General features: G+C 54.5%; 2 protein-coding genes across 7 annotated transcripts; one reads left to right on the forward strand and one right to left on the reverse strand.

Annotated features, from left to right (window-relative positions):
• The first annotated feature begins 10,688 nt into the window (after positions 1–10,688).
• SLC48A1 (solute carrier family 48 member 1) lies at positions 10,689–18,214 on the forward strand. 2 transcript variants are annotated; one of them, XM_033116610.1, is made up of 3 exons: positions 10,689–10,943; positions 16,241–16,408; positions 17,021–18,214. In XM_033116610.1, exons 1-3 carry the CDS (start codon positions 10,808–10,810, stop codon positions 17,155–17,157), a joined length of 441 nt encoding a protein of 146 aa, XP_032972501.1. In that variant the 5' UTR covers positions 10,689–10,807; the 3' UTR covers positions 17,158–18,214. The 2 variants fall into 2 exon arrangements, with proteins under 2 accessions (XP_032972501.1, XP_032972502.1); XM_033116611.1 differs by lacking the exon at positions 10,689–10,943 and adding an exon at positions 13,925–14,571.
• A 1,167-nt stretch (positions 18,215–19,381) lies between these two features.
• On the reverse strand, positions 19,382–54,931 carry HDAC7 (histone deacetylase 7). Of its 5 annotated transcripts, none has more exons than XM_033116607.1 (26): positions 54,871–54,931; positions 39,248–39,298; positions 35,723–35,910; positions 35,495–35,585; positions 35,090–35,201; positions 34,362–34,477; positions 34,109–34,234; positions 33,658–33,749; positions 33,349–33,459; positions 33,028–33,208; positions 32,600–32,724; positions 32,185–32,358; positions 30,543–30,762; positions 29,078–29,211; positions 28,785–28,905; positions 28,480–28,529; positions 27,219–27,326; positions 26,199–26,254; positions 25,948–26,035; positions 24,783–24,902; positions 24,437–24,534; positions 23,131–23,249; positions 22,334–22,467; positions 21,949–22,033; positions 20,590–20,728; positions 19,382–20,425 (listed from the first exon to the last, which is right to left on the reverse strand). In XM_033116607.1, exons 1-26 carry the CDS (start codon positions 54,914–54,916, stop codon positions 20,380–20,382), a joined length of 2,931 nt encoding a protein of 976 aa, XP_032972498.1. In that variant the 5' UTR covers positions 54,917–54,931; the 3' UTR covers positions 19,382–20,379. The 5 variants fall into 5 exon arrangements, with proteins under 5 accessions (XP_032972498.1, XP_032972496.1, XP_032972497.1 ...); XM_033116605.1 differs by having other exon boundaries at positions 32,600–32,796; XM_033116606.1 differs by lacking the exon at positions 54,871–54,931 and adding an exon at positions 54,435–54,583 and having other exon boundaries at positions 32,600–32,796.
• Positions 54,932–69,377: the final 14,446 nt, after the last annotated feature.

The raw sequence follows: 69,377 nt of genomic DNA on the forward strand, positions 1-69,377 counted from the left end.
AACAATAGTTAACATGCACCAGGCCCTGTTCTTGATACTTTATATATATTCACTGATTTAATCATTACAACAATCCCGCGATAGTTATTATTGTTATCCCATTTAACAGATGAGGAAGCTGAGAACAAAAAGGTCAAATGACATGTCCAAGATTTCACAACTAGGAGGATGTGGAGCAGTGAGAGATTCTATCCAAGCATTTAGAGTCTGTGTGACTTACCACTCTGCAATCCTGCCTCTCAAATATACTAACAGTTCCCACCAAGAGGGAAAAGCCCACATCTAGAGTCATTTCCCCCACACCTTGGTGCCCAGGCTGCAGAGGTGGGAAAGGAACAGGCAGATGATGGAAGCTGAAAAGCAGGGCCCCTTAACAGAGTCTACCCAAGCAACTTTTTTGCCCCATTCCCTTCAGGTGGGTAGCAAGGGACTGAAGAGTCTACCAAGGAATAGTCAAGGAGGGTGAATGGGTTAGAAGGACTTCTCAGACCCTGGCTTTGGTTCTGGGCTGTATGTCTTCCCCCAGGCCTCTTTGCTAAGCTCTATACTGTTGAGCCCACAGGTTCCTGAATCTCATAAGGTGGGTCTAGAACTCCCTTCCACCCAGGCCTGCCCCTCCTCCTGCCCTGCCCCTCTCAGCTCCCTGCTCCAGGAGCCCCACCACTGCCTAATCAAGGGACCTCATTCCCTCCTTCTCCCACATCTAATCAGCCACCAAGTCAGGTTGAGTCAACAAATGAATGATCTCTCGCGTCCATCCCTTATGCCCCATTCCTACTGCAACTGCTCTAGCCCAGGGATGGTGTCTTCTAGCACTATGTGCAGGGTACGAGGTTTGACCTTTTCTGACATCATCTTTTAATCCTCAGAACAATCCCTATTTACATGTGAGGACACAGGCTCAGAGAGGTAGAGTAACTTGCGCAAGGTCACACATTGAATTAGGCAGAGCCAGACTCAGGCAGTCTGACTGCAGAGACCACACTCTTCACCACGATTTTCTACTGCCTCCCTGATCACTCGTCTCCACCTTGCCTTCCTCAGCCCTTCCTATGTAATGCCACAGAAGTCTTTAATGCAGTCTACAACACTTACTGTAAGTGCTGGGAACTCTGCTGTACACTGGAGAGCTAAAACGGAGCAGACCCTTAGCATCAGGATGGTGGAGTCCAGCAAGAATTTCTTGTATCTCCCTAACACAGTAATCTGTTCAAGCCTCCCTACCCAGCACAGTGTCTGGCATAAAGCAGGTGCTTAATGAATATGGGTGGAAATGAAACGAATGGGAACTGTGGGCACGGTGGGAGGTCCGCTGGTGCCTGCTGAGGGCTGCAGCCAGGGCAGGGTGGAAGGGAGAGGGCGGGTTTTTCAGTTCATTTACAGGGCATTTTGTTCCATCTTCCTCCCTCTTTTCTGCTTCCTTGTCTCCTACTCGTTTCTCCTTTTGTCCTGTGCTGCACACTTTGCTCACAGACTCAGCTGTGTCATTTGAGGTTGATTGGTAGGATGGAGAGTGGGAGGTTGGAGGAAGTTTTAACTAACAGGCTCCAGTGGACCGGGCCTCCTGCAGAAAGGGCCAACTTGGCTACGAGATGATGTGAGGGCTGTGCCTGGTACCTTGGCTGCTGCAGCCTCCTGCGGCCTTCCGGGGACTCTAACTTGGCCGTGGGTGACTGCCATGGAGAGGGACTGAGAAGAGAAGTCATTGATCCTCACGTGGGCTCTACCTTCTGGCTCTGGAAGAGTCAAGGTCCTCTGACGCTTGCCCAGGTTCCTTCCCCCAAGGGTGGTTCCAGTCCAGTTCTTCCATCTCCTCCCTGCCCATTCCTGGGGTGGGGGCAGAGGCAGGGAGCTGGAATGCTGATGGGTACTAAGCCAAACCTCCCTAGGACTAGTAGGTCACAGCCAGTCACTCATGAGCCACTTACAACCATGATGGAGCGGGGAGGCAGGGGAGAGATGGGCTCCTGCCTTCTCCAGGTGGGGGAGGTGGGCAAGCTGGAGGGAGGTTCATGAGGGCTGGACACGCCTGGTGACCATCGGGGAGATGAATGAAGCAAGAGCAGGGACCTCATACTTTTCTTGAGGCACATTCTTCTGGCTGGTACTCAAACTACCCATGTGTGACCGGGGCAAGGAAGCAATCACTGAGCAGACCTGTGGTGGTGGTGAAGGTGGTGACCGTGGGGTAAGGAGAGGCTGGGAGAGCAGGAGAAAAGGCTGGGGCAGGTCAGGAGCTATGGTAAAGGGAGGGGAACAGGCCTGCCTACCAGGCAAATTTGGGGTTATATGAACATGCAAACATTAGTATCTGATGTCTTCCTCCAGCTGCTGCTTTTCAATTATATGTGTATGTGGCAGTACGTGTGTTTCAAATCCCCAGGAGATACTGCATCTGACCTTGAGTGATCAGTGTTCTAAAATGGCAGCTCCAGTCCGGTTGTGGCACTTTCCCTCAGCCTCAGAGCGTCTCTCCTTTTCCCTCACTCCTGTACCCCATCCCAGTTTTCAGCATACACTTACCTTACACGACTACCCCACGCCCCAGCCTCCCCAGGGCTGAGCACCCACTCTGCCTCCTCCTCCCTCTCCCTTCCCAACATTCCCAGCCGCCCCAAACCTGAGTTTCAAACACTCCCATCTTCCAAACCATCCTGGGCCTATGGCCTTTGTTCAAAACTCAAACTCGTGTTTCAGAGACTTGGCATGGCAGCTACAGGGGCCTGAGTGAGGGATCCTGGTGAGCCCGGAGCCCTGCTCATAGATACCTGGATCTATCCGGATTGAGAGCACTGGCTGAGAAGGGGGCCAGAATGTCGATAATCAGGCCAGCAGGCCAGGGAAAGAAGCCCCTTCCTAGCATCAGAGCAGACCCCCGTCCTGCCCCTAAATCCCACTCAGGAAATGCTGGGGCCACAGAGGAAGCTGAACATCCAAAGACTTCCGGGCACCAGACCCACAGCCCATTTCCTCCCTCCAGAGAGGACACAGTGAAAGCCCAGGAAAGGCTGCAAAGATGGGGTCCAGAGCAGGAAGCGGAGAGAAATGGGAAAGAGAGAGAAGTCTGCAGTTCTGAAAGCTGCAGGTCACTCCCTTTCCTCCTGGTGTCAGCCTTTCCCATCCTGATGGAGAGGCTTCACCTGCGGCTCAGATGTCCCATCTCAGGCCTCTGGGAAGTTCTTCCCTCTCTTGGCTGCCCCTCCTAGCAGAAGCCTTGAATTCAGGCCTTGGAATTCCTAAATCCTGATTTAATCTTCCCTGAGGCTTCAGTCCCACCCCCCACCCCACCACCCCAGCTCCTCAGGCCATAGCTGAGGGTGCCTGCTGGGCCCCTGGGAGCCAGGCAAAGCAGCAGCAACCCCAGCCTCATTCTTCTCCACTGTTAGAACCCCAGCCTATGCCAGGGTTCCCCCTTATTTCCCTGCCAAACTCCTGGGACTCACCACAACTAAAATTAAATCATAGCCTAATTATTATTAGGGATCCATCCTCCAAAAGAATGTAAGTTCCCAGAAGGCAGGAAATAGCTTTGCTTTGTTCAAGGCTGCATGACTTGCACAGTCGGGCACAGTTGGGACCTTGGACACAGAGGGCCCTCCAGAGAGGTTTCTTAAGTTCAATGGCAGGTAAACTCATTTTACCTCCTTCATGGTTCCCCCAGATCTTTCTTCCTGGTACCTTCCACCCAGTTCTTGACCAACCTCCATTCCTCACACTGCCAGTCCTTCCTCTCCCTCCTCCAGGAAGCACCTCACATGTGGCCACTTGAACCTCTCTGGGGTGCTACTCTTGGGCCCCATGCTCTGCACTGAGCACAGATAACAGCCTTATTTTCTAGTCCCTTTATTTTACCCAGTGCCCTTGCAGCTGGACTAGAGGTGTATTGATTAAGCCTCTGTGGTGACTTTCTCATTCAGTAAATCCAACCCCCAAATTCTAATATACCGGGGCAATATGTACTTATCCCCGTGCCGGGCTCTGTCCTTTTGGAAGAGTTAACGCCCTGCCCTCCTGCCCTCAGCCTTAGTATTCTCTCCCTCCCCACGGCACCAGGCGCAAAGCCACGCAAAGGCGAACTGCAGGCTTTACCTCTCTCCCTCACTCTCTCCTCTCCCCTCCCCTCACCGAACAACAACCTCCCAGTGAAAGGGAAAGGAGAGCTGGAGTAGGTACCTTGAGTAGGGGTGCTCAGGTCAGGAGCCGGAAGTCATCAGAGAACATTAGGAGAGGTGAGCAGGCCTGGGCTCCTCCACGCTGCCCTCCCAAATGCTATGCAGCTGTGATAACTCACACACGTCCCCCCTCTCCCCGCCTCGTTGCCTCTAGCCCTGTCTCGGATGCTCATGAAGCCCTTGAGCTCGACACCTGTTGCTTCCGCTCAGCATCTTCTCACTCTGCATCCTGCCCTCTGTGTGGACCTTCTGCTGTCAGTGGGCAGGCAGAGGAAGTGGGGCTGAGAGAGAAGCCAGGCTCCGAGCAGTTTCACTCTAGCCCTGAGAAGTGAAGATATTCCCCTTTAGGGGCAGAAGGCAGCCATAGCCCTGGGGAGCAGCACTGGGATACCAAAGTAAGCCCCAGATCTGAGCTCTCAACTCAGGACCCTATCCTATAGCCTGGGCAGCTGGGATGCTCGTGAAGGGCCAGCCAACTTCTCCCTGCAGTGATCGCTCCTCCTCTCTAGAACAGTCCTTTCTTCTCTGTGGTCTGCAAGCCTGACCTCAGGAGGAAGACGCAGCTGCAGGGGCGGGGGAGGGCAGGTGGGTTGGGGACAGGGGATCCACCTCTGTGTCAGGCACAGCCTCGGGCTGTCTTACCCAGGGTCCTCAACCTTGAGCTCCACACGGGCTAGGGGTGGGCAAGGGGACCACGTAAGGTCTGGGGAGAATCAGGTGGAACTCACCACCTAAATTCACGCACAGGAGATTCTGGCCCAACTTTGCAAAGCTGGATCTCATGGCACAAGGTTGGGGAAGGCTGCCCCCTAGAGCCAAGATCAAAGAATTCTTTATGGACAGCTAGTCGGTTGTTTTCTTTATTCATTGTACAAATATTTATTGAGTTCCTAGCTATGCACCTAGTATTAGACTAGGTCCTGGGAACGCAGAAGTGATCAAAGCAGGAAATAGGGTGACTAACCATCACGGTTTGCCCTAGACTGAGGGGTTTCCTGGGACGTGGGACTTTTAGTGGTAAAACCAGGACAGCCCTGGACAAACTGAGATGTTGGTCCCTAACAGATAAAGCCCCTGCCCTCCTGGAGGTTATATTCCGGTGAGGTGGAAAGGGTGTAGATGGAAAGGATAAACAAATACATAAGACAATTTCACATAGTATAAGTGCTATGGGAAATAAAACAGATGAGGGCTTGTACTTTAGATGAGGAAAACAGAATTTCCTCTCTGAGGAGGTAACATTTGAGCTGAGACTAGAGTGGAGAAGGGGTCAGTCTTCTGGGCACTCAGAGAAGAGCTTTCCAGGCACAAGGTACAAAGACCCTGAGGCAGGAACAAACTTGACACCTTCGAGAAACAGAAAGAGGGCCAATTTGGGAAGTGAAATGCGCCGGGCTGAGACTTGTTGGAGTTGGCGAGGCCCTGATCAGTTCACCCTAAGAGCTACGAGAAGCTCCTGGAGGAGCTGAAGCAGGGCAGTACCATGTTCTGCTTGTCATTGTTAAAGATCATGACAGCTGCTGGGTGCAGAATGAATTGGAGAGGAAAGAATGAACAGAAGAGGACCAGTTAGGAGACTGTTGCAGGGGGGCAATGAAGGTGATGATGGTGGCTGGACTAGGGTGGTGGTAGAGAGATGGAAAGAAAGGACAGGGCGACCCAACGGTACTTGCTAATGAATTGGATGCAGGGGGAGAAGGAAAGGGAGGACTCAGTAATAATGCCGAGGGTTAGGGCTGGAGCCGTGGTAAACAAGGACACGCCCCTGCTGTGTGGGGATTGAGGAGTAGAGAGGAGGAAGCCCTGACAAGTCCAATAAATTCAATCACTGAAATATAGCCCGGTGGGGGTAACCTTGACGTAGCATTATGGGAGGAGATATATGTCTAGAATGTGCCTCCTTTGGGGAATCGAGGAAGAAATGTCTTAGGAAGCAAGATCTCTGTGGGTGGGAGTGAGGGTCTGTCTTACTGTTGGTGGGGCCCAATTCATAAGTGACGTCAGAGGGATTGATAGTTCAGACAGGTTATCCATATAGTCCTAAGATATATTTACACGACCTGAAATGGAATGAGGGATGGTTTATTCAGGCAGTAAGGTTAGCTGTAATAAACAACCCTGAAGTCTCCGAGGCTTAGCCCAACAAAAGCGTATTTCTCACATGTTCCAGTCCAAAGAGGGCCTGGTGAAGGAGGGGATGGTTCTGCTCCATTCATTCATTCAAGGGGCCCAGGCTCTTTCCATCATTTGATGCTTCTCTCTTCAACATGTGTCCTCTAAGATCATCACAGAATGGGAAGAAGGAATAGAGGATGCATGGGAGATTTTTATGGGTCCAGCCCGGAAATGGCACACATTGCTTTTGCTTTGATTCCGTGGCTCAGAACTGCATCCCATGACATCAATTGAACTGCAAGGAGCTGGGAAGTGTTTAAAGTTCAAATTTAGTAGGTCATGTGCCAGAAGAGCAGCTAATGGTGAGCATTAGCAGTTTCTGCTGCAGGCAGGGAGTGTGGCTGCTGTCTGTCTTGGGGGTGACAGTGGTGGGCACTGACAGGGGATGGGCCGTGGTGTCTGTCTTGGGTTGGGATGAAAGTGTGCTTTTTGGAAGTACCTTGGCGAGGAAGATGATATGGGAAGAAATGGATGTATGGTGCACAGCCGTGTGCTTTGTAGCTCCATAATCATTCCGTTCTTTCCCATTCTCCTGGCCTTTCTCCAGGTAAGATCTTAAGGAACCCACCCCTTGTCACCTAAATAGCCTTGTATATGGTTTCTCTTCTACAATTTTTTTTTTCCTATCAAATAAAACCTGGATATCACAGTCTAACCAGTTTTCCCAAGACATGGCTTAGGTCGTGCAACTCCTGTTCAATAATAACAATAGCAATCATTTCAACAACAGCAACAAAACTTTGTTGGATTACTGTGTTGAATGCTTTAACTATCGAATCTCAATATACCTTAACCATTATAACCAGCCTATGAGGTAACATCGTCCTCATTACATAGATGGAGCAACAGGGGTTCTGAGAGTTTCCTGTGCGGTAGCCACCAGCTACGTGTGATTATTTAAATTAAAATAAAAAACAATAAAAAATTCAGCTAGCCACATACCAGATACTCCATAGACACATGTGACTAGTAGCACAGATACAGAAAATTTTCCTCATGGCAGAAAGTTCTATTGAATTAGGGGAACTGTCCAGGGTCACAGAGTAAGTGGTGAGCCTGTCTGAATGTAAAATACCTTCAATGGCTCCATATTGCTTCCACAATTAAGAAAAAGTTTCAGCCTGCTCTTAACTTTCTTGTACAACTGGAGCCCAAGCTGCATAATTATTTCCTCATTACTTTCTTGCACAATCTCATGCTCCAGGGTAACAAGTTTGCTCCCTACTCTCCAATACTCCTAATATGTCCACTCATAATATTTTTGCTCTCCTCCTTTCTGTCTGCCCAGTTAATTAATTCCTACCCGACCTTTAAGGTTCAAATAGTTTAAATATCTCTTGAATCAAATTCCTCATTTTCATTCTCACTGCCTCCGCCTGAACCACCTTTCAGACTCCTCCTCATCATCTCTCGCCATGGCAGCTGCTCTGCTGCCATGGCAAGAGATGTCTTGCGGACATTTATTGAGCACCTACTATGTGCTAGGCACTCTTCTGAGCACCAAGTCCTCACCACAACACTTAAAGTAGATATCACTGCTGTTCTCACTTTACAAATGGGATAACTAAGGCATAGAGAGATAAAGGACTTGTCCCAATGATCTCCCTGCTTTCTAGTGTTTTCATAAGCACTCCAGCCTTACACTAGTACCCTGGCCACATTTCTAATTCCTTCCCTCGCCTGGCTCTATAGGTAAGGGAACAGCCTTTTTAGCAGAGCAGGCAAGGCCCTTTATGTTCAGAATATTTCTAACCTCCAAATCCATCACTCCACCTACAGACCACAAACTACTTACAGTTTCCTGACCTGCCATGTTATTTCTTCCCTCTGGGCTACATACATGCTGTTCCCACTGCCTGGAGTGTTATCCCAGCCAACCAGCTCTGAGAAGCCATCCAGGGCAATACACTCTGGACCATGGGCCTCACTTCCTCCTCTGAATGTCCAGCTCTTACTCTCTCCATCAGCGGCTCCCAGAGGAGGGCTGGGTCGCTGAGTTCACCACATTAAAATCACTTCTCATGGGAGGCCAGTTGGTACAGTGGTCAGAGCGTGGTGTTCATAACACCAAGGTCGCTGGTTTGGTTCCCACATGGGCCAGTGGGCTGCGCCCTCCGCAACTAGATTGAAAACAACGATTTGACTTGGAGCTGAGCTGCGCCCCACCCCCCCACAACTAGATTTCAAAACAATGACTTGATGTGAAGCTGATGGGTCCTGGAAAGATACGCTCTTCCCCAATATTCCCCAATTAAAAAAAAATCACTTCTCATTAAAAAATATAATCCCAAGATTCTAAATTAATGGGTTAGGAATGGAGTCTGGGGTCTTTTTCTTTTTTAAGAAGCTCCTAGACTATTCTGAAATGAGACAAATATGGTTTACAATGGTTTCCATCACTCATCCAGCAATTAGTTAATCATGCGCTGCCTAGATTTCTTGTGCTTGATCATTATTTAGTGCTTACCTTCATTCACTCACATTCATTTTTTCTTTTAATTTTGATAGTGAAAACATATTGTATTTTAATACAATAGCTGCCAGCAATATACTGATTCCACAGAGACAAAAGAAAATATAAGCATTCTTTAATAAGCTTGCAGTTGTCTTTTCAAGTAATTCTAAAGAAAATACTCTAATTCTGTTCAACATTATGACTTGGGGGGTTGAAAGTTTTTTCCACGAGAAAAATATAATTTTGACAGCCCCAACCTTGATAATTTTTAAAGAATGGAATAAAAGAGCCCATATAGTATATCAATAAGGAATGCTTCCCTCTCTTTGAATCAAATACTATTATAACCATTGGTTAATCAATAAACTTGATGAAGTGTGTATCAAAATGTTCATGAAAAAATACATTTCTATTTTTTTATCATTTATTACCTTGTAGATATTTTTTAAATGGATCTTTTAAATGCACAGTAATAAAAGCTTAAAAGCCATCTACATGCAACTCTGGAAGAGATTCAAAATCACATTCATTTTTTTCAACAAATGTTTACTAAGGGGCTATTATGTGCCAGGCACTTGTCTAGGTATTGGTGTAAATGAAAGTAGTACAGTTCCTGCTCATGGAGTTTACATTCCGGAGGGTGTGGTAGGCAGAATAATGGCTCCCCAAGAGGTCCATGTCCTAATCACCACCATTTGTGAATATGTTACTTTACATGGCAAAAGAGATTTTGCTGATGTGACTAAGTTAAGCATCTTGAGATCGGGAAATTATTTTGGATTACCCAGGTTCTTCGTCACCATGGTCACTGTAAGGGGAAAACGGGAGGCAGCGGAGTCAGGGAGAGAAGAGATGTGACAACAGAAGCAGAGGTCAGAGAGTAATGTGATTGTTAGCTTTGAAAATGAAGGAATTGGATCATGAGCCAACGGATGTGGGAGGCTCTAGAAAGTGGAAAAGGCAAGGAAACTGAATTTCCCATTGAGCCTCCAGGAGGAGGTCAGCCCTGCTATCCCTTTCGTTTTAGCCCAGTGAGATCCATTTTCGGACTCCTAACCTACAAAACTGAAAGAACACAAGCATGTGTTGTTTTAAGCTATTAAATTCATGGTGATTTGTTATAGCAGCAAAAGGAAATGAGTACAAGAGATGCTGGCAACATATTCTGTGCAGGTATGTGATGGGCCTCCCCAACTAGATTCTAAGAACTTGAGGGCTCTGCTTTGTGTCTGATTTTTCTCTCCTAGCTCCCAGCAGGAAGCTGGGCCTACCTAGTGGGAGCTCAATATACTCCTGCTACAGATTCCAGTCTCTAGAATTGTCTTATTCTGAGGGTGGAGGAGCCGTTTGGTAGGGATTTGGGGTGGGGGGGATGAGGCTTGTGGAAATGAAAGGAAAAGGGAGCTATCAATGAGGGTCAGGTATTTGAGGTTAGAAGGTGCTGATGGCAGGGGTTCTCAAACTTCAGTGTGAAGCATCTTCTGAGATGTGTATAAAGAAAGTCTGGGAAAGGAACCTGGCTGATAGGGCACAAGGTGGAAGGAATCATATTCACTGTGTACTTTCATATTTCCTCATTTTTATATTTTTAACGAGAAATTTCGATCTAAAATTTTAAACGAGAATGTGCTTCCTATTCAGAGATTAAATTTTAAAAGCAGTCACCACCGATGGTTTCTATAAACATGTATTGTCGGCCCCGCCAAGGCCCAAATATCCTGCTATGGTAGGTCTGAGGATGAGCCTGGGACTTGCCTTTTTAACAGGTATCCCCTTGACGGTCAGAGGGCCCAAGGACCTCACGGTGCCAAACTGCAGACGCGCGGTCTGCGGCCCTGGGAGCCAGCGGCCTCCGGCCGGGGAGGGCGCTGTGCCGGCGGCGCGGGGGGCGGGCCGGGGCGGGGCGCCGCGCGGCCAACAGCTCCCGGCTTCGGCTCCAGCTCCAGCTTCGGACCCTGCACCTGTGACTCGCGGCGGCGCTCCTCCGGCCCAGCGTTCGCAGCCCATGGCTCCGTCTCGCATGCAGCTCGGCATCCGCGCCGCCTACTCCGGCCTCAGCGCCGTGGCCGGCTTCTCCATCTTCCTCGTCTGGACAGTGGTCTACAGCCAGCCGGCAACTGCGGCTATGGGGGGACTCGCAGGTACCCCTAGGCGCCCGGGGCGCTGGGGCCCGGCTGCGGGCATGCGGGCGTGGGGAGGCGCTGTCAGCTGCTCCGGAGGCTCCTCGAGGGCGGCGCTTCCCCGGGGAGCGGGTGGGGTGTTTACCCAAAAACATCCATTGGCAGCGCAGGCCCGGCGCGGCCTGGGCATTCTTCGGGTGCCACCGGGACCTGATGCCAGCCGAGCCTTGGCGCGATCCCGGGTGCCGACGTCCGGCTGGGGCTGTTTGCCCAAGTCGGCCGCGCCGCCGCCGCTGCCCGGGTTAGCTCGAGGCCCCTCTGCCCTCCTGCCAATAACAGCGTCCTCCCTGCGCGCCCGCTTCGCTTGCCACCTTCCCACGCTATTACACATTTAGGTGTGAAGACCGCCAAACACACACACCTGTTCTGGGGGATGGGTGAGGGCAGAGAGGGCGTAAGTGGAAAGGATGGCTGGGGTTTCCTGGGGAAGCCCACGTGCCTTCTTCCAGTGTGGACCCCACCACATCAGAGTCCTTCGCGGAGACCTGGAGGACCGCCTAGGGATCTGATGGAAACGGGACATTTTCTCTCCGCTACGTTGGTGTCTCTTTGCCACCACTGTGCTGTGGCTCCTCCACCAAGATCTGCTGAATCCCACTGGCCGCCTTTTCTGTGCCTCAAGGAGGGAAGGGGAGGCGAGTACTAGAGTGAGAACGTGAGTGCCCTGGTGGAGGCCCTGTACTCACCAATGCTCTGTACTAGCTGTGCACCCTTTGGGCATGCCATTAACCTCTCTGTGTTGTAGAACTGATGTGAAGACGGAACAAATATTTTTACTTGCTAACTTTTTTTAAATGCTTTGTATGTGCCAGGCACTGTGCTAAGCAATCTGCTTCCATCATCTCATTTAATCTTTACATTAGTTCTATGAAATAGGCATTATTACTGTGCCCATGTTACAGATAAGCCTTAAACTGAGGCTTAGAGTAAAGTTTGCCCAGGGTTACACAGCTACATAAAATAATGTGTGTGGGAAAAGAATTTGGGGGAAAAAATACATCTAAGGATAATGATTTTACATATGATGATCTTATTCCATTTCTAAAATCCTCTGCCCAAAGAATCCTAAATGGACTAATGAAAAATAACTGGAGTGACTCATTGCTCCCAAGTTTACTGAGTACCATTCCTGGATAGAGAAGGAATGAGAGGTCGGGGTACTGCCTTATAAGAGGGGCATACATAGCCACAGCCTAAGCAATGCCAAGCAGAGCACTGGGGGTCACCAAGGAAGGGCAGTGGGCACCCTAGCTGGGCTGCTCTCACGTATGTCTCCCTGGATGCCCCACCACCTGTGGGTTCCTGTCCTTCCTGAGGGTAGCCAGGCCACCTTTGCTCAGTCATCTACAGACCCCTGGCTCCTTCCCCAGCCATCTGCCATTTCTCCTGGTTCTCTTCTCCTTGCAGTTTTTTCCTGTTTCTTGTCAGCCCTGCTGCTTTCCCCTCGGGAAGGTGGTATCTTCAGGCCAGGCCCTCTGGTTGTACTTATCAGACCTGAGATGAGGGGCTGGTAGGGGGTGGGGAGGGAGGGCCAGCCCTGGGACCAGAGCTGGGTGTATTAGAGTCTGGCCTGGTGGAGTGAGCCCTAGTTAGCTGTATGTGACCTTGGGCCCCTCAGTGTCTCCTGGGCCTCAGTTCCCTCGTCTGTAAGGAGTGGGAGGAGAGGCCACTGAGGGAGATGATCTCGGAGACCCCTCTTCAGGTCTGAAATATTGTAGTTTTGTGTCCTCTCTCATTCATCTCACAGCTGCCTGTTGGAGAGACGTGGAATAGGCCCTGTGGCTTATACTCCAGGGAGTCCTGGGGTTTCCCTCTGACCCTACTCTGCCCTGTCTCCCTCCCCGCAAGCTTCCCTCTGAGGCAGGCCAGCTGTGGCGTTGCCTGCAGGGAGAGGCACTAGGATAGTCTGGCCTTTGACAACCAGGAGGTGGCCATGGACAAGCCAAAGCTGCCTGGTGACGGTGGTGGTGGTGGTAGTGGTGGTAGGCAGGGGAGGGCTTGCCAGGCCATGGCTACACACGGGCCCTCTCCACCCTCAGTGGGTTCTGGGAGAGTCCGTAGCCAGTCAGCCTTCTTCCTCTTTTGGGGGTGAAGCATCAGCAAATTTACTGACTCGTGAGCACCCCACTTCTGACTTGGCATTTTTCAGCCTAAAAACTGCCAAGTCACCCAAGGGTAGCCCCAGCATGCTTCTTCTGCCTGTGTACCAGGCAGGGGCCAGTGGGGGTGCTGGTTTCTGGGGCAGGGTCAGCTTGGAGCCTCTGGGTCCAGCGGGAAAAACATTCATGGGTGGAGATCCACTCTCTCCCCTCCTGGTGTTATCTGGGAAGAAGAGGCTTGGAGGAAAGGCAATTGCAGAAGAAATAGTGTTTCCGTGGGACCCCTGGGGAAACACAGACTGCTGCTCTACGTCTAACAGACAAGGAAAGAGAAAAAGAATAGGAAAGTTGCCCCAGGAATCTAGACAGCTGTGTTCTTCCCATGGGAGCTGTGAGCCAGAGGAGCCCGGGACCCTGGGCCCTGCTTTCCCCTAGGGCAGGGGTACGAGAACATAGCAGGGCCCAGGCCCAGTGTTCCACTTGTCTCCACGTCCCTTTGAGCTCCGCTGCATTCCTCCTGTCTCCTCACCTTCAACCCAGCCACTTGGGGATACTTTCATGGCTAGCCGTGTGCCTTCCTTGCCCTTGACCTGTCACCTGTGAGCCCCCAGTGAGGCAGGAGCCCTGCTCCTTGAGGGTGAGGTGAGGAGTGGTGTCTGCCATGGCCATGCAGCCGGTGGGCCTGGAGACCTGTCCATTCTGTCCTCAATTCTGCACATCAGGCTTCTTGGAGCCCAGTGTCCTAAGGAAGGGGGCATGGCTGAGGGATAATTGCCTCCTGCCTGAGGTGTGGGAAGGGGATGAGTAGGGGCTCCTGCTCCTTCACTGACCACCTTGAGTGGAGTTGGTGGGGTAGATCCTTCTTCCACGGAAAGTGGTAGGAACCAGGGTGGGTGAGAATGGGCCTGTGTCCAATTGGCTTGTGTTTATCTAGAGGTGAGGTGTGTGTGCAAGGGGCAGTGAGAGGTGGGGATGGTTGTGCCTGCTTGTTAACAAAGAAGTGGGACCTGGAACACCCAGGATGGCCATCTTCCTTTCCTCCTGCTCGGGTCTTTTTGGTACATGGGTATATCTGGAGGTGGGTGTTTTGGGGGCACTGCTGGAGCATGGCCAATGGACTAAGAGATGGCATTTCCACACGCCCCTATTTCACCATTTCCTAACCCAGAAACTGCTGAGTCACAGAGGAATTGCTTGACCTCCTTATTTCTCTCCCGAGCTCGCTTCCAGAATCTTTGAGTGGTAAAGGATCTAGGGCTCATCTACTCCAGCCCCTTCATGGCATATTGAGGAGGCAGAGGGCAGGTAGGGCTCTCCCAGAAGGTGCCCATCTGACTTTCTCAAATGTGTTCAGAGACAATTAATTAGCCCCCTTCCTAGAGCCCTTTAAGAAATCAAACAGCTCCCCAAATGAACACTTAGGATGCACATGAGAAGATTGGAAAGGACTCTGCGAAGGGCGCTGGCACACAATCCAAAACATGTACGATGTAAGTTGAAGCTGTGGGATTGCTATTTGGTCCACCTCTGGCCTACTCCCATTTCCTGCCTAGGCCGGGATGGAGAAATGCTTGTACTGGCTCACCCTAATCTCAGGGGTGGAGGGACCTTTCCAGGTCTCCGACCCCTGAGGAAGATTGGGGGTGGGCAGGGGCAGAGCAGGGAGAGTGTGGGTGAACTGGGGGGAGGGGGAGCTGCAGGGGTAGGTGGGGCTGTGCCCTCACTAGGGTAGAACCCTGGAGTTGCCAAGTTTCCAGGATGGCGGGGTGTTGGGGCTCACCCATTTTTAGGTGTAAAACAACCAAGGCTCTGAGAGGTCACGTGTGGCACAGCAGTGCCAGGCCCGAGGCTTCCTGGCTTGCCGTCTCGTGGTTTCTGTCCCTTGCCAGGCCGCCTGAATTGTGACAGCTTCTGAGCTGGTAACTGGAGCATGGCTCTGTGATGTTGCTCCCCTCTGCCTTTCGTTTTCCCTAACTTTAAAAAAAAAAAAAGTGATGAAACATTTTGGGCATGTGAAAAACAATAGATGATTTAACAAACTCCCTTACACTTACCAGACTAAGAAATAAAATATCATAGATTCAGTCAAAGCACTCTGCCACCCCCACCTCCCTATGAACTTCCCTTTTGCGCTTTCTTGCCACAGATAACCACTTTCCCCAGCCAGGTGTCCCTCCTCCCTGTGCACGTGTGCACAGGTCTCCTGGATCCCCAGCCTGTGTAGCCCACACAGCCAAGCCTGCAGCTGGCTCTGCCTCTTTCCTCAATCCTCCCTTGCGGGAACCCAGTGGCCCCGCTCCAGACCCTTGCCAATGGAATTGATATTTGTTCTACTCTTTGGGCTGCGAGGCAGGCACAGCCTGGCACGGAGGGTACTTATTGTATTTGCTGAGTGGCAGCTGGCATTGTAGGGGAAGTGCCCAGCCAGGCCCAGAAGGCGGGCTCAGGAAAGGTTGCAAATTGGAGGGAGTGACATGGAGTCTGGCCACGGGTAAGAAGAAAGTCTAGAAACTTTGAGGCTGTGGCCCCTGCAGGCCAGGTGGAGGAGCGTCAGGGTGGGAGGCCTGTTTCCCACATGGGTGGCCCTCAGAGGAGGTAGTGGGAAGTCCCTGGAAAGCAGGCTGGACTGCAGCAGTCCTCAAACTTTCGTTTCAGGATCCTTTACACTCTCGAAAAGTCATGAAACCCCAAGGAAATTTTGTTTATGTGGGTTATATCTGTCAATATGTACCATATTAGAAGTTAAAACCGAGCGTATTTTAAAGTAATATTAAAAACAAGATTACGTAAACATAAGTAACAATTTTTGTGTGTGAGAGAAAGTCATGTTTTTCAAAACAAAAAAATTAGGGAGAAGAATGACGGGGCTTTATATTTTTGCCAATCTCTTTAATGAAGGTGTTGCTAATAGAAGGCAGCGAGATTCTCTTATCTGCTTTTGCATTCAGGTCCTGGTGATATCAGGCCCTGCAGCCTCCAGAAAACTCCACTCATGGGGGAATGAGAGTAAACAGGCCAACATTACCTTAATATTATTATGCAAGTAGGTCTGGCCAATCGGACCTCAAAGGCCCTGGGGATCCCTGGGTTCAGTGGCTGGAGGCTGGGTAAGGAGAGGGGAACTGCAGCGTCAGTCCAGCTGACCCCTCTGTCCTGCAGGTGTGCTGGCTCTGTGGGTCCTGGTGACACACGTGATGTATATGCAAGATTACTGGAGGACCTGGCTCAAGGGGCTGCGTGGCTTCTTCTTCGTGGGCGTTCTCTTCTCAGCTGTCTCCATCGCCACCTTCTGCACCTTCCTCGTGCTAGCCATCACCAGACACCAGAGTGAGGGCCGGTGCGGGAGGGGAGGGCCGGTGTGGGAGGGGAGGACGGTGCTGGGCTCAGGAGTAGACCTGTGATCCCGGACCTGGTTCCAGTTTACATCCAAGGAACTGGGCAGTTTACTTCCCGTGCCTGGGTTTTCTCAGTGTTAAAGGTGGGAGAATGAGTACCCACCCGTGGGGTTGGAGGGTTCAATGAAATGCAAGGGAGGTGTGGAACCCGGTGCACACTGCAAGTCCGCACCCAGTGTGGTTAATTAATTGCCATACCATGTAGTGGGATCGGAGCGCCCCCTGGTGGCTGCAACCAGCAAGGAGCCAAAGGCCTTTGTCCCTGCCCCTTGGGAGTCCGATGCTAAAGCCCCGTGCAAGTGGCGTAGGGTAAAAGTCACAAAAGCCGAGTAGGTAATACAGACCCGTGATTGGCCAGCCCTGACCTTCCCTCATCCCCACTGCCTCCTGCCTGCAAACGCTGAAGTGTCACACTCAGTCTCTGTAGGACTGGCTCAGCCTCTATCGGAGGTTGTGGGGAGGGGTGGCCCCAGGCTTGTGGCACATGGGCTGGGGAGGAGGGCAAAGCCTTCTAGAGTCACAGTCGGGTTCCTCTCCCCTGCAGGCCTCACAGACCCCAGCAGCTACTACCTGTCCTGCGTCTGGAGCTTCATTGCCTTCAAATGGGCCTTCCTGCTCAGCCTCTATGCCCACCGCTACCGGGCTGACTTTGCTGACATCAGCATCCTCAGCGATTTCTGACCCAGGGAGTGAGGTCTCTGCACCGGGGGTCCTCAGGACCTGGACTCAGCTTCTGAGAGATCAGGTGGGCCTGCCCCACCCCCGGGGACCCCAGAACTGTGGCAGAAAATACACAGCAGGAGGACCTTGTCTCCTGGGAAGCTGCCCCTCTCCTTTGGGGAGACCTAGGTGCTGTGGAAAGGGGTCCTGCCGTGTTGCTCCTCATTGGTCTGGCCGGAGAGCAGCTTTTCTAATGCGTCTATTTTCTTAGCACTCAGTGAGGAATCTTTGTAAGCAGGGCCCGGGTGATAGTCAAGGGGCGGTGAGGCCTTGACCTACGCCTGGGGGCAGGGGGCAGGGGGTTTGATCCCTGCCACCCCAAGAATGCTCCCTCAGGCCCAGGTGGGAACCTAGCGAGGTCAGGTCAAGTAAGGGGTCCCTAGTAGAGACCTCTCAACACCAACCCCAGCACCTCATCCTCGTTCCTCCAAAGGGTTTGGGGACTTGAGCAGAGTTCGGGGTCCCTTTTCCACCCACAGCTGGTCTCCCATGAGTGTGCAAGAGCCAGTTATCTTCTTCACCACTTGAAATCCTCCATCTTACTTGTACCACACACTGCAGAGGACTCAACAAATGAGGCCAGACTAAGGGTCTTGCGGGAAGGTGCTCCTGCCCCCAGAAGGGCTTTGGAGGGACCCCAGACCTTGCCCACACACCTCCAGCCCTGCATTTCCCCTCCCCCTCCTCACACCTGCCCATCACACCCAGATCACCCAGAACACCCCCTGGCCATGAGATGCCCCACCCCCAACACTCCGGCCCCTTCTCACTGCCCTTCCCCTAAAGCTTGTCTGTTTTAATCTCTCTTCTGAAAGACGAAATCTGCTCTCCACACATACACTGGCCCAAGGGCTCACCTGACTCGGGAGGGAAGGGGCTACTGGTACGTGTATCTTTTTGTTAGTTTGCCATTTTGCACAGTCTACCCTTTTCCCACCTGTGTCCAGCTCCTCAGCTCTTCGCCTTATCTGTGTCACTGTCACTTTAGCAGAAATACAGCGGCCATTTGTATCAGACAGCCTCTGGTGGTTTCTTGGGGAGTGACGGTGGGAGCAGGGGGTGAGAAGGCGGGTGGTGCTGGGTCTCCAGTTGTCTCATTCAGCCATTTCTTTAGCTCACACTGTGCCCTGGCGGGCAGGGGCGGGGGTTGGAACCTCAGGGGCTGGAGGGCCTCTCCCTCCCATCCCCTTGGCATGGGGGAACTCACTAGCTTGGCTCTCCTCCTCCAGCTTTCGGCACACCTGTGGCCAGGGCGAGGGTGCCCATGGACACAGCCTCAGCCACCCCAATGGGATTTAGTGTCTGTCACCCAAAAGGCCAGGACAGATGGGAAGGGGACAGACCCGCTTCCCTTCATTCGCTCGGGCTGTGAAGGCTTGGGCCAGGTCTGAGGTAACGAGCCTGTTACTCCTGCTGGCTGGAGAAGCCTGGCCCACTCAGAACCATAAAGACAGGCGTTGGCAGCCCTGGCACTGTCCTCCTGCTTGTACTGGGTGAGCTTGTCTGGGCCTGTTACCTCACCCATTCTGTTCTCTCTCCTACGCTCAGTATATGCTTAAGTCATGGTGCATTAGAGCAGGAACCATAAATAGTGTCTATTTCTGGAGCCTTTCACTGATAAACAGAGGCTCCGGGACTTACCTGAGCTCCCAGCTGGGACTCAAACTCAGGTAGGTCTTTACGACTCTTTGGGGATGCCTTAGTGAGCCAGGTCGGAGTGTCTGTGTATCCCTCCCCGCTCCCGCCTGCCATAATGGGCCCTCTGTGGACTGAGCCCAAAGCTGCCGCCTCTTTCTTACCCGCGGTGGAGCAGGTGGGGGCAGCTAGGGTGTGTTCAGAATGGATTCTCCCTCCAGAGCAGCTGCCCGCGAAGGGCAAGGCGCTGGAGGGGGGCTGCCCCTCAGCCCCGCCCAGTCCCTTCTCCACATCTAACCAGACGCACTGTGCTGTGCAGCTGCGTGTCCACAGCACACCCCTCGGCCCCAGGCCCTTTCACATGTACCTTTTAAAGCAAATAAAACATTTATTGTTCGGATTTTTTTCCATTTTTTTCTTTTTTACAAAAACATGCATACATACACAGGGTATGGTGGTTTTAGGGAAGACACACGTGCATGCACGTGTGTATGCACGTGCTCTCTCTCTCCCTCTCTCTCTCTCTCTCTCACACACACACACACACACACACACACTCTCTCTCTCTCTCTCTCTCTCTCTCTCTCTCAAATATTTTCCTTCTTGGCCCCAGGCCTGGACCCCAGAAATCTTGACTTAGCCAGAGCAGCCCCCTTTCCCCCATGTCTTGCACCCACACTCCCACCCCCTTTCCCGTCAGTCAAGCTAGTCCTATGTGGGGCAGGAGTCAGAGCTGGGGTGGAAAGATCCCAGAAAGAGAAGGCTCCTGGAGGGGGGCAGTGACTGAGGGATCCCTGGGGTCACACTGTGCTTCTGAGGGGAGAGGATGGTTTGGCACCGTGGGATCAGGAAGCACAGAACTCCAAGAGCACCTGTCTGCTCCTCCAGGGCACTGAGATGGGCAAGGTAGGGTGGCCTCTGGCAGGAGCAGGGCCCAGACGGGAGGCCGGCTGATGACTGCTCTTGAGAAAGCTGTGTTTCACTGCCCAGTGGGGGGAGGGGGTAGCTTCCAGAGTCATCTGAGGAAGCAGGCAAGAGGAAGGACTCCCTGCACTCAGGGTTATAGGACGCCTTGGCTCCCCTTATCCATCCCGTTACCCCCACTCCAGCCCTCAGAGCATAGGAAGGGCCACCCTGGCTGAAGCCAAGTTCACATTTCTGTGTGGAGCGTGGGGCTGAGTGCAAAGTCCAGGGTCTACAGAGCCAAGAATAGTGGTTATGGGTGGGCCCAACCGGCCAGTACTCCTCTGTGCAGTCCTGAGGAATGGGGGCCCCGCAGGGGCCTGGACCCCACAGGGGCAGACTAAGGAGAGCCCTACTGGGGTCTGGCCGGCTGCCCAGCCGGTCCCCTTAGGGTCCTCTTTGGTCCCTAGCCTCGACCCAGGGGCCTTCTCAGGCTCCTTGGGTCGACTGTCAAGGGGCTATTCTCTGGCCCCAAGTACCTGCCCAGAGGATCTCTGAAGATCCTGGGAACAGGTACTGTTGCCAGAGGTGAGAAGAGAACCAGGTCCAAAGGGCAGCGTGGACAGGCAGACCCCTTCCAGAGCCTTAGAGATTCATAGGTTCTTCCTCTTCCACCAGCTTCTCAGAGGGCCTGGGGGAGGACAAGCGTGGGGTTGCTGGGGGGGCCAGGGGCTGCAAGAAGGGCCTCAGCCCAGCTTCCCTGGCACAGCTGGGATGGCTGTGCCAGGATCTGGGATCCTCAAGTTGGGAGGGCCCGAGGGGTGGACAGGCTGCCGGTCAGGGGTCTGGCATTACCTCTCCTCAGCCAGGATGCCCACGGAGAGGGATGCCAGTGCAGTCACTGCCTCCACTTCTTCTGTGTCGGCCCCTGGCACCCTGGGCACCCAGGATACTGGAGAGGAGGCCAGGCGCTGCATGCAGCCCCAGTATTTACCTGAGACAAGAAGCCGAGTCAGAAAGCATTGAGGAAAACAAGCCCCTCCCCTGCCATGCCACGCATCCTAGACTGATATTGAGATGGCACATCTTCGACCGAGGGTCCCAGAGTATCAGGTGTGTCCTTGCCTGTGTGGGGTCGGCTCTCTCACCTGCTTCTACCTTCAACACAATGCCTTCCCCTGCTTGGCCCCCGCAACCACGACAGGGTTTGCAGAGCAGATTCAGCATAGCTATGAGGTGGCCTAGTAGATGCCATTCCTGCCACCCCTGTGGCTGAAAGGCCACCTCTGACCCATCCCCATAGGTGTGGGGTTCCTAAGAGCACCGGTAGGGCCCATTTTTCCACAGACGGCGTGTGCATCAGAGTGACCGCACAGATCCCAAGCCCTGGCCGCCTGGAGCACAGGGTGCCACTCACATCAGCCCCCAGCAATGCTCAGCCCAGCACACAGGACAGAAGCAGGTGGGAGGCGGAAGGACACAGCACCAGGAGAGCCGACCATCACCATGGTCGCTCTGTCTGGCTATCGGCAAGCCAGTCACCCGCCCTGGGCGCCCACTGCCCCCCCTAGACCATGGACACGACCCCCTGTGTACTGCTGTGAGAAGTCCAGGGAACACACCCGGCGTGCAGGCTCCGCACAAAGTACCAGCAGCGTCTTCACATCACATACGCTTCCTCACTGAGCCCCAGATGTGAGGAAATCTCTCTTACTCATTTCTGTTTCCCTAGCATAGATCATGGGTCTTTACGTAAAATGCTCCATAGATGCTGAGCTGATGTTGAACATTTTAAGTGCTTTCCAAATGTGGATTATTCTAAGACACAGCCCCCAAAGCAAGCGGAGCTCGAGACCCCCTGCAGCCAGGACTGAGGGTCTAGGTGGGAAGCAGCACTTTTGGCAAACGTGTCCTAAGTCTTGTTGGCCTGGCCTGGCCTCGGGCTGTTGCTGGAGATGGGAGGCCCGTCCTGCCTTGAGGAGGCCACTGTCTGGTCCCTGCTGGGTCCACTTGGAGGGCTCCAAGGGTATCCTCCCTGGGAGGGCTATGCCCGCATTCTGGCTAGGGTAACCTATAGGAAGCCTAGTCCTGCCCGGCCCCAGGGTCCCTGGCCTGGCTGGTGGCAGAAGCCCTGGGGACCTGGTCACTGGGAACAGCAGACCCCTCAGGTTCTCCCAAGTCTGGGGTCAGCGGGTGTCCTCTCTCCACACTCACTGTGCACCCGGATCACTGCTTCCAGAGAGCGGACGGCGTTGAGGTTGGGTTTCTGCTTCCAGCCTTCTTCTGAAAGGGGGTCGACCTATAGACGAAAAGAGTGCATCAGCCACCAGTCTCTGATACCCCCAGCCCAGCTCTCTCCCACTCCAAGGACCCTGGCTTTCTGGGCACAAACAGGCATGTGCTCCTGGCTCTGCCTAGGGCAGGAGGTGCTGGCTCTAGACCTGACCCGGGGAAGAGGCATCCACTCCATCCTCCTCATGCCAAGCCTGGCCACCTCCCCTTATCTGTGAGGCACCCCATCTGCCTGCTGTTTGGGGCAGTCCTGGGAGAGCTGGGCTCCTTGCCCCGGAGAGGCACGGATGGGAGGCGGGCAGCTTACCTTGTTGCCCAGAAGAGCAGCCACACAGGCCTCAGAGGCGTCACAGATGGCTGTGAGGTCATGGCCACCCTCCAAGGCCAGCACCACTGCACCTCCCGCCAAGCTCATCAGCTGCTGCGTCATGTACCCAAAACCTAGATGGTTGGGAGGGGAAGAATGGGTGAGAGTGGGGGTGGAGGAACAGTGGACCCTCTCTACCTCTTATTTCCCTGCTTGCTTTTCCCCTTATAAATAATGACGCAGAGGCATAACTCTACTTTCCCAAGTGCCTTCATATGGATCCCCATGTAAAACCTATTATTATGCCTCCCCCAAGGCTCAGAGAGGTTAAGGGACTTTTACAAGGGCCCACAGCTAGTAAGTGGCAAGGCTAGGACTGACTCCAGCCAGTGTCTTTTTCACTGTGCCACACCATCTTCTCTTTGTGTCCTCCAGGCCTGGTAGCCCTCTGTTCTGAGAACACTATTCCTCTCCATCTTCCCTCAGGAGAAGCTGCCAGCGCAGCCTGGGAATGACACAACTGGGGTAAGGGCAGTCCTGTGGCTGAGCTTCCTGTCTATCGGACATACGTCCCCAGGGTGTGCCTTAGTGAATGGACTTGGTCATGGGACGGGGTCCTGGGCTGTGCCAGGCTGGGAAAGCCCAGGGAATTCTGAGGCCAGCTGCCATACCCCAGTCCTCACACGCATGGTCCTGGGCCGGCCATTGCCACCTTGCTCTTGACCTGGGCAGTCGTCCCCTCCCAGCCTCGCCCTCGTTCCCTGTGCCCCTCCCCACTGGCGCTGGGCCCTCCTTACATCTGGCAGAAACATGGTAGCCACCCAGTGGGGCAGGGTGACCTTCGGCAGCATCAAACCCAGCTGACACCAGGACCAGGTCCGGAGAGAACTCTCGGGCGATGGGCATCACGACTATCCTGTGAGGGGGTGAGGAGAAGAGGGGCTCACCACGCTGTGCAGTGCTGTGGGGACAGAGGCCGAGGGCCCCTGACTGGTGCCAGCCCTCTCCCACCAACTGTACTGTGGGGCCCCCTGCTCTTAGGACTCTGAGACACCTACTCTCCCAGCGGGATTAGCGAAGCCCTCTGACTTCTGCGACCTTGGCTGGCCACCCATGTCCCTGGCACAGCCTAAGGACTCAGCCACCCAGTGTTCTTAACTGGTATAAGGCAGGAAGCAGCCAAGGATGGTCACCAGAGGGAATGAAAGAAGAATGAGTGTGTGTGTGTGTCTGTAGAGGACAGGGGGCAGGGCCACAGGGCAGGGGCAGATCGCGGAGCCTCCGGGACTGGAAATGCCCTGTATTCAGCTGCTACCCTCTTTAGACTGAGTTGACACACCTTGCCACTCGCCACCTAAGAGTTGACCAGGATGACTAGACTCTGAAGTCCTGGACCACCCAGATCCATTCTCTCCTCTTCGGCCCCTACCGCCCCTACGGCTGCCTCCCTCCATCCCTGACCCACCTCTGGGGTCCATTTTGGTGTCTTTCCAGGCCCCGGGCTCTGGGCACAGACACCAGGAATGCCAGTCCAGGGCTCCTACAGGTAGCTCTCATGGAGAATATCTCCAGAAATGTATTTGGAGACCTACTTCCAGGGTTCCTTTTCTCAAATGGAGTACAGGGACCACGAGTCAAATAAATAAGGGCTTCTGAATGGAGCCTAAAGCTGCTATTCTAGAGTGGCTTTTCTTAAGCAACTCCCCCAATATGGACACCATCTGCTTTCCTTCTTCCTCCACAACTTAAGTTTCTCATCTCCTGCAAAAAGCCCACTTCCTCCAGGCAGGTTTCTTTGACTGAAGGTAGCAACTCTGCTCACTCTACCCTGTCCGTCTCTCAACATTCATTTCAACATTGGCGCATGATAATGTGTGATTTTAGAAAGCATTCTTTGACTTTTTCATTCTGTTTCCTGTCTTCCTATCGGGAGTAGAGGCTACTAGAGGCCAGTGTAACAGTGCCTTTCCTTTTGTTTGTCTAGGTTCTGGGGCTGGTATATAATGTCTAGTAATTGGATGAGGACAGACTGACAAGTCAACTGATCACCTCCAACCTGGTGCTGTTGGAGAGGGTGGGCTGCCGGGCACCCAGAGCTCTCACCTGAAGGCAGCCAGGTACTCAGGATCCCCCATTGGGGGATCTAGACCTCCGGCCCAGGCCACGTTGACATTGAAGCCCTCACCGCTGCCAGCTCCCACCTGGAAAACAGGACGCAAGAGAGACATGAGGAGAGCAGAGTCCCAGGAGGGGAGCAGAGTCCCAGGAGGGGAATCCCAGGATATTCGTGCTGCAAGATCAGCTTGTCCACCTTCTCCACTTCCAGATGGAGAAACAGGACCAGGGAGGCTAAACAATCTGCCCAGGATCACACAGCTAGTTGTGACAGAGGCAGAGCCCTGAGGGAGAGTCAATGGGGCTGGAAGGGGTAGACCCGACATGCGGTTACCTCATCCACAGCTCCACTGCCCGGGAAGAAGTTGCCGTCGTCATGGCGATGCAGGGAGATGTAGAGCACACTAGGGTCCTGGTAGAAGGTTTGCTGGGTGCCGTTGCCATGGTGAACATCCTGCGCGGGGAGATGGGCAGTGGATTAGGGGAAGTCTGAAAGCAGGGAGATGGGAACTGGCACAGGTCAGAAGGGTTCTGAGGAACAAAACCCTAGCCTGGGGGTGAGGAAACCGGGGTTCCCAGAGCTAAACTGTTGAGTGGCTCCCAGTATCCACGGGCCCCCGAGGAACCTCAGTCTCTCCGTGTATGCTACATGGAGGTGGCTGTGAGACCCGAAGGGGCGGAGGCATGCCACCGGCATACCCGCTAGTGCGAGTGTGCGAGGGTGGGCCAGTGGCAGGAGAAGGGAGAGTCCAGGATTGCACGTCAGGATCCCTCGCTACTGTGTCTTGCCCAAGGTCATGGACTGATGCAGGTGACAGAGACCAAGCTCAGTTACAGGAAGCCCAGCACCGTCCAGCCCAGGAAGAGCTCTGGCCCTGCACTTGGTAACTCAGGACCGTGCATGGTGCAGGTGTGGAAAGCTCCTCCCCCGTCCACAGCTTCTGCACCGGAATGTCTCATTCTCAGAGGTCAGTGCACAGTGGCGTAGCTTAGTAGTTAAGATGTGTGTCCGCTACAGCTCACCCCCTGGCTCCAAATCCCAGTCTCAGGACGTACTAGGTGAGCGGCTGTGTGCAAGTTACTTAACCTCTCTGTGCTCACTTTCCTCATCTGTGAACCAGGGTATAGTCAAGATTAAATACATCAGACGCAATTACTGGTATGTTGATGTGTTCTGCTATTATTGTCACTACCTGTAGGGGAAATGCGGACATGAGATCTGCAGAAAGAAGCCAACAGAGGCCAAAGGCAGCCCTCAGATGGCTCCTCCTATTGTGGGAGTTTATTATGGCCGAAGGCCTTCCCATACGCCATGTCTTCTGGGCCTCCCAAAAGCTCCTGTGATGTGGGGGTTACCTTCACCCGCATTTTACACAGAGGGAAACTGAGGCCCAGGAGCCAATGCAGAACTAGAACATGACGCCACATCTTCGGATGCCAGGCTCAGGGCTCTTTCCACAAGGCTCTCGGGTCTGAAGGGTCTAGGCACTGGGACCTACCCAGTCCACAATGAGGATCCTGCTGGCCTTGCCCTGTTGTTGCAGCTGCCGGCAGGCGATGGCCACTGAGTTGAAGAAGCAGAAGCCCCTGGGACGAGGAGAGAGAGGTGCTGCCAGCCCATTCCCTTCTGTGTCTCCACCTCTCCAGCCTCCTGTCCCCCGGGATCCGGGCCCGGCCTCGCCGCAAACGGCTCCGGGGAAGAAGGGAATGTCTCCCATCTCACCCTACCCAGGCCTCCCCCAGGCCTTACATGGCTGTGGAATGGTCCGCATGGTGTCCTGGGGGCCGAACCACAGCAAAACCATTCTGGAAACAGAAAGAATGCTTATCAACCAAACAGCCAGCCCTCTGACCCACATCTCCAAGAACCTGCCCCCAGCCCCAGGCTCCTACCCAGAGAAGGAGCCATGGGGCAACAGCTCACGGCGGCCAGGATGCATCTGAAGTGCCCCAGGACTCAGGCCCCAGGCAGCATCCACTGCTTTGAGGCTGGACGTGAACACAGAACCCCCACCCTGGTGTGTCCCGGCTGTGAGCACTTTGTAGTAACAACAGCTACTGTTTCTTGGGCCAAAACTAGGTGCCTGGCCCTGTGTAAGCCCTTTATAAACACTGGATTTCATCCTCACAACATCTCTCTGAGGCAAATGTTATCTAATCCTCAAAATAACTCCATAAGATAAACATTATTATTATCTCTAGTTTACAGATGAGGAGAAATCTGAAGCTTAGGCGAGTTAAGCAACTGGTGCAAAGCTGCCCGGCTGTAAATAGTGGAGCCAGGATTTTAAACCCAGGGTTGTGCCCTTACCTGCAAAACCCCACTAAGGGGCTATGACACTGAGGACACTGTGACAGTCTTGAGCTGAGCTCCTAAACCTCAGGACAAGCCCCTGAGGTGCCCAGCCCAGAGCACCAACCCGGACTGTTAAACTGCAGAGAACCAATCTGCCAGCGCACGGATGTCCAGAGACACGGCAACTTGCCTACAGCACACAGCGGGTCTGTGTGAAGTCACCTGGATGATCATGACCCTGCGTCTCTCAGAGACCAAAGGTCCAAGGTCACAGTGGCTTGCCTACCCACCAAGTAACATGAGCCTAGGCTTCAAATCTCAGTTTGGTCTCCAGAGCTCTCGACTTCCCTTCCAAAACCCTGTGGTGCTACCCTAGAGGAATGAGATGTCTGGGGTTGTGGATCTGGCCTTCCCTGCTGTCCCATCCTGCTGCCTCCTTCGTGGCTTGCCCGCCTTCAACCCATGATCTCCTACCTTGAGCTCACGGGAAGCCACTTTGAAGGCCAGGTCGGTGACACTGCCGGCGGCCCAGCGGGCTGCATTGGAGGAGTGCAGCTCATTCCAGATGGTGTCAGTATCCACCTGTGGGGGCCAGAGTCAGGGCCCGCATCATCCAAGGCTTCCCACAGGAGCCAGGGCCCGTGGGTGGTGCCCACCCCATGGCCAGAACCCCAGGGGCAGGGAGGTGGGCAGACAGTGCTGCCTCCCCAGTGCCCCACCGCCCAAAGGCAAGGCCTCCTGTATCCCCCAGTCCCAGCACGATGTCTCCTTCCCAGCTCAGTCCAAATCACCAGCCCGTATCTGCCAGCACTCTGCCGGCAGCATCGCGCCTGCCTCCCCGGTCAGAGTAGGGGGCATGGCGTTACCTGGGCGGGACTTGGGGTTTGGGCCGGGGGGGGGTTTTAAGCCCCAGCTGGCTCTGCTCAGGCCCTGCGGGATGGTCGGAGCTCGAGGGGCCGTCTGCACCACTGTCTTCCACTCAGGGCCCCTAGCCCAGGCTGGTAGGCCCCCCAAACCCAGTCCCTGGGCCTCAAGGCTAGGGAGGGGCCGGGGGGCATGATGGGGAGATGGGAAGGGCGAGGCGGACCAAGAGAGGCGAGGAAGGCAGAGAGAGTCTCAAGAGGCTGGAGAAAGAAAGAGAGAGAGACAGACAAAGAGGGAGAGGAGGGAGGAGAAAACAGAAGCAACAACAGTTGGAAAAATCAGAAAGTGGCAAGAAATGGGGAGTTGTGAATAGGGCGCTGACTGGCTCCCAAACAGCCCCCCCGGCTATAGTTCCCATTTCCCTCCAGAACTAGGCCTCCATCCTAGTTCCCTCCACACACCTGGCTGGGACACCACTGTAGGGACCTTTTAAGATAAGGAGAGCACTTATCGCCACAAGGTAAGAAGCCCCCCAAGCAGGGTGAGGAGGGAGGGAGGAAAGCTGGAGAGTGGGTGGGAGGTGCCTGGGTCACCAACGACACTGGCGGCACCCCCACAGCCCCAGGCCAGGCCGCCCCGACTCTGCCTGGAGGATGGCATGGATGGCCAGTCCCAACCACTGTGGTCTTATGAAGGGACATGACCTCCTTGGCCCTGCTCTTTGAGCCTCACTCAACATTTACCAAACACCTTCTAAGTGCAAGGCACAGGACTCCACACTCGGCAGACATTGGTGGGCCAAGGACACACCTGTCCACAAGGAGCTTCTAGCCGGCAGAGGGGCATTATGGGAAAGCCCCTGGCCACTTACCCCAACCCCACCACAGGACAGCATCACAAACATCCGCTGTGCCAGGAGCCCTGTGGAGAGAGGCCCAGTGTGTGAGCTGAATCCCCTCAGCCTCTGGCCTGGCCAGGAGCAGGGAGGCCCTGAAAAGAAGGCCGGGTGGGTGCACGAGGCAAGGTGGAGGTAGACAACAAAGGGACTAGGGGAGGCGTGGGGAGTCCAGGATGCTAGAGGGACAGGCTAGGCAGAGCTGGGATGAGAGAGATGGGATGGGTGGGCTGGGTGAGCCAGGAGACGTACGGGGGCCCTGGACGCCATTGGGCCCCTACCTGCCAGCTTCCCATTGTCCAGTTTGAGGCGGCTGAGAGGGTTGGTGCCGTAGAGAAGCACATGCCGCTCCGAGTGCACTGACTGCAGCTCCTCCAGGGAGGCCTTCCGGCCCCGGAGACACTGAGGAAGGGCCCACAGAGCTCCTAAGGCCCTGCTCCCCCGCTTCCCTGCCATTACCCCCACCCGGCCTGCCCCTCGCCTCATGCTGCCCCCGTGTCGCCGGGACACCGACCCTCTTCCCTTCCATTACTCTTCCCTCCTCAGTGCTGCAGCCCCCGCCCCACCTGCTCACCTCACACTGGCTCCGGAGCCCCCGCTCCTGCAGCCGGGACCAGATGCTCTGGATGCGGCCCGCATGCTCTGGGTGCCTGCTGTTGTCTCCGCAGGAGCACTGGTGCTTCAGCATGACCGAGTCATAGACCAGCCCTGCCGGGAGCAGGGTCAGGGCCACGACCCCAGCAAGTTCCCACGGCCTGCCACCCCCGCCTCCCATCCACACGGAGCCAGGCCTGGCACACACCCTCATCCTGAACCTTGGCCCTTCACACACAGACTCACACCCCCCGCCACGGACCCAGGGATCCTCACTACCTCACACACACCCCCACACAGCCCAGCCCACACGACTGCCATGCAGCCACTGCCCTCCCGACACTGACCCTCACGTGGCCCAATCCATCCACCATGGACTCAGAGCCTAACACAGGGAGGCCTAATGTCAGGATCCTACACTGAATGTCATGACCCAAATAGCTGACTAAGGGCGAGCGAGACGAGAAAGAATTCCTCAGAAACCCCAAACCGGGAGCTGGGAGCCCCCAGTGGCACTGGGCCATGTGACAGGATAGACGCAGTTTGAGAAAGTGCCTGTCTCAGCCTGAGCAGCAGACTGTCCTGTACACTGCCCGTGAGAGGGTCACTTTCAGCAAGTCTCAGGACATCGGGGAGCTTCAAAATGCTCACACCATTGGATCTAGGGACACCACTCCTCAAGAGTGACCCTGGGGAAACAAGTCTAGGGATGAGTGAAGATTTATGTACAAGGAAATTCACATGAGGAAAAAGGAGTAACCATCTAACTGCCCAGCCAGTAACAAACCTCTAAATAAAAATAAAATACTGTGACGAAATACTATAAAAGTTTCATTCCTTAAGGTTAATTATATTACAAAGTATTCATATGGTAACTGAATAAAGCAGGGTACAATGTATATAGGGTACTCGTGTTGGTACTTTTATGTGGTACACAGGGTGTTTGTGTATGTATGGCTGAAACAAAGGTGGACAGAATACAGCAGCATTGAAGAGTGGTTGCCTCTGGGTAGTAGGATACTGACTGGTGATTTTTGTTCTATTTTTATGCTTTTCTGCAGTTTCCAAAATTTCTAAAATGCTTTTTGAGCTCTTTTTACAAGCAGAGCAACAACAATGAATATCATTTTTTGAAAGGCCGGAACTCGTTGTCAGGAGATCCTGACGATTCTCAGCCCGGCCTGTCAGCTTGCTATTTGACCACAAGCTTGTCACCTTAGATTTCCTGAGCCTGAGTCTCCTTGTGTGTAAAATGAGGACCTCCACCTATCCCCTTGCTCCATGGACGCTGTGTGGATCTAACAAGGCCAAGAAAGTGGTCTCAGAAAAGGGTCTCTATGGCCTCAAAAAATGTCCTGAGTGACTCCATGACATGGGCATGGACTCGTGCCAAGCCTCTGTGTGCCCCATCCCTTCCTCCTGCCCCATTCTAATCCAAGTCTTACCTGTGGTGAAGGGCAGGGTCCTGGCGGGGCTCTCTGAGCTGGGCAGGACACGGGCCTGGCTGGCAGGCTCTGGGGTTGGCAGTGAGGCAGGTGCAGCTGGGGACGATTGAGTCCTGGACAGCGGTCGGTGACCACCCTGGGCCAGGGGAAGCAGCATAGAGTCCCCAGTGCCTACCCGGGGGAGCCGTCCGGTCAGTCGCTGCTGCTCCCAAAGGAACACCTGAGGGACACAGGGGGGCTCAGTCTCCAGGTTCTCAGGATCCTGCTTCACGTGCTTCTGCCCAAGGTCTTGGAAACCTCCCTACAGGCCCCCTTTCTGGAGAGATTCCAGGATGCCTCCAGTACTGCCTCCCAGCCAGGCTCTGGCCTTTGACTCTGAGCTCCTTACCCCCACCTGCTCCCCAAAAGTCTGCACCCACCCCAGACTGACCACCCCGTTCCCCTGGAGCTCCCTGGGGTCTCGGGACTCCAAAGCCAGAATCCAGGTGAGGGCCTCAGGCCCAGCGCTGACCAGGATCTCGTCTCCCGGGACATGGGGACGTGCGGGAGTCACTGCACGTGTGTGGACTGTTACCACGTGTTACGGGCTCAATTGTGTCCCCCTCCCACGTCCTATTTATGTAGGAAATCCTAACCCCTCGTACCTCGGAATGTGACCCCGGAATGTGGTCTTTACAGAGGTAATCAAGTTAACATAAGGTCATTAGCGTGAGCCTTAATCCAATATGACTCTTGTCTTTATAAAGAGGGGAAATTTGGACACAGACATGGACAGAAGGAAGATGATGTGAAGACACGTGGAGAAGACAGCCATCCACAAGCCGATGAGAAAGACCTGGAACAGCTCCTTCCCTCACAGCCCTCAGAAGGAATCAACCCTGACAACACCTTGATTTCACTTTCAGCCTCCAGAACTGTGAGGCAATACATTTCTGCTGTTTAAGCCACCCAGTATATAGTACTTGTTACAGCAGTCCTAGCAAACTGATACTCCATGGCATGACTCACACGGTGAGAACGCTCTGGTTGAAGCGTTTGAGCCTGGCTCTATCCCATTTCCTGCCCTCGCCACCTTCCTGGAAACAGTACAACTGGTCACAGGGAGAAGTACTAGGGTAGGCGTGTATAAGGCCCCGTGAAAGGCCAGCCCCGCTGCGGGGCAAGGAACATGGCTTCCCTGAGCCGGGCAGGCTGCTGGAGCGCACGTGTGTGTGCCTGCATGCATGTACGCACGCAAGTGTGCGTGTGTGTGTTTCTGTCTTTCCGTCTGCACCCCAGCATGGACCTGGCAGGGCAACCATAGGTCCCAAAGCCATTGCCGTGCACTAATATCCTACCGTGTTTCCTCCAAAATAAGACCTACCCCGGAAATAAGCCCCAGTTAAGATTGTCAGCCAGACGGACGCATTTAGTACATCATGACAATGACATGACTGTATTTGAATAAATGTGGATGGTTGTACATGAAAAAATAAGACATCCCCTGAAAATATGTCTTAATGCATCTTTTGGAGCAAAAATTAATCTAAGACCTAGTCTTATTTTCAGGGAAACACGGTGTCTCCCTCCCTTCCATCGATGCCAGGCGCCAGCATCTCCTAACTACACCTTCTGAGGGGCTCTTACTTGGGCACTGCCTTACCTGCTGGTGCTGCTGGAGAGGAATAGGGCCTCTGGCCTCATGCTGCCCGTGGCTCGACTCCCTGTGTTCCAGGCTGTCATCCCTCAGTGGCCCCACTCCCCCACCATCTGTTTCCAGGTCCTCAGCTGAGGGTATCTGCCGCAGTCGGGGCTTCTCACTTGGCTTGGCTGGCCTCTGGGGAGGAGAGATGCCTGCTGAGAAGCCATGCTGGAGTACAGGGTGTGGGATGGATGCAGTGGGCTAGGTGCCAATCATCCGGCTGGGATTCCAGGGGCCGTGTACCTCGTGGCCCCCAGGAGCCACATCCGCTCTGGCCCTCCAGGTCCCTGCCCTTCCCAAGCCTCCCTTCTTCTTTCAGCCCCCAGAGGCCCAGTTACGCAACCCCTCACCACCTCTCCTACCCAGTTCCCCTCACCTTGATCAGCTGGACGTGAGGTTTGAGCCGTTCCAAGCGGGGCTGCAGGGGGCCCAGCGGTGGCGGGGCGGTGGCGCTTGGGGGCAGGGGTTCTGAGCGGGTCCGGCTCAGCGGCCGGTGGAGGCCTGACCCGGAGAACCGCTCGGTGGTCAGTAAGGATTGGGCAAAGTGGAAGGGCAGGGGCCCAAACCCGGGCACTAGAAAGAATGGGGTGGGGGGCGTAAGGAGGGAGCCATGGGGAGGAATGGAAGGAAGCAAGGACATGGGGTGGGGGGCAGGGACTCAGCAGGGAGACGCACAGGAGGATGGCGGGCAGCAGAGGGCACAGGAAGGATGGGACTCGTCCCAAGCTTGGCCCTTGTCCCAAGCTTGGCCCTCAGCAGGTTGCATGGATCCAGCCCCTCCCCCAGAAAAGCAGCAGGACTCACCAGTCAGCAGGGGGGCATGAGAGACTGAGGGATCCAGGAGGAGAATGGGCTGCAGGCGAGAGGGCAAGGGGCTCCCAGTTTCTGGCTCCAGGCCATGGGGCAGGAAGAGGGGAGCATGGGAGCTCCCCAGGACTGGCCCCCGAGGGCCCATTGTCGAATGGGTCCTACGGTCACCATCAGCCTGGGGGAGAGGTGGGGAGGAGTCACAGGGGGGTAGGTTCTGGCAGAAAGAACAGTGAAGGCGGTGGGGCGAGGCAGTAGGAGAAGGGAGTGAAAGAAGCTGGGGAGCTTGGTGTGGGGGAGGGCGCCTCAGCCACTCACCCTGGCAGGGGCAGGCAGCCCCAGTGTGATTGCCGGCAGCAAGGACACTGTCGGCAAGGCGAACGGGGCCAGAGAGGCTTCCTGCCGCCGCAGCCGCTGGCCCAAGAGCGCCTGCCATGGGGAGCAGGGCAGGGGTCACTGGTCCCAGACCTCCACCCCCACCCCCCAGGCATGCCTTCCCCAGAACACCCAGGAGCCTCGGGTGGGGCTGCCCAGACCTTGCGGCCCCAGCCTGGTCAGGACCACTTGCTGAGAGGAGGGCTGAGCCTCAGAACTGCCCCCCAGAGAGTCCAGCCAGCAAGGCCTTACCTCAGAGCCCAGGACGGGGTTGGGGCCGTGCTCACTGTCGTTGGGGGAGCTGCAGCCTGATGCAGGTGTGCTGCTACTACTGGGGGAGGAGTCTGGGGGTTGGGGAGAGTGAGGGAGGCACAGTCAGAGACCAGGAGGTGGCCAAGAGGTGGCCAGGAGGGCGGCCTCTGCTTCCCACCTTCCTCCCAGACGGGGGTAGGAAGAAGGCAGATCACCACTAGTCTCCAGGACCTTTAGATTCTTTTTTTTAAGGCGGCCCTTCTTCTGGGCAGACGCCAGCTTAGCCAACAGAGCAGGGGCTGGCTTTCAGCCCCAACTCGCGCCCCTGGCAAGTGTGTAGAACACACCCTGTACAACCACCTGCAGTAGACCTGAGGAGGGGACCCTTCTTGGCGGGACCTGACTCAAAGGGACAAGATCAGCCCCCCCCCCACATGCTGCCAGTCCTCACCTCCGAGGGTCTCTGCCGTCCGCCGCCGGAGACTGGGCGGGGCGCTCTCCTTTCTGAGCAGTGGATTTTTCCTCCGCTCCAGGGACTTCTTAGGCTTGTAGCGCAGCTTCAGGTTGGGCTCGGAGACTGCAGGAGCAGCAGTGATACTCAGCCCCACACCCACTGCCCGGGAGCCCTCCCCCCCGCAACCATCCCACACCCAAGGTCTTCCCCACTAATTCCCCTTGGGTCCCCACCTGCCTGTCCCTCTCACCTGTCTTACGCAGAGGGAAGTGTTCTGGGGGGTCACTGGGCAGACTGGGAACAGGAGGCAGAAAGCTGCTGAGCATCGAGCGGGCAGCTCCTTCCGTCTCCAAGGGCTCAAGAGTTCTGTGGAGTGAGTGCCAAGGCTGCTTCAGAGGGTCAGGGATGCCCAGAGGCCTGGCAGCCACCTCATTTCACAGGGGGCTCCTTCCCGAGCACCAGCACGGGACCTGCCAGGGGAGGTGGCAGCCAGCAGGTTGGGCAGTGTGCGCCTGGCAGGAACAGGGGCCATCTCCAGGTGGCAGCATCGGGCCACCCATTCTACTAGCAGCCCACACGCAGACCTCTGACCGAGGCAGAGGAACCAGGTCCCAGGCACAGTAAGGACGCTGTCTCAAGTGGGAGGAACCTGCTCTAGGAATCAGGGCATTTTTGTGCTTAGGGAGACATAAAAAGAGAAGGAACTTGTGTGGATGAAAAATGCCAGTGGGGAGGGAGAGAGAGAGAGAGAGAGAAAACATGCAAAGAGGCACGGCCTCAGGTAGAGGGTGCGGAGAGATCATTAAAGGAGAGAAGAGGGCAGGTATGAACTGGGAGAGGGGCCTGGGGGAGGAATTACTCCCCCAGGGAGGGCGAAGTATCAAGTGATGGGTGGCTGGGAGTAAGGGCTCGCAGGTGGACACAGAGGGAGGAGGGCAGAGGCATTGACGGGGGGAGCACATACATAGGAGGAGTTACCTGTAGGGGATGCTGGGGCTACTGGGATGGACCGTTCTCTCTAAGGCTGCCTGCTGTTTCTTCAGAATCACTTCCGCCAGCTTCTGTTTGACCACACTGCTGGCCACAGCACCTGCGGAGGCAAAGAACGATGAGTGGGTTTGGGTGGGTGGACAGGTGGCCTCTCTGGCACAGTCTCTGCCTATTGCACTGTCCATGCCCCCAGTACGAGGCATCCCAGGGACTCCTCGGACAAGAGCCACGCCCGAGGCCTCATCTCAACATCCCCCATGTCCACTCCCACCTGCATTCACAGGCAGAGCCCAGCAAGCAGAGGGAGAGCGGGCTGGCGTCACTCCCACCCTGACCCTCACAGGCCCATGCAGGTGGGCCATGTCCAGCGGCCGGAAGGGCCTCCATTCTTACTTCGCTTGCTCTTGTCCTTATTGAGAAGCTGCCGCAGCTCTTGCTCCTGCTGCCCCACCGGCAACTCGGGCATCGGCGTATCCATTGAGAGCTGTGGGCAGGGCCGGCCGCCCAGGAAGGGGCAAGGAGTTGAGGACGGGGACATGGGTCTAGGAGGGGCTGCAGGGAGGGAGAGGGCCTGGGGGCTGAGCTCAAGGCTGCCACATGTGCAGGGAGCTCCGTCTTTACCCTCATGGGCTCCACTGAGCGCTGCTGCTGCAGGCCTGCCAGGAAGAGGTGGTGGTGCAGGTGCTGGGGGTGCTGCAGGGCCAGCAGCGCAGGCTCCGGTGGGGGCTCCACCGGGGGCCGCTGGCCCACCCGCAGGTCCATGGGCTGGGGCTGAGGGTCTGGCGTGTCTGCACGGGGCCTGGGGCAGCCTGAGAACACAGAGAGAGGGCAGGGTCCCCCGGAAAGTTTGTCTGCAGCTGCACGGTTACAGCCTCATCAACCTCCTTCAGGCTCATTTAAATCAAAATGACAAAACACGCTCGAGGGGCCCTTTCCTCACTTCGTCCCCATCTTGGTCCTATAAGATAGGTACTTTCAATTTCATTTCGCCTGTGAGAAAGGAGGCGATAAACACTGGGCACTCTGTCACTGGTGGGGTTCAAAATGAACCTTCTGAGTATGAGCTTACTGCTATTCCACTAAAAACGTTGTCTCTCCAGGCCAGAGGCTGGGACTGTGGGCATTTAGACATGGGCTGAGAGCCCTTTGGTTGTACATTCTGGGCTTTCTTCCTTCTTCCTCTCTGGAATGAGGACGTGGCCCAGCTGCCCCCAGTGACCCGTGCTCAAAGGCAGTGATCGCACAGGCAAACCGTGCCCTTTATTCAGCCTCCAGCCCTCAGGCCCTCTCAGTCACCACCCTCCCTACTCTATCTCAGGCCATAGGATAAAGGAGTGGCGCTTCAAACCTACAGCCAAGCCCTGGCCGCCACCCCAGGCCTGTACAGCCCACGTGCCTGTGGAACCTGCTCTTGGGCACCCACATGCCAGCTCTGGGCCTATAATGGTGAGGACAGCGGCTCAGCTGCCTCTTCTCGAGTGTCCTCTGCATCTGCGCCAGGAGCACCCTGCCAAGGCTGTGGGTACAGGGGCTATTTATAACTAGCTGCCAGACCAGGTTCTCCGCCAGCACAGCCAGCTCAGTCAGGCTGGGCTGAGCAGCTGGAGACGCTCAGAGGTGGCGGCCCTGCCCGGAGATTATCACAGAAAAGGGGAAGCAAGTGGAGCTGGGAGCAGGTGCCCTCGGACAGAGCACACAAGGAACCTTTCTGGAGAGTCCTTCTTCAGCTCATTCGACACTGAGCAATCCCCACTGGGCAGCCACAGGCTGTCCTTGGGACCTGAGGCTGAGGGAAACTGGAAGGCAAAGCACCAACCAGGGAGTCAGGAAACAGCCTACAGGCCCAACTCAACCATTACTACGCGTTGTCATTATTTTAGCATCTGTAGCACACCTGAGACTGCATCACCTCATCACCCCATACGCCCTGGGAGGTAGTTGTTACTATGCTGTTATCCCAAATGAGGAAACTGAGGCTCATATGAAGGCCAGCTCAGTGCAGAGTGAGCACGGGTTCCAGTCCTGCTGAGGCCAGTGCTCTGGCTCCATTTTCCCAACGACTCCCAAGAAATCGCCTCTCCCTTGCGGCTCAAAAGCAGAAAATCCAGGGGCCCCAAACTATTGGCCACCTTGAGAGAGTCAAACAGGCAAAAAAGAAAAAAGAGGAAGAACGAAGAACTCCCCTCCCCTCATGGGAGTTCATCGCTGGGCAAAGAAGAGGGGCCTACGGCAGACTGTTGATAAGGGGCATCGCTCTAACATTCTCTGACCGTGAGATGGAAACGAGAGAGAAGTAAAGCAGGGAGGTGCCTGCACATCTCTCCCGATGTCAGGAGACCGGAGCGGACGGCTGTGTGCCCCGGTGCGGCCCACAACTGCCAATGCACGGCTGTTAATGCCCTCACCCCTTGTTCATGCATCCACCCAGAGAACCCAGTCTCATTCTGGTTGCGGCTGGGTTTCCAATGCCAAAACACTCCTGCCCCAGGAAGGGTCTCACCATGTCTGGTGCCGTGGCTTCCTGGGGTGACTCCCCTGATGATGTGAAAAGGACCTCAGGGAACCCAAGGCAGGCCACAGGACTTTTGGCTAGTGGCTTCAGCCACACACAAACCATGAGCCGCCCCTCCCTCACTCCCAGCACCGCCACAGCCTCCAGAGCAGAAGGCCTCTGGGAACATGGGAGGGGCTCTGCCTACAACCCTGGGAATGCCGTTTGGGGTGATTTAGCATTTGGGGGTCTGAGCAATCTGGTGCTAACCTGGCTTTTCTCAACTTGGTCTCCTACATCTGAACACGAACCCTCCATTTCAGCCATCAGCTCCCATCCTGTCACGAGGCCATGTGCCTCTGTCCTCTGAGCTTTTGCTCACAGTGTCCCCCTGCTGGTGCTGTCCTCACCTCTCCATCCGACCCTCCCAACCCAGCTGGAGTCTGCTCTTCCCTGGACCCCACCCAGCCCCATGGCTGTCAAGCCTGTGGGAGGTTCTGTGCCCTAAAAGCACCTTACGGGCAGGGACCACGTCTGAGTTAAGCTCCAAGGACAGGGACTTGGTCTGGCTTATTGCTCCATACCCCAGCACCTAGAACAGTACCTAGCACCCAAGATAGGCACCCAACAAATACTAGTTTAATCAACGAATAAATCTCTGTACCACCCCCCAAAAACTTCCTAGGAAGGTGCTCTGGCACAGAGACGCGGTTCATTAATGTTTCTTTTTCTAATTTCTCTATGTAATTTTTGGAAAATTACACATCTAGGAGACTAAATAATAATAGGTGGTGACGTGAATGTTTCCTGAATGGGTGGATGAACACATTAATCAGTCGTCTCCTGATTTGGCACTGGTCACATATTGCATTCTACTATTATTTCTCTTTTTATTTATGCGTCTTACCTCCCCAACCTGCCTGTAAGCTTTTGGACAGCCAGGACGGAAGCAAAGAGGACAGCTGGCCTCCATTTCTCCCTGCCATATGTAACTAGTAGGCATGAGGTAGGTACCCTGCCCCCAACAGGCCCTCAGAGGATACAGGCTGACGTTCAGGGAGGGGCAGCCCGCATCCAGCCCCCGCCCCGCAGGCCTGTCCTAACCCAGAGCAGCAGCAGGAACTCCGCTCCTTACCCAGCGCAGCCTAACAGGTGGCGAGGAAGGTGAGGTGATTAGTAAGAGGGGTCCTTCCCCTCGCACCCGAGCCACATGAGGTATCGTCCCATTCTGCAAGCGCCGCCATGCCCACCTTGTAGGGCCGGCGTGAGGACTGGAAGGGCCAACTATTGAGAACATGCTGCCCCACCCAGAGCCCGATGTGAGACAGGGGAATAAGTATAAATGTTAGCTTCCTACTTGCCTTCCTGTTTCACTGCACCCAGCAAGGACAAGAAAAGCATCCTGCCTTTCGTCTTCCTGTCGTGCTTCCCAGCACGGGGGCCAGCCTGGCTCCAGAACTGCCCCCTATCCCCACTCCTTACCCCCTTCCCATGAAACCCCAAATTCACCTTCTCCCCCCGAACCCCAACCTCCTCAACCCCCTGGCTGGTCAGCCAGCTGCCCTGCTGACGCAGTGCTCAGCTCCTCGCCCTTCTCATGTCCGTGCCATCCTCAGCTTCCACTCCCCACCAGTCTCCCTCAGGACCATGCTTACCTGTGCCAGGGGGACTGGGGCAGTGGGCACCTGGGCTCACCTGGGTCCCATCTGTAGAGAGAAGAGAGATCGAGTAAAGGGGCTGCAGGGAGGAGGCAGGGAAGAGGAAGGAAAGAGGGCCAAGCCAGGCAGGCTCCCCGCCACTCCAAGAGGCCCCCAGCCAGCTTGAGCCCTGGCACCTCTACTAGAAGCTAACCAAAAAGAGAAGGCTCCACCCCATTCCTTTCCTCAGATTCCCATGCCGGATGAGAGCAAGGCTCAGCTCCCTTTTCCTCATCCGATCTACTGAGCAACTCAGATCTCTTGCCCTGTTGGAGCTCAGTCCACAGCAGGAGCCCAAGAAGGCCCCATTTCACCCAACAGTGCCCTTAGCCCTCTGGATGTGCTCAGATACAATCTTCCCTGGGCTCAGGCTCCCATAGCCGGAAGGGAAAGAAGAGGGCTGGGAGGTGAGGTGGGGCCAAAGGTGAGACAGCACGGCTGGTGAGACCCAGCGAAAGGTGCCAGGAGGGAGATGGCGACAGTGGGGGAGCAGGCCTGGAGGAAGGGAACGGGGGGCCCAGTCAGAAGCTTCCACAGTGGGAGAGGGACTGCGTCATGGCCTGGTGGGAGCCGTAACATGAAGGGTCTGGAATGCACAGCCTGAGGACCCCGTGGTAGGAACCCTTCTTCCTACTACTCCATCCTGTATCCTGCAGCCTGTCCCCCCAGAGAAGAAAACCATTCAGCCTTTTTCTAGGATAATCTGAAATAGAAGTCTTTCCTTCTGGAAATGGCCACCTCTCTGAGGCTCCTAAGCCCAGCCCAGAAACCTTATCCCATTCAGAAGCCATGAAACCCTACAGTAGGGCAAGAGTTGGTCAGCAGCAGAGGCTTGGTGGGGTGGGAGAACACAGAGGTAAGTCCTGAGGCCACCTGTCCAAGATGGACGCTTTTCCCTCCTGCTGTCCCAGCTCCGTGCCAAGGGAACAGGAGGCCAGGGGACTGGGAAGCGCCTGGAGGACGCACGTGGTGGACACACAGAAGCCCGTCTTAGGCCACACCTGCGGCAGAAGGAATATTTCCTGGAGGATAAGTGGCAGGTGCTGCTCTTTTGGGTCTGTGTCTAAGGGGCAGCCACAGTTCCGCTTCCACAGCTGAAAAAGAAGAACTCCCTGTAGGCAGGAGCCGCTGGGACAGGGGGCAACTCTAGACACAGAGAGACTCCCACCAACTGTCCTCAAACAAGGGACCCACGCTTCGGATGACAATGTTTGATAGGGAAATGCCGCTCCACCTATTCAAATTTTGCCCATCCTTTGAGGTCCAATCCGAGACCATCTCCTCACGAAGCTCCCCCTGACCTCTCCTGTTCTCACTTCCCAGAGCACCCACTCTGTGTCCACGGCCTGCACACTCCATTAACCGTGCCTATCTGTACCTAACACCGCTGGGCGCACAGCAGGCTCTGTTAAGAACTAGTGAATTGAAAACAATGACTCTCCTGGCACCCTGCCTAGGAGATGGCATGAATATTTCTCAAGGTTTGGGAGCCCCAGGGAACACTGGTGCGGGATGCAGCCTCCACCCCAGGACATGGTAACCCCCACCCCGAGCTCTCTTTGGACCTCCTCTTTCTTCTGCAGGACTTGGTCCCCCAAGAGAGGTTTCTGAACCAGGCTCCCGGGTGCACTCCCGGAGGCCCCGTCAGGCCTAGAGTCTCTGCCTCCAGGGAACTGTCTCCTACCTCCCTGGTCCCTGCCTGAGGGCTGGTCAGCAGCATTCTCACGTGGGAACACAGCCAGGTTCTCTGCACCTCACTCCCTTGGGAATCACAGATTCGAACACTGTGGTCTCTCTGGATGGGAGAAACACTAATGGCCCTGAACTCTGTAGTGTTTATTACTAGGCCCAAAAGGGATGTTTCGTGATGCTGATCGATGATATCAACTGTTCAGAAAAGCTGCGTGTGTGCATGTGGGTTGCCAACAGGGGCTGTTTCCAAAAGCAATTCCTGGGAAAAGTTCTGCTTCTCCCCTAATTTCCTGGCTCCTTGCTGACAGCCTTTGATTTCAGAAGAGCCCAGAGCAACAGAGATAAGACCTGAGGAACAGCTCTCCTGTGTCCCAGACAGAGGAAAGGTATCAGAAGGCACCTAGTCAGCAGCTGACCTGAAACCAGAAAGTGAACCTCCTGCATCCCAGGCTTAGGGATACATCTGGGAACCCCTCTTGTCACCGGCCCCTCTCAGAGCACTGTTACCACTATGTTGGGATCAAACTGAAATAAGATCAGGAGTGAATGGACCTGAGGGACCGAGAACGCTGAGTAGGGCTGGACCCTTCTCCACACAGCTTCTGGCCGGAGTGGAGACCTCTCCTTTTTGGAATCCTGGTTAAACGCCCCATTTCTACCTTCTTGGGAAACAACTGCAGTCAGGCTGAAGAGGCAGTTTACTTGGTGCTGAGGCACCTGGCCTACCAAGTCACCTCCCCAAACCAGAGCACCTGATCTCACCCAGAACCAAAGAGCCCCAGAAATCCTGCCCAAGTAGGTGCACCCCAGCCCTCAGCAACCTCCAGAGCAGACACAAAGGCCACTCTTCTATCCCCTGAGCACCTTCACGAGCTGGCCTCCCCTCCTACCTTGTTGCCCCAGGCCTTACCTGCTCAGAGAAACCTAAGCCCTGCCTGACCACCTGCTCTCCCAGGTGTGGCAGGCCCTTTGCCAGGGAGAGGGCTTCCCTAGGAGCACCGCCTCCCAGAAGCTCCCTCCCAACGCCTCCGACTTCTTTTTTCAGGCTGTTCCACCTGACTGGTCTGCTGACCAATTAAAAGGAGGAGCAGGAAGACCTAGGCCCCAGCAGCAGAAGGCCAAGGGCTGGGCTCAGGGCTGACCCCTCCACACCCCACATTGCATTTCTGGCTCTCATTCCCTGACACAGGTGTGACAAAGCTTGAGTCCGCATGGGGCTGGCAGAGAAGAGGAAATCTGGAGGTGAGATGGCTTCGGGAAGATCCAAGAATAAATAAACACACGAAAGAACATCATGATTGCCAGACCTCTCTGACACAGAGTGAGGGAAAGAAGACTTCTTGAAGGCACTCAGGTTATAGAATCTGAGAATGTTAGGAACTGATGGGGCTTTAGAGAACGTTCAGGAACATAAAGGAAAAGGGGCTAGGTCACGGTCACCTGGAAGGTCAGTGGTACAGCCAGGCCAGGCCAGACCAAATGCTGGTACAAAGTACCTCCACGTGCTGTCATTCATCCAGGGACTGAACGCATGGCAATAGGAATGAAATCTGGTTCTCACTCGTTCTCACAACGAGTTTAAAATAAAGCTCATAAGTTTTTAAAAAGTGTACTACTTTCAGCTACTAAAAAATTCAAAGCGCCCTAGAAAGTATAAAACAAAGTTTCTCACTCATCTGACTCCCTAGAACTTCCTTAGAATCACCCCTTTTTAATAGTTTTTTTGTGTCCCCCTTCCAGAAATTCTCTTACTCATTTTCTCAGCACTAAGCTGCATACTGTTCAATTTGCCCAGAATCCAGGGGGCTGCAAGCTGGCTGGGAACTCCTGCCACATGAAGTGATGGCAGTGAGGGTCCACAGCACAGAGGACATTGGCTCTGAGGTCAGATGGACCTGGGTTCAAACCCGGACTCCCTCAGTGACCAGCAGAGCAAACCAGGGACATGGTATAACCTGGCCAAGCCTTGGCTGCCCCATCTATAATGAGATGATCTGCTTGGAAACAGTCATATGAGATTAGCAATGTTGTGCGTGAAGCACCCAGCACGGGGTAGGTACAGACACAATGGACGCGATTAATACTGCTTGTTCCTGACCTTGTCTGTAACCTCCCTCTGGCATAAGCATTTCAGTGTCTGGTCCCAACTGCATCCTGCCTCTACCACAGCCCATCTGCTCCCAGAGGCATTCCCCAGTCCCATCTCTTAGGCCCCGCCTCTCTCAACTACAGTGTCTTCACTTTCTCTTCCATCTGAATGCTTGTAAACTAATACTTTACTATGTGCCAGGAGTTGTTCTAAGTTCCTTACATGTGCTACTCCATCGAACCCCCACGACAAACCAATGAGGTGGTTACTGTTTTAATCCCCATTATATAGATCAGTAGACTAAGGCCCAGCTGTATTATATAACTTGTCTGAAGTCACATAACTTGGAAATGGCTGAGCTGGGACTTGAGCCAGGCAACTGGGCTCCCGAATCCATGTTCTCAACGCTCGTTCCCAATACTTCCACTGCCCACGGGCCAGCGCGGACAGAGCACATGCAGGACCTAGCTGGGCACAGGGAACGATAAAAAAATCACATAGCCCCACAGAGATTCGTATCCGCAGCAAACCCCAGCTCTGCAGCAGGCTGGAGGGTAGAAGCTGCCCATTTCATCTTTGGGCCTCCATGAAGACAATCCTGAAGAATCACTTCTACATAGCAACCATTAGCAATTAATTTCAGACTGCGTGTGGGAACAAGGGGCTGGCAACAGCTTGGGGTCTTGGAGAAGCGCTGGCTTCATGTTCCTTCCACTTGGAACATGTGGCCCTGCCACATCCTTTCTCTAGAAGCTCTCAAGTCCCTCTGAGTCTCTCTCATTAGCATCCCAAAGCAAGCTCCACAGTACAGACAGAGGGGCCAGCTGCCCAGGGGCAGAGGCTGGGCTCCCAGGTGAGGGGCCTGGGACATGGGCCTGCCCCAACAAAGGCCTCCTGTCCCTCCAAGGCGAGGGGACTGAACCTCTGCAGGATCCGCAGATGTGCACTGAACAGGAGGCTGGATGTGAGGGCTGCAAAACTGGCCCTCCCACCTCCCTTCCCTTACCCGCCCCCGTCCCCCCCCCCAGCATTGGGGCCCGATGGCAGCTATTTTTAGCTCTTGACACCTGGGTATTTTGCAGCCGCAGGATGTCCGGTTTGGAGTCTCTTTCTGGGAATCCCACACGAGGCTGTTGTAAACAGCCCCACGCAGCGGTGGCCAAGCTGGGAGCCTCCTGTCCCCCTCCCTTCTGCTGTTTGAGATGAATCAAACAGGAAGCAGACGTAACCATAGCAGCAGCAGCTTGAACTCCTGGGGGTGGGAAAAGCGTCCTCCCTGGCTCCTTGCTTCTATCCCAGGTCCTCTATTCCACTCCTCGGTGCCTCTCCTTTTGCATGGAGAACCCTGGACCCTGAGGCAGAGGGAACTGGGCCGTTCGGGTGTGCAGCTGTCAGTTCCTGGGACTGGCCCTCTCTGGAGAGCCTCACTGTGCTCCGGCAAAGAAAAACGGGTTTCCTCCCAAGCCCTGTCAGCCTCCGGGGCCTCTCAGACCCACCACTCAGTCTTCCCTGCCTGCCCTTTGTGACGGTGTGAAGGGAAAAGCAAAGCTACTTGCCCAAGGTGGCCAGATCCACTTCCTGTCACCCACAGTCTTGTTAAGAGAGGGGAGGCCTGCCCTACCCACCTACGGAATTTCTGAGCAGGCAAGCTCCCCCAGTCCCAGTCCCCCGGGCTAGAAAGCCCTAGAGTTTCTCAGGTCCTGAAACCCTCAAAAACAAAAGTTCCCACTTACTTTCCCTCCCCTGCTCCCATCCCTGAGATAAAAAGTTCACCGTGATGCCTAACCACCATCTTTCCTATCATACGCAAAACATCCTGAGCAGGCAAGACGGCGAGAAGAGTTGAGGTTCTGTCAGCTTCTGCCTTTGTCTCTCCCCCTCCCCAACCCCCGGGTGCCCCATTTAAACCAGCCGCTCCTTCTTAGCAGCCAGCCCTGCCAGTCTTTCTCAAGGGCCAGTGCTTGCCCCAACAGGAAGCACGGGCACCACCCCCAGGCTGCCTCTCAGAGTCTCTCCTCCCCTCGGAGGTCTCATAGCCATTCCCTTGCCCTCCTCGTTCCCTCAGCTTCTGGGCCCTCCTCTGCCCGACCCTGACTCCCTGGGTTCCTCACCCGGGCTTGCTGCCCCGTCTGCCTCTCCCTGCTGCATGGGAGCCAGGAGACGGGCCTTGCTCGACTCCTCTCCCTGTGCCACCCATGAGGCCACTCAGCCACGCCAGAGACTGCCAGGGAAATGTTTACATTATAGTATTAAGATTAATAATTCGAATTATTAATAATATTAGTATTGAGCAACAAGCACGTATTGAATGCTTACTGTGGGCTGGTGACTGTACTAAGCATCTCACTTGTACTATTTCATTTGGTCCTCACAACAGCCCTGTAACGGAGATGCTGTCATTATCATTTTACAAAGGAAACTGAGGTCCAGAGAGGTTAAGAAACACGCCACGGTCACACAGATGGAAAGTGGGGCTTCTGGGACCCCAGAACCTAAGCTCCTAACAACTACACCGGCACGTACAGCTAGTTCCACCCACCCGCAACGAGGGGCCAAAGGCCCAGCATCTGAAGGCCTGGGGGTAATTCCCAGCGCGGCAAGTCCTCAGTGCTGGTCCTCCATGCAGAAAACACCCACAACAACAAAAATAAAGCAAAGAGAAAAAGCTCTGCCTGTGTCCCTCACACGATTTTGGTCTCCAGGAGGCACTCCCCAACCCCATCTTTACTTCCTTTTTCATCTTATATTTCCCTGCTTTTTTCAATGTACATGTTACTATTTTATTGTTTCCTGTAAGCAAGGTATAACTAACCAAGCAAACCTCCCAGGGCTGCAGGGCAGCACACACTATGAGAAAGCACTCTGGAAACTGTCAGGCCTGTATAAATGTAGGTTGCATAACCGGAGCAAGTCACCTGCCACAGTGAGCAGTGAGCAAATTCCCTTGGGAGGAGACGCTCTCCTGCGCGCGCTCACACACATACACACACACAGGCAGACCATCCCTGTGGGCAGGCGGAAGGGATGGAGCACCCAGTACTGCAGAGGATCACCCACCTTTGGAGCGGGTTCTTAGGGACTAAGAACACAGCCAAAGGGCCATCAGCACATTTAGACTTGGGGCAGGGGAGGGCAGAGGCCACTGCAGGGACCCTGGCTTGCTCCGTGGCCTGGGGGCATCATGGATCTGAGTCTGTGAATAGCAACAAGCTATGAATGCTGGCACTCGCAGGCATGCCACATCAATTTTAATGACAGTAAATACCTCCAAGATCACCATCCCACTTATGCCCGGGTATCCCCTTCATTTTGACTGTTATTTTTGGGAGATGGCAGACCGAGGTCTGTCAGACAGATTCTCTAGGTGACATGATTCCCTTCAGGGCCAGGGCTGTCCTTAAGGCTCAGTGGGCCAGGTTTTTCCAGACCGCAGATCCAGCCAGGGTGCTTCCACAGTCGTCAGGGCCCTCAACAGCCGGGTGCATGGTCCTGGATACTGATTTAAACAAACCAGCTGCGAAGGACAATTTTTAGACAACTGGGAATTCGATGAGATGAAAATCTACCTTAGTGGAAGGTAGAGAACACTGAAGGAACAGCACACACAGTGTGATTTCATTTTGGGAAAAAGCACAATGTATAAAGGCAAGTCAGGAAACGGGACAGTGTGCATTGAGTTATCATGGCAGTACTCTCTGACTGCTGGGATTGTGGTATTTGAGTTTTGCTTGTCTGTTGTCTAATGATCTACAATACACACAAACTTCCTCTGTAATAATAAAGCAGAATATATATATATATGTATGTCACACACACACACACACACGTATCAAGATGGCACAGCCAATTGGTAGGTAGCAAAGTCAAGATGTGACCTCCGGTTCCCAGAGACCTAAGCCACGGGGCTTGCATTAACTCCACATATTGAACTCTTGGACCCATAGCTGCTGAATTTCTGCGTGATGCACAATCCATCGTCCTCTGCCTCTCATGAATCATGCAAAGGGCCTAGCACAGGGCTGGGCACAAAGTCAGGACTTACTCAATGAATGCCTGTAGGCTGAATAATGATCATTTCCTGAGAGCAATGCCTCCTGCCTTTTCCAGGGCTGCTGTGCTGGGAATACTCACTGCTGACATCACTGCCCTTCCCATCCCTCCTCTGCCTCATGTTCCTCTTAAGAGCTGCCAGGGACGGGCTAAAATAAAGGTCACCCCAGCAGATGCTGGCAAGGTACTCTATATCAGGGGCCATCGGGGGTGGTCCAGTCCCAGACCCTCCCCAGTGCCAACTGGCTTCGAGTCCCTTGGGTTCCCCAGCGTCCTGCCTCACTGCAGGCAGCTGAGGGCAGTGGAGTGAAAGAGAGAAGGGGTCCACCCTGTGACTTCTGGCTCCGGACGCCTTGCCGCTCCAGGCCCTTATGGGTGGAGGAATCTGGAAAAGTGAATTTGGCCTGGTTTTTCCTGTGAACTGGGGCTGGGCCCAGTTTCTGTTCTTCATGTCTTTAGCATTCCCTACCCCTGACCTTCAAAAATATGAACAATAACATTAATAATAATGATGAATATTCTGTGTGCGCTGACTTCATACCAGGCACGGTGCTAACGTTACTTACTTTAATCTTTACAGAAACTCCATGAGGCTGAAACTATTATGTATTTTCACAATACAGATGGAGAAACTGAGGCACAGAAAGCCACGTGCCCAAGATTACACTCAGCTATTTGCAGGAGAAATGAAGACTCTGCAGAGGTCATCCATGCCTTCCTCTCCGTGTCCTTACAGGAAGAACCCCCTGCCAAGCTTTGCAATGGGCACAGCAGATCTAAGGGGGTAATTTAGAATCCACCACCGCACACACACATGTGAGAAAATCCCCACTTGAAAGACTAGAAAACCAAGACTTAGAGCCCTTCGAAACCTTGAACAAGGTCCTGCAGCCATTCGGCTAAGATTCAAACCCAGATCTTTGGCTTCAGAATAGCACATATCTTCCCCTCTATCACATGGTTCCCCTCCCCCCTCTCCCCCCAATTCTTAAGACAACCTTGAAGGCCTGGAAGGGGGATACACATCCTGCAGAACCCCAGAGATGAAGCCTGCACTGCACCCCTTGTGTGGGGCAGGGTTGGGGGTTGAGGTGCCAGCACCTCCTCAGACGCTCCAGGGTGACTCACTCCTGGGACCCAGGGGAAACACAGCCCTGTGCTGTGGGCAAACACTGCCTGCCACCCGCCCCGCCTCCAGCTCCCCGCCTCCACATTTGCTAACTGAAACCCGGCTGTAGCTATTTTTAACCCTCCAGCTCCCCCTTGCCTGGGGCTCCCCGCCTTCACGCCACCCCCACCCCCTACCCCAACTGGGTGCCACCAGCCTGTCATTCTGAGAGCAGTTCTACAACTCGAACGCCCCAGAGGGCGCAGCAGATGCCCATGCAGGTTTGTAGGGCAAGCAAAACAAGCCAGTTTCAGCCTAGTCGCCGAATTCCCCCACCCCGGGCTCTTTCCGAACCTGTGGCTCCCAGCCTGCCCCGCTTCTCCCTGCCATCCTGGGAGCTGGGGGAGGGAGGAATGGGGCTTTCAGGGCTGGGGGGTAACTGAAGGAGCCAGAGCTGGGCTCCTTGCAATGGGCTCTGCAGGGAACTAAGCTGGACTCCTGAAAAGGAATATGATAGGCCTTGCTGTCTCCAGGCACAGGCTGGCCCTGGAGGCCCAAGGTCTCTAACCACCAGGGTTACCAACCCCTGCAGGCAACAGGGGGAAAAAGGAAGTGGCTGGAGACAGGGCGGGGATGGTGAGTTTAGCCCAGGGATCTCCTCATTAGGAGAAGTCCCCTCCCCACCCTGCTGTGGGGCTTGTGGAGGGGCTAGGGTTGAGCTTGGCACACACATCCAGGGGTGTTTTGCACCGAGCAACCTAAAGGAGGCCCAGGGTGGAATGCCAGTCGAGGCAGGGACAGACAGGGCCTCTTCTCTTACATGAAGGTTCCTCTAATTCTCACCTCTGTAAGTCAAGGGCTCCATCTTCCTGCAGCCCACAGCTCTGGGTGCCCCAAGGAAAACCTACCAGAAGACATTAAAGGTGAGAGAGTCTGAAGGCCACTTGCTGATGTGAAAGTTAACCTCCTGAGAGGGGAAAGGGGTAGGATGGCAGGGGGACGAGATGGGAGCACTGCCTGCTAGCTGATGTCTGTTCCGCTGGGCTGAGAGTCTCACCCAGTTTGGGGAGCAAATTCCAAGGGCCCAAGAGAGGCTCTGGAGTGCCCTGCCAAAGGTCTCTACACCCTCTCTCCTGCCCTCGTCCCCTGTTCAGCCAGCCTCGGCCCTCTCTTTGCCCTGTCCTCTGTGGCTCCTGCCCCAGCGCTTCTCTCTGGTTCTGTCCTCTCTTCTAGAGCCTAGGGCCCGGCCTCTCTCAGACTTGACCCCCTCTCTCCTCAGTGATTCCTGAGACAGGTTAAATCCCAGTAGCCACAGAGATAGCCAGGCTAGACCCAGAGGGGATGGAGTTGGCACAGGAGTGCCCGGGCAGGGAGACGGGCAAAAAGGGAAGGAGGTAGAAGAAAATGAAGCAGGAGGGTCAGGAATGGCGTGATGCTTGAGAACTCCTGGAGAGGCTGCTGCCTTCCCAACATGCAACATGTCCACAGAGCCCTGGACTCGGACCACGAAGGACAGTCTGCTCCTCCAAACTACAGAGCGGCCTGTGTCAGGCCTGTGCAGCTTGCCATCTTCCTCTCCCCTCTGGCCGACCTCTGGGGGCTGCTTGGGGAGTGGAGAGCCTGCTGTATGCCATGCCAGGTGAGAGGCTGGCAATTCAGCTGCCCTACCTGGACCCAGGCAGTTCCCAAGCATGCTCAGAAGGCTCTGACGGCTCACGTCTATTCTGGGGAGGTGAGAGAAGGCATCAATGTCACCTTCTCAGGCAGGCGTCCCCTAGCCATCCTCTCTAAGGAAGTCCCACCTTGTTATTCTCTATTGCTGCACCCAGTTCATTTCCTTCGTAGGGCTTATAACGATGTGTAACTAGATGTATATATTCACTTCTTTACTTGCTTACTTGTTATTGTCTGTCTTCTCCACTAGAGTGGAAGTTTCCTGAAGTCAGATGCTCTTCTTCCTATGTATTCCCTGCATATCGGTGCCTGGTGCCTGGCACACGGCAAGGCATAAGCATCCAGTAAATGGATGAACGATGAATGACTGGGTCAGTAAATGGGGCCTCCTGCTTGCCAATAACACCTAAATTTAGGGTTGACACTCAACAGTTCCAGGATTTCCCCAGGGAGGAAGAAGCAGGATGTAACAGGAAGAGCAGAGCCAGGAAGCCTGGGACTCCCGAGGAGAGGTCAAGGCCCAGTCCGCGTGCGCACCAACCATATCTGGTCCTCGCCATCACACTGCGTGTGCACACGTGCACACTTGCACACACAGAAGATGCATGGCTGAGCCCTGGACCAGTCTTCAAAGGCTTGAATTGTGTCCTGGTTCTTCCTCGTAATAGCCCTGTATCCTTTGACAAACCACATACCTTCTAAAAGTCTATTTCCGCAAAAGAGAAAAATGAAGCGGTTGGCCCCGATCAGTGGTCCTCAAACCCGGCTTTGCACCAGAATCGAATCACCTGAAGCACATGTTAAAATCCAGATTCCCAGACCCTGCCGATGCAGATTTTGAGTCTGTCAGGATGGGCCCTGAGGCTATTTATTTTAAACACTCTCCCAGGTGACTTTGACGCAACTAGTCCAGGAACTGGCATTTGAGGACCATAGATGAGATGATGCTTTCCAGCCAACATCTGGACTTCTATTAAAAAGCTATTCCTGCACAGGTATACATCCCCCCAAATCACGAACATATACCCCACACAGAGCCATAAACTGCGAAGGTGTGACATCTATACAGATGTCTATACACGTTTGCGTACGCCCAAAACACCTAACACAAAGCTACTTCATGGATCACAAATTGCCATGGAACCACAATATCCATATACACAGCGCGGGGCACACAGTCAGGCCCCCACCACACACCCAGTGTGCACACACACCCATCACATGTTGACCCACACTAAACAGATGCTATTCTGAACTTATTTTGCCTCCGGGAACTGGTCCAGGACCAAAGGAGCTACGCTCTGCTGATGAAAACATCCCCCCCCACCCCACCCCCCCGTCTGCCACCCCCACCCTTATCCCTTGCCCCAGGCAGCATGCAGTCTACCTCCCCCTTGTTGAGAGGGGGTGCTGCTGGAGAAGGGCAGTGAAGAGATGGGATGAGGGGAGGCACGGAGCCTTCCCCAAAGTTCACCAGACCCTATCATTCCCTTCCCCCTACTCCAAGGAGATGCAAAGGGGCCCCTATCCAGCCACCCCTCAGTGCTCGCTCTGCCCACTCCTAGATTCCCAGGCCCTGGTCCTAGCAGCCAAAAGGGTTAGGGAGGTGGCCAGACCTCGGGACTCCTCCTAATACTCAGGCCTCGAAGGAAAGAGCTGTCTGGGGGCACCTTCCTGCAGCCAGAAGGCCCGGGTCCCCCAGGGAAGGTTACCACAGAAACGGGGGGGTAAATATCACAGGGAAACACAATACCCGGCAGGGTCACCTGCTGACCAGGCTTCCTGCTGTGTTGCCCTCAGCCCCCCTCATCTCGGTGGCCTCATGGCCGCCTCCTCCAGCCTCACCCTGGGCCTCCTCACCCATGCTCTTCCTCCAGCCTCCTCTGGGCTGGGGGACGCAGGCTTATGCAGAAACTCGGCCCCTCTGTGGTTCCAAACAACAGCAGGGATGGCCCACAGCTGAGACCCCAGCCTGATCCTACCAACGCCCCCACCACAGGAAATCAAAGCTTCCTGCCCCAGAGGAAGTGCCCCATCTAGTGAACAAATCCAACACATACAAACACATAGTCCCAGAGCCTCAGGGAGGACAGGGATGCCCTCCCCCCAGCTCCCAGGCCTCACTCTCGTCCTGCTTCCAGCAATACAGGCTCACTAGGGGCCGTCTCAAGTCTGGCTGAGACGGGCCAGGGCTGAGGTGTGAGGGGAGGGCATGGGCAGGACCTGAGCCAGGCCAGGGGAAGGCAAGGCCAGGAGAATGGGCACTGGCGGAGTTAGGTCTGATTCCAGCCCTACTCGGCCCACCAGTCCCTACTGTGTGACCCTGGGCCTTGTATTATTAGCTCACCTTTTCTCGGACCCTTGCCAACTTCGGAATTACCAGTTCTTAATGAAAGGGCAAGAGAAAGAAGACAAAGAGGAGGTGGGAGTTACCCAGGCTTCGGCCTTTGGGGTCCTTGGGCAAGCATGCCTACAGCCAGGAGAGGGTCCCTACTCCCCACCTTCATCACATGAGTTTCTCAGTCCCATTAGCAGGATTGAGGAGAGGATGGAGGAAGGGAAAGTGAGGAGAGGATGGAGGAAGGGAAAGTGCCAACTCTCACTCCCAGAAACCCCCAAGGATGAAAGCTGGCGTCCATTATCCCTGTGGGAAGTGGGGCATAGCAGTGCCAACAGTGGACACGGATCTCCTCTGTATAGTCAACCTCTTCTCTTCTGTGCTCTGAGAAGTGCACCTGAAATTTTCTCCCCATTTTATAGATGAGAAAACTGAACTTCAGTGTCAAAGCAGAGTGACCAGTGTAGATTCTTGGGAGAGTCAGTACAAGACCTGAAGGCAACTTTCCAGCCTCAGGATCTCCGCTTAAGACCTGAGAGGCACCCCCCAAATGGGCTCAAGCTAAGAAACGGAGGCTTCAGGAGAACACTGCCCCGGGCTATTCCAGATGTAACACTGAGAAGCAGCTCTGACCCTACCTCTGAGTTGGCCCTGCCAGGTGAGAGGAACATCAGGGGACTAAAGGCAGGGGAGGAGTCCCAGCAGGTCCAGAACCTAGTCTTGGTTCAGTGGGTACAATACAGCATGCCTGCTTTTTGCCTTAGTTTCCCTCAGAAGTGACTGCAGAAAAGAGGACAAGTACTTATTAATTAAAGTGGATGGAGGGAAAAGAGAGCAGAGAAGGAAAATGAGATGCTAAGCAATGAGGGGCTAAGAGATGCTTGCGGAAGCTAGAAAAGGAGACTGGGAAGTCTAAAAGGGTTGGTGTGAGGACAGAGTGTGGGCCGAGGGGGTCCTGTTGGGGCGAAATGGGCTGTCAAGATGCCCCATTGAAGGGTAGGAAACTGAGTCCAACGTCCCTTCTTTCAGCCCAGTGACTGGGCAGGGTCCTGAGGAAGGTCCCCATGGGTCCAGGTGCAAGTCCCAGGAACAGGCTAACAAGTCCAGATGTTGAGTCCCCTGCAGGGCCACGCAGGTCCAATGCCCCATTCTCACCCTAGAAACCGTCAGGCAGAGCTGGGCCTCAAGCAGATGTTGAACTGGAGTGTGGAGAGAGATGGGCAGCAACAACACAGCCAGTGTCCAGATGCAGGGGGAGGCCTCTGGGTATGCAGGGCCCAGGGAATGGCCTGGACTTGCTGGGAGGAGCAGCAGTGGCGGGGAGGTCAGGTATGAATGGGCAGCCGGAGGGAAGGAAATAGGGGTGGAGGTGGGGGGAGCTGGGTGGCCTGCAGGCCCCAGGGGGCTTTCTCCCAGCCCACAGGCCTAGAAACTCCGGCTCAGCTGCCAGATTTACCGCCTGCTCTCACACTCCCCAGTACCAAGAAACCTCGGGCCTGGGGGCCTCACATCCTGTCCCCCACCACTCAGTACACAGCCTGCCTTGCCTACCGCTGTCGGCCCCTCTGCAGCTCACTTGGGTACAGGTGTCTCTTCACCCTGATGGGAGCACGGGTGGGGGGCGGTGCTCAGAGAAACCTCCCAGTCAGGGACCCTCCCTCCAGGGAATCACTTTCCCCTAGCTGAGGGGTCGGGGTACAGCCCTGCCAGGATCCGCGAGATGGGGGCGCAGATGTCCAGCACTGCGAGCCCGGCCCCAACTAAGTGGGTCCTGCCCTTTGCCCTCGCACTTCCAAACCTTCCGCCCCGGAGCACCGCCCCTTCCCCGGCCCGCCGCGGCCGTCCCTCCCTCCCGGGTCCCCGGGTCAGTCCTCCCCAGGAATGGGGGTGATGGGACCCCGAGCCCGTGCAACGGCGGCCCGGGGCCTCCAACTCTCTCCCTCGGGCCTGTCGCTACCCCGGGGCGGGCGGATGTGGGCGCCCCGCGGGAGGCCCGAGCCCTCCGGCCCCGGAACCAGCCCCGGCCAGGAGCCTGCCAGAGCCCGCGGAGCCGGGCTGGGAGGGCTCGGTCGGGGGGCGCACGTCGGGCCGGGATGCGGGGGTACCCGGAGCCGGAGCCCAAGCCGGGGCGGGCGGCGCTGGGGGCCGCGCAGGGCGGGGCGGGCGGGGCGGGGGCCGGCAGCCCGGTACTCACCAGCGCCGGGGCTGTGCATCCAGGGGCCGGGGCCCTCAGAGCGGGGGGCTCATGGCGGGGCGGGGGGCTGGGGCGCCGGCCTCACATCCCCCCAGTCGCCGGAGGCTGCAGAGCGACTGTGAGACGGCGAGAGGAAGGGAGGGGGCCGGGAGGGGGAGGGCCCTGGCAGCCCGGCCGGCCGGGTAGGATGACAATGGAAGGAAATGCTTTATCTGAGGCTGAGAGCGGGCCAAGGGGGAGGGGAGGGAGGGGGCCGGCGCTCGCGGCCCTGGGACACACCACCTCGGCAGACGCTGCACCGCGCGGCGGCGGACACACCGCGCGGCCCGGGAGGCAGCGCCGGCCCCGGAACGCGGGACGCGGCTCCGACCCGCGCGCGGCCGCCGCCCGAGCCGCGGCACACGGACCCGCGCACAATTCCCGGAAACCCGGCTACCTGAGCGCCCGCAGCCTCGCATACACAACACAGAGCGTACATCCATGTTTACACAAGGCCAGAATCATTTACGCAGACACTTCAGGGACGGACTCCTGCGCGCACAAGTACGGACACGTACAGCCCACGAGCAAACAGCCACACATAGAGACAGTGGGACACGCGTGGAGTCCCAAGTCCCGTGCAAGGAATCCCAGACGGACACCCCCTCCACCCCCCGCACGACTTGCCTGAGGAAAGTTCCAGGATCTGATTTGAATCACTGCCCAGCCCTCCCCCTCTGCGCCCCCCCCCCACAACGCCTGCTGAGGGGAACAGAAGGGTCCAGCCTGTTCCTATTAAAAGAAAAAGGGGGTGGGGGTGGTGCGGATTTTGAAAGTTTTCTTTTTTTAAAGAAATTTCTCAAGGGATTTCCTTCCCTCCTCTCCTCTTCCTCTCTTCCTCCCATTCCTCTCCCCCCACAACTCTTCCCCCCTTCTTTCCCCCTCCCGGTCCCTATGAGTCAAACTTCAGCAATGTGCCCAGTGTCTCCCAGTGCATTACAGCGGATCACAGAAATGTTCCAGTCTGTGAGTCGGAATGCAGCCGCCTCCAGCCCTCCCTCAGCTAATAAGCTCAGCTCAGGGCCGGTTTTGCGCAGCAGCTCTTTCTGCCCCCACCCCCACCCCCTGGCCCGCCCCCCAGCCCTTTTAGCCGGAGGAGGTCAGATTCAGGGGTCAAGGGCTGAGGACCTCACCATTCTGCTTCCTGGCCTAGCCTATCAGCCCTGTCGCCTCCAGCAATCTGCTGGGTCAGAGACACAGAGGCCCCCCGGAAAGGGGAGAGGTCCACGACCTGAAACACAGCTCTCCTGTGGTGTGAGGTATCACCCCTGGAAGGCAGGGCTCAGCTGCCATCTGAGCCCATCCTCCCTCAGTCCTAGGAACCCTAAGAGTCTCAGGATTCTACAGAAGGAGAAACTGAGGCTGACCCAGAGGCAGAGCCATGTCAGATGGGAAACGAGTCCACAGTGGCCTAGGAGGGCTTGGCCACACCACGGGCCAACTTCTGACCATAGGCTCCTGGTTCCCACAAGCACAGCTCCAGCCTCATCACTTGTTGCTACCTGCGATTTTTAGCAGCTGACTTCCTACTTCATTCAGTCCCTTTCCTTGTCCCAGAGCTCACTCCGCAGACAGTGAGTGCAGTGGTTAACTTATCCTCACAAAGTTCTTTCCTGGCATCCAAGCCCTCCTGCAACATGGCACCACACCACACACACCTCTCTCTTTTTCCACTGTTCTGCCCAGTGCCTCCTGGTACTTAGTGCTCAATAATGTTAGTTGCTATGATTCCTATTATTACTTCAGCCAAAGTGGGCTGCTGACTGCTCCCCATCATGTCCCCATTCTTTCCCACTGCCTTATCTTGGCTCATTGTGTTCCCTCCAAAAACGAATGTCGTTGCAGTCCCTTTCTCCTCCTGGTGAAATCTTTCCAATCCTCAAGTCTATACCGCCTTCTCCAGGAGCCTTTCCCTGATTCCCATAGCCACAGGGATTCTTTCCTTCCATTAAAACCCACCCCGTGTTGTCAGTCTTTTTCTCTACATTGACCTTCATCCACCTATTCTACTTGTCTCAACTCTCCTCCTTCTTCCCAAGAATATTCAAGAGCGGACATCCCTGAGCCCAGCGACTGACTGCCTTAGTCATGGCTGCATTTCTTATAGTGTCTTGTTGAGTGCCTCGCATAGAATTCAGGCTCCCTCTGGGTTATTTGCTAGACACCCCCAATACACCTTTTTTCCCATGGTGCCCCATGCTGACTTTGCAAGACACATGTTCTTCTGCCTCAGGTGTGTTCTTCCCAGCCTTCACTTCCAAACCAGATCACCCACCTTCCAAATCCCTCCTCCATGCCACAGCATCCAGAAACATTGCTTGGTTACTTCAGACCCCAGCTTCTCACCGGCTGTCTCTCTCCTTTAGCCCCCCACTCCCACCCACCGACACACACAACCCCGGCAATGCCCATTCCTAATCCCCCCAGGACTCCTGGAGTTATTTTTGGACTGAAATCAGGCCCTTGTTTGCTCATTTCTACCGTGTGCATCATTCATGTATTTGTGAGCTTTCTTTTTCTTTTTGACCTAATCACTGAGTTCTGAGAGATTTGAACAAGAAGGGTATCTCCCCTGCCTTTCCCCACAGTATCCAGCATATGGCTTTGTCCACACACCAGGACTCACTGTTCCCAAAGTATAGACAGAGAGAAAGATAGCATGGGAGACTACATCTGGGAAGCAGTACTGTGCCCCTCCCTCCCTTGCCAGCTTTTCTTACCACTCCTTCACCATCACCACCCCCATGGCAGAGTCTCAAGATAGTTTCTAAGTCACCCGTCCCTTGCTGTGATATGTTAGAGAGCCTTCAGGAGCCCTAAGAGACATGAGACAGAAAAGTGCAGGTTACCTCCCTCTCCTCTATCCTGGTTACCATGGGAAGGTTTTTTTTTTTTTAAGACTCTCGAGTCCAAGCCTCTCACAGATGCCTCAGCTAAGCACCTAGCAGAAAAGATTAGCTCCGCAGGACTTACCTGTCTCCCCAGAGTCTTCCCAGAGTTTCTGGCCAGCACAAAGCCTGAAGGCACTCTCTTCTGCTTCTCTTTAGGGTTCTGGGCTAACTTGAGCTTCTCCTTTTCTTTCTCCTTTCCTTCCCTTACTTAGCTATTTTTTGTTCAATATTTACCACGTAGCAGCCCTATACTATCCCCTTAGCAAACTTTAGATCATTTATTCTTAACAATGATCCTTGTTCTGCTCACGATTAAAGGATGGCCCATAAAGGTTAAGAAACCTGACCAAAGTTACACAACTAGAAAGTAATGGGGCCATTCATTCATTCAACAAATATTATTGGGTGCCCATCTTGTGCCAGGATTCAAAGCTCCAGAAAGTGATCTGGTCTGAACCTCAGGGCTCTGAGATCACTCCTGTTCCAGCCTTCTGGATGTGGTAGCTGAAGCCACAATTCCTCCCTTAGCCTACGCTTTCCACACACTCACCACAAAGCCAATCAGAAAGCATTCAGTCCTCAAGGCCCATTAAGATATCGGAGGACAGCCATCTCATTGGGTGGGATTGGGCCTTGCATTCCAGTTTCTGAACTTGGGATCAAATGCCAATTCACAGGATTTGGGACTTGCAAATTAAGAGGGGAGGTAGGTCCCCAACTCCAAATAAAGGGTTTCACGGGAACAGATATAACAAGTGCAAGAAAGGAAGGAAGGATTGGAGGAAAGGGAGGGAGAAAGGGAGAGACGGAGGGAAAGAAGGAAGGAAGAAAGAAATGAAGGAAGGGAGGAAGAGAGGAAGGAAAGGACGGAGGGAAGATAATTAGGATTTATTGAGTATCCCCTTTGTATCATGTGCTGTTCAAGGCCCTTCCACTTATATCTCATTATTATCCCCATTGTTTTAGTGAGCAAACTAAAGCTCAGAAAGACAAAATGATTTGCTCAAAGCCACAGAGCCAGTGGGTGACTTAATCTGGAGTGTGTCTGATTCAGAGCCTGTGTAATTTCTTCTAGCAGGTCAAACAATGGAGAAGCTGCTGCCAGGTCTCCTGCAACAGCGTAAACCTGGTTATTTGAGGTCCCAGCTGACCTATGTGTGATATTCTAGATGCCAAGTTTTCTCCCTTACTGACCCCAACCCTGTGGTCTCATCTCTGGTTTCCACCTTTCTCTGTTGTACTGCACAGGCAGGATTAGGGGAGCTGCATAAGTATTCTGGCGAGGATTGGGGGGAGTTGTGTGGCTTTGGGGTGCAGCCAAGCAGACCTCCATCCAGGATTTCAGGATCTGAGAGAAGTGATACATCCTCCTGGGCCAGAATTGGATGGATAAATCAGGAAGAGGGTGGGGTATGGCTACAAGTCCACGTGGCTCTGGTTGGGAAGTGAGATGACCGTGGGGCCTGGGGCAGGTGGGGAGAACTAAGTAAGTCCCTTCCCCCGTACCCCTACCTCCCGCCATTGTCAACAAAGTTGATGTGGTTTCCCTTGTGGTCTGTTGCCCTAGACACCTGCAGTTCCGAGTCTATGTGTATGTGTCTATATGCCTACAATGCCTTGGGGGGGTGGGGGGACACAAGGAGAAAGCAGTGGGACAGGATGGGGAGGGGCAGGAAGCCAAAGACAGGGTCTCGTCAATCCCAGGACGAAGAAGGCACAACGAACGAATGCACAAGAGGGCAGGTCAGGGTCGAGGTCACCCCCTTGATGGCTCCAGGTGCCCAGCCAGGAACATCAGGAGAGAGCTCAAAGGCATTGTGGGTATCAGGGCCCTGGGCTGGGGCTGGGAGTCAGGGCACTTGAGTTCTAGGCTGGTTCTGCCATTAACTTCCTGGGTTACACCTTTCTAAAGTCTCAGTTTCCTGCTCTGTAAAATAGCAATAACTTGGCTACCTACCACAAGCAGATGTTGAATTGGTGTGTGGAAAGGGATGGGCAGCAGCAACACAGCCAGTGTCCAGATGCACGGGGAGGCCTCTGGGTATGCAGGACAGCCAGCAGACCAGGGCTGGGCTGAGATCATATGAATAATATATGCAAAAGTTTGGAGCACAGTGAGCTTTGGAATTATTGTCCTGATAGCATAAGAAATATTACAGTTGCTTACTCTAGCCCTGAACACAACACACACACACACACACACACACACACACACACACACACACACACACCACAGTGTAGATAAAGAACATTAAAGGCAAAAACAAAAACACAGCCTCTGCCCTCATATAGATCACAGTGTATTGAAGAAACAAAATAAACACATAAAATACTTAAAAGCCTCTTGGGAAGCCAACTATTTAAAAAATCTCAGTATTTGTGTGATCTTGGCCGAGTGAAAACCTCTCTGGGCCTCAGTTTTCTCATCTGTCAAATGAGGAAGGTGGTTTAGACCATCTCTACTTCTTTTGCTGAGTCTAAAGCAGTTTTCAGATTCTGTGACTCCAGGTATAAGTGGGTACTAGGCAGAGAGGAAAGACCTGAGCAGACCCTCGCCAGAATGAAGTAGGCAAGTGTTGAGCAGAGTTTTGCAGGAGCCCAGAAATGTGAAACAGTGTGGGGGGAGGGGGTCACATTCCAGGTAGGGAGAAAGGCACTTGCAAGGGTGAGGCAAGGAAGCAGAAAGGTGGCAAACAGATTAGCAGACTCAGGAATGAGGTTAGTGAAGATTGAGGGAGCGCAGGGAGGAAGTTGGACTGGAGGAGAAGAATGGGGGCAGTCCCTAGAGCTGAGGGAGCAGAGACACGAAAGTGGGGGAGGAACATGGGTGGGAAGACACTCTCTCAGCCCCAGAGGCTGGTGCCAAAGCCCATCCAGCCAAACTCCACCCAGGAGAGAGGGAAAGAAGGGTTCCCTTGCCAAGAGGTCCCACCCACCAGGGAAGGCCCATTCCTCCCTTTTCTTCTCTCCCAGTCGACCCCCAATCTGGAGGTAAGCAAGGGCCCCCTAAAGCCAGAGCCTCATTAGTGATCGAAACAAACAGATGGGGCATTGCCATCTCCCTTCATAACAATAATGCCAGCAGAAACTAATAATAATAATAATAGGTAGGAAGAGGAGGATGAAATAAACTACCCTTCACTTGCCCTCTGATAAAACTTCACAGCATCAAAACATCTTGATATGGCCATTCCACGTACTAGCATCTTTGCTCCTAAGAACTGCAAGTGGTTTATAAGATCACCTAGTCTATAGGATTCCCCTCACCTGACAACATATCAAAATCACTTGGAAGAACCTGTGAAAACAGATTCTGACCCGATCAGATTCTTTCGGGTTGGGGGTATCCAGTAATCTGCAGCTCCCTCCGTTCTAAAGTGTGGTTAGGTTTGGGACACCCTGACCTAATCCAAACCCCTCCGTTACAGATGAGGAAACTGAGGACCCAAGGGGGAAATAACTTGCCAGAGACAAAACAGTTAATGAGCCATGGGGAGCGGGCCAAGAATCCAGGCGTCCCAACTTCTAGTTAGTGTTCCTTCTACAGCCCTCACTGCCCAGCCCGGGAGATGCCTGTGCCAGCAGAGATTATAGTCAAGAAGGCAGCCACTGGGCCATACTCTAATTGTGAGTGAGAAGACATTCATCCAAACTGCAAAATGTTTTTCTGCAGCCAGCTCTAATGGACGCCTGCAGGGAAACTGTAGTCCATCCACTGGTGGGCCTGGGGCTTTGACCTTGCTACGTGCTCCCAGCAGGACCCTCCGTGACTGTATTGGCTGGAGGGCAGGGTTCCACCTTGTTACAAATCTTAATGGTTTCTCTTTGGAGACACTTACCTCCAGCCTGGAATCTCCAGGGAAAACATGAGGAGGTGCCGGCCTAAGGACACTCACCTCTCTTCCCCAGGAGTGTCTCTTAGGGTGGGTTGGACTATGCCCCTGCATGTCAGGCGAGTGGAGGCAGGAAAGGAGAGATGAGCGGGGGTGCAATGGGGTGAGTGGTAGTGACCTTACTAAGACCTTGAAGTACCACACCCGCATATGACCACCGCGGCACTCTTTTCAATGGAGTATAATTTCTTATGTATTGAGTATCTACTCTGTGCCAGGTTCTTGGGCACAGAGGCAAAAGAAGCCACAGTTCCTATCACGGAGGATTTCATCTGGAGAGCAGGATACAGCTGGGGCAGTGGTTCTGCTCTGACCTGCCCCCTCTGTGCCTGGAACAGTGATTCTAGATCACTCCAGTTTGGCCTGAGTGGCTAGGGCTAGGAGGGCATAGGAGGGCAGAGGACGGCAGAGGAGGGCAGAGGAGGCAGAGAGACAACACCACTCTTCCCTTGGGCACACCCTGAGGATGGACTCCACACTTCCCTCCCCTGAGCTTTTGAGGAACCATTTAAAAACCTGTAAAGGAACAGGGGCTGACGGGAGGGGCATTGTATTGTGGTTAAAAGCGAGAATTTGGAGTCAGGGCTGCCTGGTTTGTCGCTTAACCACTGCGTGATCTTCAGCGTGTTATTTGACCTCTCGGAGGCTCGGTTCTCTCATCTGCACACGGGGGTATGGAGTGCCTGCCATATTAGGGTTGTTGTGAGAACTCCTGAGATCAGGACATGAAGTGCTCAGCACAGAGCCTGACGCACGTTGGGCTCTCTTAGGGGTAGAGCTCGATGCTGACATTAGTAATAGAAGACAGTGTCCTGTGTCTTCTGTCGCTCTAAGCCACAGTCGTCCCCTCCAAATTCAGTCTCAGTGATACTGACTTAATTTATGCAAAGAAATCCAAATGGGTCTCTAGCCCAAGCTGACTCCTCTGGGATGTGCAGGGTGGTTTGGCTGGACGATGGGGATGGGACACTGCCGGGAACCTTCCCCACCTCCGGAGGTGCTCTGGGGTAGTCTGAGCTGCCTCAGAGTTGAGAGGAGCCTGGACAGTGGCTGGATGCCGGGAATGCCCAAACCGACTGCAGAAAGGGCCGCGCCTCCTCTCCCCAATCTTGGCAACGCACATCTGGAGTGATCTGCACATCTGGCTGCATCCCTGGGGCAATGGCCACAGCTGCTGACATTTGAGGGAGGAGAGATCTAGCTCCTCAGCCAGAGCCTGGGGGGCTATAAATAACTAGCTAAGAGGACCAAGGGGAGGAGGTTGACCTTTGGGGGTGGGGGGACAGGAGCGGCTGGCGACTTCCCCCACCCCCTTGGGTCCAGAGCCAAGGTTTTAGCAAAACAGGAAGAGGCAGCAGCAGCTGCTGGGAAAGTAGGAGTGGCTCCCCTTCCCCCACTTGCCTGGGGCCTTCGGCTCCCAGCCAGGACCTGGGAGAGGTGGAGTCATCTAGGCGGGAGAGGGAGGGGAAGACCCAGGCAGGCTGTGGTCCCAGCTCCCGGTGCCCTCCTATGGCTCCCCTGGGGCACAGGCAAGGGAGACAGAGGTAGAGAAGGGCAGCCCGGCGGTCTGTGCTCGCCCTCCTGGCTCCCTCCTGTTCCCTTTCTGTTCCCCTATCAGTGGTACAACAGGAAGGACAGGCATTAGAAATGGAGCATAAAATACATCTGTTGACCCAGCCAATGTACCTAGAGGCCCAGAATGGCCGTCAAGCCTGCCTTCCTGTCTCACACTCTCCAGCCCACAGGTGGGCTGGGCCTAGGCCCATGTGGATGGGAAAGGTGGTGCTAGACAGGAGGAAGGATGCCTCTGGGCTTCTGGAGAGGGACCCAGGGCCTGGTCCCAATGAAGGATGGAGAACTTGTCCATGATCTATGGTGGTGAGGAGATCCAAAGCTCTGGGGTGGCTCTGGGTGACTGTTTTTCTGGAGTAACAGGGCATCCACAGGGTCAAACGCTGGAGAGCCCAGCCCCAGCTCAACAGGCCTGTTAAAGTCCAGGGTTACAGGAGTTCCCAGGAAGTGTCTCCTTGCCTGGGTCACTGGGCCACGGAGAGTCTGTCTTGCAGTGTCTGACTGGTTGGTGACATCTCCAGAGGGGTCTGTATCTGTATCTGTCCTAACCTGTTATTTGCCTCTCAGCCTGGAGCCCTGTGTTTTGCCTGCAGGGATGATGTAGACCAGCCCCCGTTCATTAGAAACAGAATATGAGCCACATATGGAACTAAATTTTCTTTTTTAAAGAAGTAAAAATAAACAGCGAAGTTAATTTGAATAGCATATTTATGTAACCTAATAGATGAGAAATGTCATTTCATCATATAATCAAAACAAACAAATAAAAAAGGTCAACATTTTGCATCCTTTTTTTTCATACGAGGTCTTTGGAATCCAGCTCGGATTTTACGCTTGCAGCACGTTTCAGTTCTGACGAGCCGTATTTCCAGTGACCCGCAACACACGTGGCTAGTGGAGGGAACAGCATGGGCTTAGGCGACTTGGAACTTAACTTCTTCAGCCTTTCCAGTGCCTCGCTGGGGAAGAGGCTCGGGACGTGGAGGTTAATGTGCTCTAGGAGGATGGCCACCTACTCCAGCTTTCGAGCATCTCTCTCTAGACCTGGAACCAGTCCTAGTATATAGGCAAGCAGGGAAACTGAGTCACAGAGCATCATCTCAGACAACTGGTCTCCTCCCCTTGCCAGCCCTCTTCCTCTAAGTTGAAGGTTGGTAGAACCTCACTTCCTCTTCAGGAGTGCTATTCTGTATCTCCTCTTTCCCCTTCCAAACCCAACCCCACACCATTGGGGCAGCAGAGCTAGGGAATACGAGCGAAGTAAAGTTGGAGGGAAATACAGAGGCAAGCTGTGGACATGTGGAGTGGAGGTGCCAGTGGGACAATCGGCGGCGAGGGGTTGCAAGGACAGTTGCTCTCTGGAGCTCTGAATAGGGGGAAGGACCAATACAGCTCTGGGATCATTAGTGAGAGCTGAAGTGGTAGGTATGAGTGGATGAGACCACCAGAGCAGGGAAGAAGAGAGGAGAGAAGTAAAGAGAACCCGGAAGCAGGCTAAATGCACACACTTGAGAGAAGAAAGATTTGGGTGGGCAGAGGGGTGGCAGCCCATGAAGGAGGCTGAGAGAAAGCAGAGATTTAAATGAAGCAAGAGGAAGTGCTGGATCTGAATCCAAAGTGGGAGAGAGTGCAAAGAGGGAAAGATTTGCGCTCAATTGCAAACGAGAATGCTTTAAAATCATTCTTATAGAGAGAGTTCACACACACGGATAAGAAACACTAAAACAGTGGCAGACTAAAATTCAAAGCATAGATATGACTCTTCAGGGAAAGCTAGTAAGCAAAGGTAGGGAAATGTTCAAAGTCGTGCCAATTAAAACAAGATAAAGGTAGACGCCGCTTTCAAACATTAGTGAGAGTGTAGTGAAACGTACATGTTGTTGGTGTAAGCTCTTTTGAAACCGATTTGGCAATATGTGGCAAGAGCTATAAAATGTTTTCACCCTTTGGCTCAACAACCCCACTCAATATACCCTAAACTAGATTTCTACTGCCAAAATTCAGGGAGCGGGGAGTGCAATGTCATGATGTTCCCCACCACGCTATTTGTAATATACAGAAGTAGAAACAATTGGAACACCTACAATTGGAAAATTGTAAAGTAAATTATATTTCCATTTAATAGAAAATATGAGGCTGTTAAAAAGATGTATATGAATGCAACACAGCATCACAGAAGAACATAGATTTGTGCATGCCCTGTGATGGCAACTGTATTTTAAAAAGCAACAACATAAGCATAGAGAAAAAGATTCAAAGGAAACTCGTGCAATAGGTAATGATTATGTAAGGTGGCATGAGGACACACATTTTTCTAGTTATTTAATAATTGTCAACATTGTAAAGAGCTGTGGAGAGTGGGGATGAGGGCTGGCCAGAAGTCTAGAGTGGGCTACAAGGAGAGCCCTGACAATTCCACGGAGGTCATGAATACATTCACGTTGCAGGTATAGGTATTTCCTGGGCTCCATCCAGGTGCCCGGCACTGTCACTGTGGGTGTGAGCGCAGCACTGTCCTGATGGCAAAGAGGCGGATTTCCTGTCTGGGTTCCAGGGGGGTCCTGTCCACGGGAAGCCCCTGGAGTTCCACTGGCTCCTCTGCCACTGCTGGGGGCAAGACCTTATCTTGGGCCTGAAGGGACAGCCCCCAGTGGACAGGATCCAGGGAAGTCAAGAGCAGGTACTGGGGAAAGTTTGTGGGTAGTAGCAGTGGCCCTAGTGAAGTTCGGGGAGGGTTGGGGGCGTCAGCCAGGAGCTTAGGGGATGTGAGGGCTTCTCTGCTCTGCGGGAGGGGTTCACAGGCTGTGGTCAGCTACCTGCCATTTCCCATGGCCCCGAAGGTGACATGAGATGTAAGTGGGCCGTCACCTCCACTGCCCCCACAGGAACTCTACCTGGGCCCCCACCCACAGGCACCCCCCGGCCTGGGCAGCCTCCTGCTCCTCCCCCCAAACTCTCTTCCTACAATGACACACTGAGGCCTTGAAATAACACATCTTTATTTACGCCATCATTTCCACATAATTTGCCTATGATTCATTTGTTGTCAAGAGGCATTAAAACCTCCAGCCCCAGCTCCCAGGCACCCACCTGTCCCTGCCTCCTCCCTTCTGTGCCCCACTACGCCCCTTCCCACCATCTTGCCCAGCTCTCACCCTCGTCCCTGCTTCCCAAACCCAGCCTGCCCGCCCCAGTCTCAGCATCTCTTCCGCCATGAGCACCCCCAGCCCCAGCTCAGCCCTGCTTGGCCTTTGTTCAGGAGTGGAAGGCAGGTGCTGGGGCTGTGAATGGCCCAGGTCACATCCATGCCCACCCAGACCCTGGCCTGAGGGAGGCCTCTGGCCCTAGGACTCAAGATGACCTCCCGCAAGCAGGAAGCCCTGGAAAAGAGAAGAAACTTCTCTTTGCCTAGAAGCAGCAAGCTGTGGAACCTCTAGCCTCAGAGGCAGCCCCTTTCTGTGACACTCACCCCCTCACCGCCTCACTTCCCCAGGCTGGATTTTCCTTATAGTTCAGGGCTGGTCCTTGGGTCCCTCCCCTCACTCTGTTTCCTACAGGGCACAGGAGTATAGAGTTTCCACTGTGTGTGAACGTGTGTTTGTTTTCGTGTTGGGGGGTAAGAAGAGTTGTCTTTCACACCCTCATAACCCAGTAAGGCCGTAAGGCTTTGGGGGCCCCCAGCCCTCCCCAGGGGAATCTAGGTGAGCTAGGAGCTACAAGGTGGGGGAGGCGGGGAGGAAGAGGGCGAGGGGCGAGGAGGGGGCTGCTGGGAGGGGTGGGGTGAGGGGAGCTGCTGTGGTTGGGTTATCTGATGTGAGGAGCCAGGTGTGCTCTGGGGGTGGGGGAAGCGCTGCCTGAGAGAGAGGCAGAAACTGCACAAGCAGTCTGTAGACACAGAGAGGCAGAGACAAGAGAGGCTGAGTGACACGAAATCAAGAGGGAGACCAAGGGAGACTTCGAGATCCCTCTCCAGTTCCATCAGAGACTGGCTTTCCTCCTCGACAAGACGAACTCTGGAGGCCACCCACGGGTTGGGGGCAGAGACCTCCTGCCACCCCATCCTTGGTCCCCCAGTCCCTGGGACACCTGCTCCTCCAGCTGTCCAGCTCCCAGAGAAGCAGGCAGGTCCCATTCCACACCCCGTAGCAGAGGTGGGGGTGGCCAAGGGCTACACAGAGTGGGGATGAACGTCCAGCCTTATCCCTGAATCAGAGCAGTTGGAGACAGTTGAGGGTCTATAATCTCGGTTGGGGGTTGAAGGGTGGAGGAGGCTTTGCAGGAGGAGATAATGGGGTGGAGCAGAGGCCTGGCCTGGAACAGGGGGCCCTAAGCCCAGGCGCCCCTCCACCAGCTTTCCCCCACCAGCGCCTCCACTCAAGACAGAAGGTGCCCTGTGGAACATGGAGCTGGGGGCTCTGAGCACCATCGGGATGCCAGCGGGGTCCTTCACAACAGGGCCCACCTGCGAGTTCCTGCCTCCTCCAGCGGTGACCTGGAATTCGTGTATGTTGGGGGGAGGTTGCTCCTTATAAGGAAGAGGATATCTCGTTAGAGAAGAGGAACCCCAGACAGTGATGAAAATGATCATAATAAAGGCTAATGGTTATCAAGCACTTACTACTTGCCAGGCACAATCCTACACGTGTATTAACTCATTTAGTCTTCACAACTCCTATGAAGTAGGTACAGTTATTATCTTCGCTTTCTGGAAGAGAGACCGAACAAGTTCATATTGCCAGCAGTCGAAAAAGTGAGTCCAGATCTTCCCCTCAGTGCTGTTTCTGCTGTTCTCACCTGCTACCCTAGACGAGGCCCTGCCAGGCACCCCGCTGCAAGCCTTCCTTCTCGGTATCTTCACAAAGACTGTACGTCCCCATGCGTGGAGGAGGAAGCCAAGGCCCAGAAAGCTCCAGTCCTTTCCCCCAAGTTACCCCGCTAGTGAGACACATGGTCCGGATTCAGGACCACCTACTTGTAAAGCCCATGCTCTTTCCCACTACCTTGGCTGCTTCCCCCAAGGCTGGGGGTGGTGGGGAGAAAGGTGGGAGAGCACCTGAGCTCCATCGTTCTTTGCAGCCCTCACCCCCGAGCCCTCCACTGGCTCGGGGTAGGAGGAGCAATGGGAAGCGTTTGCTCAAAGAAGGAACTCACAACCGAGGGAACCAACAAGGACCGGTCATCGGCCCAGCCAGTGAGATCCTGCCCGCTGGCAGCGTTCCCTCCCCTCCCACCCACTCCTCGACCACCTCGGGCCTTCCTGTCAAAACAGCAGAAGGCAGGGAGCCCCTTGGGGCGGGGTTCCTATCAGAGAGGAAGTAGGGCTGGCTTCTCTCCCATCCTCTTATCACTTCTCTGCATCCCCACTTTATCACCCAGGGCTCTGCCACCATCCCGTCCCTGCCGCTCCCCCTGGGGCTCCAGCGTGGGAGAGGGGAAGAAATTTAAATCAGTGGAACTGGTGGTGGTGGAGGAAACAGAGGGGACACCAGGAAGGGATTTCCCTGGCCCTCAACCTGGTGCTCAGTCCTCCACACTCAGGCTGGGCTGGTCTTGGTGGCTGAGCCTTTTCTGAGGGGCTGTTTGATCTGGTAGGCAAATGGAGAAAAAGGCACCAGGCAAACGCATAGTTGGGGCCTCGGCCCTCTCCTCACCTTAGCCCCATGCCAGCTCTCACGTATTCACAGGCATCTACAGGATTTTTCATTAGAGGGGGTTGGGTCAGGGTGGCACAGGCCTTTCCCTGTAGGATTCTGAGGTGTAAGTGAAAAGGGCAGAGTGGGGAGGCCTCATGGAGCTAAGTAAGGGCTGCCTGTCTGTGCGGCGCATGAGTTCTCCGTTCCCCACCACTGTGCCTAAGGAGAGTTCTGCCGCTGCCCAGGGCCTTTCTCCTCCCAGCACCAGTATCTAGGAGACTGGGCCTTCCCTGAGTCCAGCTCAGACAGAATTTGCAAAACAATCCAGCTTGGAATTTGATACTTGATCCACCTCTTCCTGCATCCCTTATATCAGATATCCCTGGATCACCGATCCTTGGCTCAGATCTGGTCTCATTCCACAAGGATCTGTCCAGACTTGGGGTGAGGCTGTTAGGTCTTGAGGAGGGAGGGGTTGTGGAAGCATTGGCAAGTTCCCCACATTCCCGTGGAGGCCTGCGTCTTTCCCACCACTCCCTAATGAGACTCAGCCTCTCATTACACACCCCCTTCTCTGGTCCCCAGTGAGGTCTTGAGCAACTGAACCAAAATGTGCTGATGTCAACCTGCAGGAGGGCATAGTCTATGGCTCTGTCCCAGTCGATTCTGTGCATGGTCTGCAGACCCAGGTTTTGGAAGATGCAAGGCGAGGAGAGAGAGTCAGAATATTGGGTGACAAAATGAGGCTTCAAAGATTTAGCAGGCTGAGATCGGTCAAATCAGAAAAATATGAATAGGGATAAACGCTAATTCAGTATTTTGGTCCAAAACCCAAACTGTCTACATACAGAATGAGGGAGACATAGCAGATGCTTTAGGGAACAGTAGTTAGCATGTGGGTTCTGAAGCAACAGG

The sequence above is a fragment of the Rhinolophus ferrumequinum genome, chromosome 10 (genome assembly GCF_004115265.2).
Source record: "Rhinolophus ferrumequinum isolate MPI-CBG mRhiFer1 chromosome 10, mRhiFer1_v1.p, whole genome shotgun sequence".
NCBI lineage: Eukaryota > Metazoa > Chordata > Mammalia > Chiroptera > Rhinolophidae > Rhinolophus > Rhinolophus ferrumequinum.

Bases quoted from the DNA above. Each gene is read 5' to 3' on its own strand.
- SLC48A1 (XM_033116610.1), top strand. From the start codon at position 10,808: ATGGCTCCGTCTCGCATGCAGCTCGGCATCCGCGCCGCCTACTCCGGC. The intron at 10,944-16,240 runs GTACCCCTAGGC...TCTGTCCTGCAG, and splicing joins GGCTATGGGGGGACTCGCAG to GTGTGCTGGCTCTGTGGGTC. The intron at 16,409-17,020 runs GTGAGGGCCGGT...TCTCCCCTGCAG, and splicing joins AGCCATCACCAGACACCAGA to GCCTCACAGACCCCAGCAGC.
- HDAC7 (XM_033116605.1), bottom strand. From the start codon at position 54,916: ATGGATGTACGCTCTGTGTTGTGTATGCGAGGCTGCGGGCGCTCAG. The intron at 27,327-28,479 runs GTAAGTGGCCAG...TGGCCCCCACAG, and splicing joins TGTCCTGTGGTGGGGTTGGG to GTGGATACTGACACCATCTG. The intron at 26,036-26,198 runs GTAAGGCCTGGG...TCCTCGTCCCAG, and splicing joins GCGGACCATTCCACAGCCAT to GGGCTTCTGCTTCTTCAACT.